The sequence below is a fragment of the Aythya fuligula genome, chromosome 15 (genome assembly GCF_009819795.1).
Source record: "Aythya fuligula isolate bAytFul2 chromosome 15, bAytFul2.pri, whole genome shotgun sequence".
NCBI classification, from domain to species: domain Eukaryota; kingdom Metazoa; phylum Chordata; class Aves; order Anseriformes; family Anatidae; genus Aythya; species Aythya fuligula.
The window spans coordinates 12,970,324-13,020,835 of NC_045573.1; the positions used below are offsets into that span (position 1 = coordinate 12,970,324).

General features: G+C 46.2%; 5 protein-coding genes across 6 annotated transcripts; 3 read left to right on the forward strand and 2 right to left on the reverse strand.

Moving 5' to 3' along the window:
• Positions 1 to 6,164: 6,164 nt before the first annotated feature.
• Positions 6,165 to 8,007, reverse strand: NDUFB6 (NADH:ubiquinone oxidoreductase subunit B6). Its single transcript, XM_032197855.1, has 4 exons — positions 7,798 to 8,007; positions 7,594 to 7,686; positions 7,388 to 7,432; positions 6,165 to 6,323 (listed from the first exon to the last, which is right to left on the reverse strand). Exons 1-4 carry the CDS (start codon positions 7,975 to 7,977, stop codon positions 6,255 to 6,257), a joined length of 387 nt encoding a protein of 128 aa, XP_032053746.1. The 5' UTR covers positions 7,978 to 8,007; the 3' UTR covers positions 6,165 to 6,254.
• Positions 8,008 to 8,264: 257 nt separating this feature from the next.
• Positions 8,265 to 14,470, forward strand: EEF2KMT (eukaryotic elongation factor 2 lysine methyltransferase). The gene is made up of 8 exons (XM_032197786.1): positions 8,265 to 8,339; positions 8,417 to 8,479; positions 9,761 to 9,841; positions 10,070 to 10,171; positions 10,365 to 10,498; positions 11,351 to 11,649; positions 12,960 to 13,109; positions 13,774 to 14,470. Exons 1-8 carry the CDS (start codon positions 8,265 to 8,267, stop codon positions 13,872 to 13,874), a joined length of 1,005 nt encoding a protein of 334 aa, XP_032053677.1. The 3' UTR covers positions 13,875 to 14,470.
• Positions 14,471 to 15,581: 1,111 nt separating this feature from the next.
• On the reverse strand, positions 15,582 to 25,192 carry ALG1 (ALG1 chitobiosyldiphosphodolichol beta-mannosyltransferase). The gene is made up of 13 exons (XM_032197962.1): positions 24,979 to 25,192; positions 24,820 to 24,897; positions 24,421 to 24,524; positions 23,781 to 23,929; positions 22,620 to 22,709; positions 21,850 to 21,966; positions 20,777 to 20,898; positions 19,985 to 20,023; positions 19,358 to 19,417; positions 18,511 to 18,621; positions 17,348 to 17,462; positions 16,541 to 16,616; positions 15,582 to 16,196 (listed from the first exon to the last, which is right to left on the reverse strand). Exons 1-13 carry the CDS (start codon positions 25,190 to 25,192, stop codon positions 16,062 to 16,064), a joined length of 1,410 nt encoding a protein of 469 aa, XP_032053853.1. The 3' UTR covers positions 15,582 to 16,061.
• Positions 25,193 to 27,208: 2,016 nt separating this feature from the next.
• On the forward strand, positions 27,209 to 35,921 carry C15H16orf89 (chromosome 15 C16orf89 homolog). Of its 2 annotated transcripts, XR_004253949.1 has the most exons (9): positions 27,209 to 27,396; positions 29,071 to 29,220; positions 29,659 to 29,809; positions 29,986 to 30,103; positions 31,540 to 31,675; positions 32,103 to 32,207; positions 32,707 to 32,790; positions 34,883 to 35,341; positions 35,900 to 35,921. XR_004253949.1 is itself a non-coding variant. In XM_032198038.1 (8 exons), the coding sequence occupies exons 1-8, from the start codon at positions 27,225 to 27,227 to the stop codon at positions 34,954 to 34,956; spliced, it is 990 nt and encodes a 329-aa protein (XP_032053929.1). In that variant the 5' UTR covers positions 27,209 to 27,224; the 3' UTR covers positions 34,957 to 35,637. The 2 variants fall into 2 exon arrangements, 1 of the variants encoding a protein (XP_032053929.1); XM_032198038.1 differs by lacking the exon at positions 35,900 to 35,921 and having other exon boundaries at positions 34,883 to 35,637.
• Positions 35,922 to 36,210: 289 nt separating this feature from the next.
• NAGPA (N-acetylglucosamine-1-phosphodiester alpha-N-acetylglucosaminidase) lies at positions 36,211 to 47,657 on the forward strand. The gene is made up of 12 exons (XM_032197787.1): positions 36,211 to 36,219; positions 37,517 to 37,974; positions 40,467 to 40,606; positions 41,156 to 41,264; positions 41,576 to 41,704; positions 42,566 to 42,774; positions 43,803 to 43,850; positions 44,266 to 44,394; positions 45,555 to 45,686; positions 45,867 to 45,927; positions 46,429 to 46,674; positions 47,436 to 47,657. Exons 1-11 carry the CDS (start codon positions 36,211 to 36,213, stop codon positions 46,631 to 46,633), a joined length of 1,629 nt encoding a protein of 542 aa, XP_032053678.1. The 3' UTR covers positions 46,634 to 46,674; positions 47,436 to 47,657.
• The last annotated feature ends 2,855 nt before the right edge of the window (positions 47,658 to 50,512 follow it).

The following is a 50,512-nucleotide window of genomic DNA, read 5'->3' on the forward strand; positions in this document are numbered from 1 at the left end:
AAAATGTGTGTGGCTGGAAGGAAAAGGGCGCTTTGTATTCAGGGGACAGCGGCTTCAGGCTGCTGGACCCGTCCTGGCTCATGCGTTTGTGAAGGGATTGCAATAGCAACACACACGGTGGGCCTGGCAGTCTCTAAAGACAACACGGGCCAAACACTAAATAAATGAAGTTTTAGCTTCTGTTCACCTCCCCATAAGAAGGAACTGCTGGTCGTTGTGATGCAGTTAGTTATCTGTAGACATTTGAGGCTGCAGGAACAGCCCTCCCTGTGTTCTTTGGGCATGAAGTGGCAGAAGTACAGACCCCGCTGCCCCCACTTCCCAGCAGGTTTCCTGGGCTGGGGAAATGGCAGAAAGCAGCGCTGGTGTCTGAGCCCCAGGGCAGCACAGGGCAGCATCCAGGCACGTGGGCCCACAGGGGCAGCGCCCTAAAACAGCCGCAGGGCTGCCCTGACTGCTGCAGGGCAAAACCTGGCAGGAGCCCCAGGGGAAGTTGGGCATAGAAAGGCACCACTGACTACAGGGTGGTGACTATTTCAGGTAGGAGATGTTACTGAGATGTCCACATGTCCAATAGGTCTTGTGTTGCAGATGTCTTCATCCATGATATCTTCAACCATGATATCTTCATCCATGATATCTTGAGTGCATCTGGAGATGAGGAAGGAGCCTCACAGTACCTAAAATCCCTCTGTCTCTTAGGTGTGACCAATTCAGTCAAGTCCCTTTTCATAGAATCATGGAATATCCTGAATTGAAAGGGACCCACAAGGATCATTGAGTCCAACTCCTGGCTCCACACAGGACCACCCAAAAACCAGACCTGATGCCTGACAGCAGTGTCCAAACACTTCTTGATCTCAGCAGCTCGGTGCTGTGACCATGTCCCTGCGCAGCCTGTCCTAGTGCCTGACCACCTCTGGGTGCAGAACCTTTCCCTAACCCCCAGCCTGACCCTCCCCTGTCCCAGCTCCATGCCGTTCCCTCGGGTTCTGTCGCTGTCCCCAGAGAGCAGAGCTCAGCTCCTGCCCCTCCGCTGCCCTCGTGAGGGAGCTGCAGGCCGCCATGAGGCCTCCCCTCGGCCTGCTCTGCTTGGGGGTGAGCAAACCCAGGGACCTCAGCCTCCCCTCACAGGTCTTGCTCTGTGGGCCCTTCACCATGTTTGTAGCCCTCCTTTGGACTCTCTCCAATATTTTAGGCCCTTCTCATATTGTGGTGCCCAACCCTGCACGCAGTGCTCAAGGTGAGGCCGCAGCAGGCAGAGCGGAGCAGGACGAGCACTCCCTGAGCAGTGCAGTGCCAGCCTCGGAGCACCCCAGGACACGGTCGGCCCTCCTGGCTGCCAGGGCATGCTGCTGGCTCAGGCTCAACCTGCTATCAACCAAACCCCCCAGATCCCTCTCTGCAGAGCTGCTCTCCAGCCTCTCATCCCCCAGTCTGTACGTACAGCCAGGGTTGCCCCTTCCCAGGTGCAGAATTTGGCACTTAATCTTGTTGAATCTCATGAAGTAGGTGAGCAATTGCCCAGCCCTCTAGTCTCTCAATATCTCTCTACAAGACCCCTCTACCCACGATAGAGTCAACGGATCCTCCCACTTTAGTGTCACTTGTGTTGTTATGTGTTTGATTATTAATTGAGATGCAAGAGGAAGCACAGCTGCATAGTATGGAGTGAAGGAGGGGAAAGGGAGGAATCACCACACACTCAGTGGGTTCTAACACCACATCCACCTGGAATCATAATGGCTGGAAAACCCCTCCAAGATCATCTGGTCCAACCCTTCCCCTACCACCACTGTCACCACTAAACCCTGTCCCCAAGCACCACGTCCAGCCTCTCCTTGAACACCCCAGGGACAGTGACTCCACCACCTCCCCGTGCAACCCGTCCCAACGCCTGACTGCTCTTTCTGAGCAGAAATGTCTCCTCATTTCCAACCTGAACCTCCCCTGGCACAGCTTGAGGCCATTCCCTCTGGTCCTATCACTGGTTACCTGTGAGAAGAGGCCGACCCCCGGCTCCCCACCCCTTCCTTTTGTGCTGAAGACCCAGCTGCTGACATCCAGCTCTGCTGATGTGATGAGCCTGAAATTATGCTTGGCCCTCAGAGGCACACAGAACAGACTTAGTTACGAAGCAATTTCAAGTACTGAATGAATGCCAGCGTGTTCTGTTACGAAGCCAGATGAACGGGGATGCACATCACCTAATTTTAGGTATCTAAACTGAGGCATTTCAATTGTACTGACCATCAAGTTTTTATCTATGAGCATTGGAGACAGACAATTCCAGAGGGGGATTCCAGTTATTACAGCACTTGAGATAAGTTCCTATTTCTGTCTTTGATTTAAAGAGAAGCAAGTGTTCAGCCAACGCACCAGAGGCATCAATATTTCAGTGAACTATGCTCCTGGAAACAGATGCCTTAGCAGCACTGAAAGCCTTGCTGAAGTCAAGGTAAATGGCATCCACTGCTCTGCCCTGACGAAACCTGACCATCTTACCACAGAAAGCAACCGCACTTTTCAGGCACAAAATCATAGTAAATCCATGCCAACTGCTCCCCATCCCTATCTTCATCTGCCAGAAATGTCTTCTACAAGGAGTCATTCCATGGTTTTTCCTTGGGACTGAAGTGAAGCTGGCTGGCATGGGCCCTCTGTTGGACCTTTTTTGATGAAGGTAGAAAATGTGATCTGGTCATGAAGGCTCTCCCCTTATCAACAGGGCTTTTCAAAGATGGTAGCAAGCAGCTTTGCAAGAACATCAGCCACTTCTCGCAATACTCTGGGCTTCAGCCTCTCATGGATTTGCACAGTCAAGATCCAACAAGCAAATGCCACACAAAGCCTCACGGCTTCCACTGTACGTCAGTGTAGACAGAAGTGCTGAGAAGGCTCCAAATCTTCAGTGTCTCCTCCTCATGTAAATGATCTTGCTAGGCACTGATAATGAGCTAATACTCCAAGGGATACTCTGTGGGATGGCAGAAGCTGGGGACTGACCTGGAGCCCACCCAGCTCGCCATGCATCAAGGATAGCACGCCCAGCGGTGAAGAACACCGGAGGATGCATACAGGATTCTTGGCTATGAGTTCTTGCAGGTGCTGGAACCAGCAGCTCCTGCTTGAGGTGCATCAGGTGAGAGAGGAAGGCTGGGGTGGCCAACCAGCTGAGGATCTTCCAGTCCTTGTCTCCCAAAACATCAACCTTTTAATGACTCCATCCCTACCTCCTGTTTTACCCTAGTATGAGACTGGCAAGCAGCTATTTTCCACACTGTCCTGGTACCTGGCCTCAGTCTGAGGAACACGCAGGTCCTGATGGATCTCCAAAGGGTTGGTTGGAGAAGTCATGGCCCAGAGCATGAGATCTATCACCCATATGGGATATCTCCTCTATGAGTCCTTGAGCTTGCAGTGGAAGGCTTTGTGCGACGAGAAGGGTGCAAAGAATACGTAACAACTAAAAATACATTTTATATACATATGCCTATCACTGACCAGAGATGATCTAATACTTTTTTACCACGTAGGCATCTCAAAAAACTGGCATGGAGTAGGTGTACTCATGCGCATACACGTGTATATGGGGTTTTGTGTGTAACACAGGATGTTTAAGGTATTGTACAAACCCAGAATCACTTTGATTTCATTGTCAAGGTAACACATCACCCACACTGAGGGATACAAGACTCAGAAGGATTTTTCTGAGAGGTCCAAACAAACCCCAAGGTCCCCAAGAGAAGAGCCACACTGTGTTTGTAGAGAGGAACCTTCATTTCACGGACACAACACGCTGTTAGCACTATGGTGTCTTGCAGTGGGTGGTTAGTCCCGCTCACCGAGTCCCACATTCTGCCTTCTTCAGCAGGACAGGCGAGGTGCTGACGATCAGTTCTCCTGCCATGACCATGCCAGGACATGCTCCGCATCACACAAAGTCTTTGTTGGCAGGGTGGTGACAGTCACATCCCTCCCTGGTCTATGGAGAGGTGTCTGCTCCCTCCCTGTGGTGATCCCAGGGCCCACGTACCAGCCCTACATGTGCCCGTTGGCCCAACACACCCGTTCCTGAGACTTGGGACCGAGTCTGTGACCTAGAACAGACACCTGGGCCCCTCCTCATAGGTACACAGGGGATCACGGGTGGCTGTGATGTCCCCTAGGGGTGCTGGAGCTCTGACATCCATGGGACTTGAGGTGCCGTGAATTCCCTGTAGTCCTGTGGGATCTCTCACTAGAGGGGGAGAGGTGTCAGGGTTTCCCTGTGGGAGATCTGGGAGCCCTGGGGGTTCCAGGCATCCTCACAGGTATGGGGATGTCCCCAGGAGACGTCAGGGTCCCCAGTCCCCCACAAGCACCGCAGAAGCATGCAGAGAGACCTCGGAGATGTGGGGCACGCCAGCCAGCCCCTCACTCGTGTGGCAAGGGCACCAGGGAGCTCCCAGGGGTGTTTTGGGCGTTCCCAGCGGGCACTCACCAGGGGGGCGGCGGGCTCGGATTTATCCTGGGAGCACGACGTGTGCAGGCGGGGGCCGAGGGAAGCCTCCCTCTCTGTGGAGCTGGCCAGGCTGAGCGGCAGCAGGTTGGTGCAGGCAAAGGTTCTCTTCAGGTTGTAGCAGTTTTGGGGCGTGCTGTTCCTGCGGAACTCTGCGATGGGGGGACTGACACATGGGGCAGCAACCCCCGTGACCATGGTCAGGAACCCCCCGAGACCCTCCCAACCCCTCCATGACCCCCACCAGCCCCTATTGCCCCCGATAACCCTTCATCACCCCGCTACCTCCCAAATCTCCCCCTTGACTCTCTATTTTCCCAGTGCCCCCAGCAGCCCCCGCTGACCCCACACCGTGCTGGTGACCCTCTAGCTCCCCAGCATTCCTCCCCCGAGCCTCCCCATGGTGACCTGAGGGGGTCCTGCCACCCCTCGCCACCTTCCTTCACCCCAGTGCCCCCCAACCACTCCCCAGTCCCCATCCCCACGCTGCCTTTTACCCCGGGGAGGAGATGGCCGCGTGCTTGGTGAGGGCCTGGGAGGCCCCTGGGCCCAGCAGGGGACAGGGGACGGGGGGCTGTGCCTGGCTGCCCAGCGGGGGCTCCATGGCCTCCAGGAGCTCCTTTGACTGCAGGAGGGTTTTCAGCCCCGCATTGGCCATGGCTCTGCCGGTGCGAGGAGCAGCGTGCTCGTGCAGGTGCCGTCCCTACGGGACGATTACGGGGGGATTACGGGGGGATTACGTCCCTACGGGGGGATTACGGGGGTCTGGCAGCCCCCCGGGGGCTCCTGCCCGCAGCCGTGACATCACAAGCATCGGCGGTTCCATCAGGTCACGGTGCTCCTGTCCCAGCCCCTCGCCTTCGTTGCCTCCAGTTACACTTTGAATTGCTGTTTTAGTCATTTCTAGCCCCAAACAAGCCACCAAAATACTTGTGGGTTTGGCACTAGAGTAGAGGGCAATATTCCCCAGTGCAAAGTGCCACGGGTGTGAGGGGACAGTGAGAGCAGGACGACTCTGAGTCAGGAGAGGCTGAAGTCAGAGATTAAGTGCTAAAGGATAAAGAATTTTGAATAAAGAATTTAGTAAGAATGAAGAATTTTGACTCAGCGCTTCCAAACCTCATCTCCCTACTTCCCTTAAAACAAACTAACAGGCGGACCTTTTGGGAGGGCTCACGAATCTCTGCTCTGCTCCCCAGCCGGATTCTTTGCTCAGGAAGAGGCAGTTTGGGGCAGACTAAATTCTCAACGTGCTGATTCACAGGCTGGGATAGGGGAGGCCAGTGGGGCACCAGGTGCCACTTCTGCTACCCTCTGCTGGCTGGGATGGGGGAAGCCACGCAGGTGGAAGCTTAACTTTAAGTCTCTGTTGGTAGCAAAGGGATCGCGAGGCTGCCTGGAAGAGGACAGCTGTTGTGTGCGGGTGCGCAGGAGCTTGCCAAGATACTATGTGTTTGAGCAGACAAGGAAACCTACAGCACCTCTGCTGTTACTGCAAGGCCCCGTTGTCCTACCGTCAGAGCGTGTCAGAAAAAAAAGGAGGTGGGGAGGAAATCACAAGGGCTTAGCAATAAAACTCACGGAAAGCAAAATAAACTCCCACAAGAGTAGCAACTGGAATAGGTTGGACTACGGAGGAAGTTAACAACAGAAAAGACGAGGCAACGCAGGATAAAGACTTTTATAGAAGTGAACGAGCAGCTGGCTGCAGTTCTCGCCTTGTTTGCTCACAGAGGAAGTCGGTTTTCAGCCATCAGTGGTGCCCAGCAGATTCGTCTTTCAGGGGTGGAATAACTTCTCCCGTCTCTAAAATTCTGTCCCCCTAATGGGATGAGAGAGCATGGTGAGCATTTTCTCTTACAACCAACCTATGCCTTTACACAGTTCAGTCTTTCACTTAAGCTGTGACTGTCCCTGCTTCCAAACAAAAAAATCTTACTTCAGTTTACCCAGAACATTCTCATTCACTCAAAATGTCCCAGGGTGCTGGTAAAACATCATAGCCAAGTTATCCGAAATCTGTACTTGCTTTACCCTTTTCTTTTCATGCCATGGAAATACAGCATTTAAAGAGAACATCGTTTTTAAAATTTGCACCAGATTTATAGCACTGCATAACCACCTTCACAGCACCACCCTTAGTGAGTCTCCAAAGCGGTCTCTGTGGCACATGAAGAGCTGGATAATCCCTCAAAGAAATCAATCCAATGCCTGACTTTTGTTTGTCAAAGCTTCAGGCACTGCCGTGGCCTGCTGAACTGACCTTCTGAACTGCTGAACTGATCGAGTGGCTGGGCTGATGTCAGAGACCCACAGCTTGACTGCATGTTGGTATGTGATTGATAGGGGTGGAACTTTCAAAATTATTTTTTTTAGATGAAGCAGAAATGGCAGAGCCAAACTGATATGAGAATATTTGCCCACCAACTTGCTGCACTGATCAACGAGCAGCAGCTCAGAGCAGTCCAAGAACCACTAAAGACCAAACCACCTGACAAACACTGGGCAAACCGAGAACCTAAGAGGAAAGCTTTGGGCTGCGGTGAGCCCTGTGGGGTCTGCATGCTCCGGGTGCAGACAACATCAGGGGACGTTTGTGTTTCCTGCCCAGGATGGGCAGTGCTGCCAGCCAGGTACCTGAAAGTCTGCAGTTACAGAAGGGAAATGCCAATGAAACAGGAGCTGTCTGCTCTAAGAATGAGACAAAAACTGTACGAAAATACCATGAATGTAGTGCAGTGCTGCTTCAGGACAAGCTGCCTCGTGTGCATCCTTCTAGAAATCCTCTTTGCAGCTGCTGCACAAACCTGTGCTTCTCCTCACGCCTTCCTTCCCCTGCATCTACTTACAGAGCCGGAGGGTGACCCAAGCAGTCAGCGGGCTTACCGGGAATATTGCTGGGTTGGATGAGACGATTCCGTACGGCGCCCTCTGAAAGCACGAAAGGAGAGAGAGAAAAAGGAGCATCACCGAGTGGAAACCTCAAAGACCTGAAAAGCGCCCAGCCCTCCCGAAACACGACCTGCGCTGGGCGCACGGCCCGGTAACCCGGTTACTGAACCACGCGAAGCTGAGGGGAGCCCGGCACGCACCATGACGTGGTACTTCACGTAGTAGTGGACGAGCCAGGCGGGGATCAGCACCTGCGCCATGAAGAAGCCGCCGGCCTGGTAGGCCCGGAACACCTGCGGGGCACGGAGCGGGTCAGTGCTGGGGCCCGGGGCCCAGCTCGGGGCCTGGCTCAGGGCTCAGGGCTCAGGGCCCGGGGCCGCCCCCCTCCTCTCCCCTCCCCTCACCCGCTGCCGCCAGAGGCCGCCGGGCTGCAGGAAGCGCTCCCAGAAGGCGGCCACGGGCCCCAGCTGCCGCCGCGGCAGGACGGGCTCCCGCTCGCTCAGCTCCTGGTCCCGCAGCCAGCGCCGCCGCAGGACGCGGAGCTGCTGCAGCCGCAGCCGCTCGTCCGCGCTGAAGCCGCCCATGGCGAGGCCCCGGCCCCGGCCCCGCTCCCGGCCCCGCTCCCGCTCCCGGTCCCGGCGGGCGCCGTGTCCTTGGCGACGGCGCGCGGCGATGACGACCCCGGGCCGCGCGGCGCTGACGTCACCGGGTGGGCGGGGCTGGGGGGCCGTCCCCCCGGGTGGCTCAGCGGGGGCAGCGCCGGGCTGCTAACGGCAGGGCCGCGGGTTCGAGCCCTGCTCAGGCGGCGCCGCGGCTCCTCCTCGCTGCTTCCTCTGGGCGCGGCTGCTTCACGGACAGCGCTCCCCGGGCCATGGAGCAGGAGCTGGGGCTCTGCTTCCAGCGCCGCTTCTTGGCGGCCCGGCAGCTGCGAGCCTTCCCCTGGCCGGTGAGGTGAGGGCGCGGGGGGCTGGGGGCAGCGAGGAGGGCCCGGCCCGGCTCAGGTTTGGTTTCCCTGTGCTGCAGGAGCTCGAGCAGAGGCTGAGGAGCGCCCCGGGTTCCTCCCTGCTGGCCGATATCCTGCACCAGGTGAGGGCCGGCATGTCGCGGCTATCGCGGTTATCGCGGCTATCGCTGGACGGGCAGCGCACGGCTCTGCCGTGGGGCTGAGGTGCCTTAGCAGCACAGGGCAAACCTCACCGCGGTCAGTTACGTACAATAAGCTCGGATATAACAAGCTCTCGTTATTCAGCCAGCCTCCTCTGTGAGAAAGCACCGACTCGTGTCTCCAAGCCAGGCGAGAGGGCCCTGGGGGTGCGCCAGGAGATGGGTGAGGAGCTCGCCTCAGCCTGCCCCTGGGTGCGGGTGGGCCTGGGCTGAGGCAGGGAGGTGAAGAAGGAGATAAAGGACCCGCTAACTGGGCCCAACACAGTGAGGAAGGCTTTCAAGGACCACCAGAGACCCCTGAAAGACCCCGAGTGAAAACAAATGTGCACGTCAGAAACATTCATGTATTCTAATGAGTTACAGGAAATGGCATGAGTGCATTAACTATGACTACATATATATGATATCTATATTCATATCTGTATATATCTATATTCATATATACATGAAATATACATATGTATACATTTATATGTATATTTTGATTGTATATAACCCCCATAGCTTGAACAATTCGGCATGCACACTAGGTGGATTGATCCCCTGCACATCCATCTCTGCAATTAAGGAATGCCTCCTTGCTAAAGCTCCAAGCTGAGTCTTAGAGAGTTTCTTTGGCTGACTCTTCAGTAACACTTTTGCCAGCCTTACTTCGGACCCAGCAGGACAGACCTCTTCCTTTCCTTCCTGTTACTTAGCTGTTCTTTATTAGCATCAAAATCAAAGCTCAGTGCACCTGGGTGGAGATGTCCCTAATGCCAGGAGCAAACCTGCCAAGCTGATTTCACATCCCTGTGCCCTGGTTGTTAAGAAAGCAGCAGGTGAGTCAAGCCACCTGGGGAATCCCTAAAGCCTTACCATGTTCTGTCTGCATGCTGACAGGAAATCACAAATGAGGCAGCAAGGCAAAAGGAAGAGAAAAGCAAAAGAAGGAGCGCTAGTCGGACTCTTTTCACTCAATTTTGCTATTTATTTTTTTGAAAAGTGAAAAACACATTCGTTGCCACAGGTCTGAAACCTAACAAACTGACCAGAAATCACCAAATTTCTTTTTCTGGCTCAGCATCAATACTTCTAGCTTCAGGCTCAAGTCACTGTGCATTTTGTGCCCTCCCTAAGATCTTCACTTGGTAAAGGGTTTCAACTGCAGCTGTTTTTTTTTTGTTTTTTTTTTTGTTTTTTTTTTTTTTTTTATAATTTTAGACCATTCTCCACCCTCTGTGTGTAAAGTATCCCCCTTCCATCAAGTACAGAAGATGCTTCCTAACTGAACTCATCAAAAAGGTAATGCTTACTTTCCATGTTGCTTGTAACTCTTCGGTTCACCTTGGGATGGGTCTTCTTGAAAATACACCATTGTGGGCCAAGCTGAATTATTCTTAATAATAGAAAACAGCATTTAGTGTAAAACGTTACAGCCAACAGTGTATTAAAGTGGTATTTAACATATGGGTTCTCTGTTCCATAACTAATAATTTGATAACTGAAGCTGTCCTTTTCTCTTCCACACAGCACGAGTCCACAACAGCTGAACCCCTGGATGAGTTGTACAATACGCTAGCAGATATTTTAAATGAAAAAGAATCTACTCGCTGTTACAAAAACTACTTACTGGTAAAAACTAATGTACTGCTTTGTTATAAATCACTTTTAATCATCTAAACTAAGCAACAGGTGGCTTTAAATGTCACATCCAGAAATCCAGAGTGCTTCTGACTTTTTTTTTCTAGGCAGTAATATTGACTGTTAACTGCAAAATCAGTTGTCTGTGCTGATCCATCTTTCTCCTCCTCTGCATGTCCTCCAGCCTACTGGAGAATCCGTTACTCTTTCTGAGAGCGAGGCAATTATCTCTCAAGGAACCACAGGGCTCGTCACGTGGGATGCTGCTCTTCATCTTGCTGAATGGGCAATGGAGAACTCCACAGTTTTCAGTAACAGGTAAAAACAACATCACAGACAGAAAGATGGGGAAAGAAACCAAGGTATTTTCATTCATAGCATAAGTGAGTTATATGCACAACTATAATTTTATAATGCACAATATTTACCCCCAAAATAGATAAAATATTTGAGTTGGGCTACCAGCTGTTGCTTTTTTCTGTTCTGCAAGTTGAACTTTAATTCATGAGATGACTTTATAGTTTAAGATTGGCTTCAAGATGAAAACCATTACACCAGATAGTCTGGCCTGCTCTGTATGTTTGCTGCTGAATTTTACTGGCTAGGCAGCAAGGTAGCTAACTTTAATTAGTGCACTTCCCTCTTGGATGGGATTCATCCCATCTAACTTCAAGTGTTTGTAGTGCAGATGTGCACAGCTAATCTCATCACCTTGACTTTATTTATAATCAATGGAGATGAACAAGCACTTTTGGGGAAAGGTTCAGCTAAGCTAATTTAAAGTATCCACCTCACAAGAAAGGAACTGTGCTCCAGAATCATTTGTCTCTCTCCACTGACTAAGAGAAGAACTGTAAAACCAGTTTAAGTGGAGACAACCATGCTGCAGAAGTCAAGGAACACATGAAATGTGTCTTGCTCCAGTGATGGAAGTACTTTGTACCACATGGAAAAGCAGGAGAAGTACTTCAAGTGATGCATTTTTATGCTTATAACTGCATCTTGTTTACCACCTTTACCAGATATTTTAAATAAAGATTATAGATGGCTTACTCAAAAAATACTGAAATAATTTGTAGTTGATTTTTACCATTAGATATAATTTGAACGTTTTGATGTCATAACTCATAGTGTCCTAATCAATACTTACTTTACTCCATTAACCTTCAGGACAGTCTTGGAATTAGGAAGTGGGATTGGCTTCACTGGACTGGCAATCTGCAAAACTTGCAACCCCAAGGCATATATATTTAGTGACTGCCACCATTGTGTTCTCAAACAGCTGGTGGAAAACATCCGTTTGAATGGCTTTGCCGTGCAGCCTGAAACTATTGAACCAAAATCTGAAGGGCAGGAGGCAGAAGGGAAGAACTACCAACAGCCGAAACTAGTTGTTGCAGAGCTTGACTGGGGCTCAGTTACAGAAAAGCAACTGTTGGATCTACAGCCAGACGTCGTCATTGCAGCAGGTACTTTTCACTTCTGATTATACCAGATTGTATGGCATCGTGCAGAAATAAATAGGTAACAGAAATAAAGGTATTTGTTTGCAGGGCTCAGCCAACCCTACTTTGGTTACTGTGTCTGGAGAAACATCTCCCAGTCCATTTCACCACTTTGTATTTTTCAGCTATTCAACAGTTGTTCACCCAATACTGAAGAGCAAATTATTTGTCTTTTTTGTATTTATTTTTTTTTAAATCCAGAAACATGATAAATCTGCCACCCTTGAGACCCTTGTCAATTTTAGCTGGAAGCATTATCCTTCTCAAGAGGGATAACATTTAAAAAAAAAAAAAAAAACTACCTTTTTGGAATTTGCTTGTATTCAAATCTCGAGGGAGTCCATAAAAATCTATTAATGGAAAATATAGCAATAGTGAATTTTGGAACTGTAACTACATGATTTTACTCTCCAGCATAGGGGTTTTGCAAAGCAAAACCACCTAAGAATTCAGGTAAAGAAATGGTAAAATGTAATTGTCATCATGATTACAATTCTTCGTAAGGTATCACGTGATACATCATATATGTGAGTTCTATAACATGAAGTCACTGCATGTACGTTAACTTAAACCCAGCCATACTGTTGACAGAATGCACAAAGCAGCCTGATTCAGACTCATGAAGGCGAGGCAATTCAAAACAGGGTAAATTACATGTATCTACTATTTGCTGGTACTACAGGACATGCTTCTGCTACATTGCAACATGTGTTAACTTGTACACGTGTCTCAATGTTACTGTGTAGTAAACAGCCACCTACTAAATATCAGTTCTGAACACAACTGACAGCTTTCAAACTCACGGTGCTAAGAAGTGAGGCTTACTTTTGCAGCCCTTAATGGTAAGGTTTTCCACCTTTCATCAGTATTCCTACTTGAGGGAAAATACTGAGAATAAAAAGCGTTGCAGCTGAAATCAAGACTTTTCCACTCAGCCTCTGAAATAGATTTCTAACACCATGGTTTTGTCCTGCTAAGGACAGTCGTAACACTACCAATGCTCAACTTTTGTGCAGTCTCCCTGAACGCAGGCTTAAACACAGGTCTGACAATCCATGACAAAAAGGAACAATGACCTTTAGTGATTTTGGACCAATAATGGAGATGAGGGCAATTTGACATAGTACATAAAATACTGTGTTTTCTAAAATCTCTTCTTGGAAACTTGTAATCCCTCGATAGAGCCATTCTTCCTTAAGTAAATACTTTATAGCTTTATTTCTGCTTCTTGCTCAATTATTAATAAATATTGAACATTGCCCTTTTTTTGGCAGATGTGGTATATGATCCAGAGATAACTGCAAGCCTTATTGGTATGCTACAAAAGCTCTCTACTTTCAGAGCAGATGGAAAACCTCCTGAGGTCTATATTGCTTTCACAATTCGTAATCCAGACACGTATCATCTGTTCCAGGCTGAACTAGGTAGGTACCTTTTTCATCAACTGTATCAATAATTGTGGCTTTTTTCCCCAATTACTTATCTGTAGCAGAGGGAAACTTTTTTTTTTCCTTGTAAAGGGTACTGACCAATAACAGGATTCTTGTATTCAAGAGCAATAACCTTTCCAAATGGATTTGGTCAGGAAATTAAGCTTTAGCTTCTTGTTACATCCTATCACAACTCTCAGTTGTTAAGAATGTCAACTTAAGATGGATTGCAAGTGTGGAGGCATAGGAAAAATTGTAAAGGTTAAGCTTGAAGGAGGAAAAACATCTGTGCTGCACTGCCACTGTGATAATGTTTCAGATGCAGCCTAAAACTCTTATCTTAACTGTTCTTTGAGGGTTAAAAAAGCTAGAACTTTAAATAAAAGGGGAAAGGACGTTTTTTTCTTCATATGCTTCAGAAGTCCATCTTGCAGCCTACTAGCTGTACAGCTGGTCTACAGCCATTGGCTGATCAGAATCAATGAAATGCTGAATGCGCAGCACAAGCATACCTGTTAACTTTAAAAAATACATGCTCAAGCATTTGCCTGTAGCTTGCTTTACCAGCATGCTAAGATCTCCTTGCAGAACTTCACATGCAACTTTTGCTCTTCATTTTACTAAGCATAAATATGATTCCCCATGTTTCTCTTTGCAGATAAAGTTGGAATCAGATGGCAGATTATTCCAGTCCACAGCAACAGTATTTTTCTCTATGATACTCAATCAAATGTAACTATTCTGCAGCTATTTATATAATTTGGTAGATGCAAGTAGTTTTCAGACCAGCAAGTGCTATCTCATCCTTGCAACAAGATTACCTTGAATTCCAGAAACGTACAAGAGAGGCATGCACTGAGGATACACTTCTATGCACAGATTGCTGTCAAAGTAAGCTACTTTTCTTTCTGCAGTTGCCAGCATTCATGCAAGAAAGGAGATGCTTCTTAGAAGTATCTGTGTATCTCAAGCTGTAGAAATAAAGAAAGCCCTAATCCGTAATGCACTCCGATTCTGTAAATCGGAGTTCAACAATTTGTTCAAACATATTTTGATTTGTAAATAGCAGACATATCTGTGTTACACAGAGCCATGATCTGTGATCACAGGATGAGTATCTCATACTGACAAGGGAGCAGAACAATGTTTTATAGTAATAAATGGTTTTTAATACTAAAGCTAGTTGTAATTACTTCTTTATGCATTTGCATGCTTGCTATATGGGTCATCTTAAAACAGACCATGACTGTTAGTATTAAGTCGGACATACAGAAGTAACCCTGGACATACTTTTTTGTTTTAGCTACCTCTCCCTGAGGAGGGTAGGAGGAAGGTGCTAGAGTAAATGTACACTAACAGCCTAAACAGGAGTTTCTTTTATCTTTCTTGTCACAAAAGTCTTCAAATTGTTCTGCAAGGCTAGATGGCTCATTTTGGGTCTAACCAGGAAATCTAACCATTTATTACAGGAAAATCATAGAACACTTCTTGAACAGTCAAGCTCAGTGCTGTGACCATGGCCCTGGGGAGCCTGTTCCAGTGCCCAACCACCCCCTCAGTGGAGAACCTTTTCCTAACATCCAACTTCTCTAAAGCTTTCAGCATCACCATTTGCTTTAGAGAAATACTTGATTTACATCCATGCGTGCATTGGGCCTGGCCATACCCTTGTACAAGAATTTGCTGCAAAACAGGGGAATCAGCAAGTATGTCTCTATAGATGGTTCTTCAGTCAATGAAGTAATGAAACTGCCAAACTCCTACAGTAAGCAGCTTGGGTTCGCATCATCTTCCCACCAGTGGAACCAAATCACTGTCAGAGCTCTCTTTTCAAAAGAGAGTATCTACTGTAACCACGGTGCAGGAGGAAGGTAAGATTAGCAAATGGCCGCCTAGCTTGGCAGAAGCAGGTATTAAATGATTACTCTGTAAGCTGGTTTAAAAGCACTGGTGCAGAATCCAGCCCAGGAACTCTGAAGAAAGCTATGCAAGCAGCAACTGTATGATAAAACCATTTTATAAAGAATCATGAAGATGAAAAAACATCTTGTAAGCATTAGGTCCATAGGAACACTAACAATAAAAAAACAAAGGCCAGACCTGAATGAGTGCTCAGAAAGTAAAGTGCCCTTTTACCAGATTATTGCATACTTTAAATATCTTTTCTATTCTATTCTAGGGATAAATTTTACATTCTTTCTCAAAGTAAATGGGCACATTTACTCCAATGCATGAGGACAACATTCACTGAAAGGTGAATTTCCCTCTTAAGTGTTCAATAAAGCTGTCACATACCAGTGGCTGTGCCTTTTTACTCTTGCACACACTGTAAAAATGAACTATCTAATTTCAAAGTTGTTTTCCATCTCCATAAAAACATATAAGAGTATAGTCAGTACTTGTCTAGGGAAGACTATCCAAGAATGTTAACTAAATGAAAAAAAGACAAAAAAAATGTATCCTCGATTCAAATAAAAATTCAAACTAAAAAAGTCTCTCCCTTGCAGAAAAATAATCACCTACTTAAGTGTTTATTGTACAGTAGGTATAACTGGTATAATTTGTGTATGTATTCAAGTACTTTCAGCTAAAAGTAACCAACAAGCAGCCCAGTTAAGCATATTTTATACAAGTTCCTAGAGTACCTAAACCTCCCACATTCATTCCAAATAGTACAAGAAAAAAAGGCAGATGGCAAGGATCAACCTCTTCAGCATGGGAACCACATTTTCCCAAGATTTACAGACAACAAATAACCTCAACTGCACCTGCAGCACTATTCTTACTCCAATTGTAAAAGAAAAGGTTCATCAAAACAGGCCCCGAGATGAAGCAATTAAAAATTGTAACCACAGATAACAAAGAGCGTTTATTCACCGATTGTCACATCTATGCAACTGCAGGAATGTGTTAGCTTTTTGGACACCCTCCTCTCGCCACAAAAAGTCATTCACTCTGCATAAACAAGGGAAGAACAGTCTGGTCCCAACTCTCATCCCAACGCAGCTGCTTGGATGCACAAAGGTTTTTTCTGAAATTGTGGAGTTTGCCTTCCAGTGTGGGAAATTCCAGGAAAAGCATCTGTAAGTTTAAAACAAAACAAAACAAAAAAACACAGAAAAGTATCATGTTATATTTTGGATTAATTCTAGTTTCTCAGGGGTAACCCTCTGGTGTGACCCTCTGAACAGTTTAATATCACAATATTTAATGAGTTCTTGCCAACTTCATATTTGAATTCAAATAGAAATGTGGCCAGTAATATCCATATTCAAATAGAACTAGGGCCAATAAGATCCACCAGGCAAAGAAGTAACCTCTGAGAATGCAAAATACACAGAGGATTATCACACGAGAAGGTAGCTTACACGGTAACACCTTTGTGGTTAAAGCTAGCGGAAAAGGAAAATCTGTCAAGACTTTACCTTCAGTTGTTCTGCAAGTTCACTGGAATCCCTGAATATCAGACCATTTTCATCATGTTTCACAAGTTCATGTAAACTGTGTACAAAAGTAATAGGAAAAAAAAAACACAAAAAAAAAACAAGAAAAAAAGAACAGTGAGTGGGTCATACACGTTTAAAAAGTTGCACAGTGTATCTGTAGAGACATGGCTATGCCTTACACATTAAGAACCTAGATGTCTAGATATGAACATTACATTCCTGACAAAATGGAACAAAAAGCAGTTATAAAGGTTTAATTTAAAGATTGTTCCCCCCCTATGTCATACTGCTGTTTACCATTACAGTAGGTCCCCCACTTTGTCATTGTGCCATTTGTCTGCACATGCATCGCAGATCAGGGCAACATTCTACTTTAATCACATGGAAAATCTACATGAGATCTCCACAGTGAATACATCTTTAATTGAAGGACTGGAAGTTATAAGTCTAACTGCATACATTCACCCCTTCACAGAAGAGAGACATGTCTATGCAGAAGGATTTTTTTAAATGAAACAAAGGATTACAGGGGAATTTTTTTTTTTTTTTTGAGGCAGCTGGTTGCAATAAATGGTCCAAAGTCTGTAAAAACTGGTGCTAATTTTTAGCCAACCTTAAATAAAACAACCTTGACTTCTGAAGTTTGTCTTATTGAATCAAAAGTAAGTTGTTATGGCATAGTACTGGAATCTCATCCGATACATGCAGAATGTAGAAAACTCTTTGTCTTGTTAGAATAGCATCTTATATGATCTACTTAAATTATCAGAATAAGCAAGCTCTTACCATTCAAAATATATTGCACATACAGGTAAACAACAGCCAAACATATCTACCACCTTCATAGGTAAATCCAAACCACTGGATGATTTATGGAGACACACACCCAAATCTGCTGAGCCTGAGAAGCAAACAAAACACACAAGAGCCTAAATTCTCTGAAAGCATCTCTTCTAGTCTTATTGTGAACCCTTCTATGCATGTATTTCTTTGGGTGATACGAGCTAAATATAAGCTATTTTCAATACTATCCAGACTGACTCAATTTCAAGCTTGTAGAAAATGTATGTGTATATGCATATATAATATATTCACACACACACAATATACATATATACATACACACACACACACACACTAAACTATATATTTACTAAAATTAGCCAGGCTTTAGAAACATACCAAGCAAGTACATATATTAAATTAAGGGGAATTTTAAAACCTCACATATCTGAAAACAGCCTTGCCGTCTCTTAATCTGCGAAGAATGGGTAAGCGCAGAGGAAAACTGCCACAATTCAAACAGGACATGCTGCATTGCTCATGAGCGACTTCTTCCAGTTTGAGTGATTTCAAGACAGAGAAGTTGCAACGCCATTTTATAGGCGTTATATTCATTCCTTTAAAATTACCCTATAAACACCGTGTTTTACAGCCACATAAATAGGCAGGTTCGAAAAACGAAGAGCAGATCTACTTGAAAGTGTAGTTGGCTACTGTATTACGCTTACTGACACTTCATGCTAATACAATGAACATGCTGAGGGAACACTATTCCAAGACATGTTCATTTAGAATTTCAGCTTTTTTGGGTGCTCAGCCAAAAGTTTACGGTATCAGGTACCGACCTGCCCTGTAAACCGTAACACAATCAGGCAAGCTGTATTTCAGCATAGAAGTATAAATAACAGACTGAAATACCAATGCAGGTATTATGCCTATTTCTTGGTATAAGAGTGAAAAATGCAGTTAAAGAAATAAGCAATTTTGCTTGCCTAGGTCAAAAACACAAGTGGTATACATGTACATATCATCATTTACCAGCAAGTTCATTTTCTTACTACATGTATATTCTGCTATCTCCTGCGCATAATGTCTATCAGCTATTCACAACTCTGCTAAATTGTTTTTCACACATTATCAAATGTCTTTCATAATCCTCTGATTACCAAGCAAAAGAGGGTAATCCTCAGCTTCAAGCCAGGGTGTACAGATCTGGATATGTCTGAAGTGCAGTTTCTTTATCAGTCCATTATAGTATTCTTTTAGTGGCCCTTTGCCTGTTTAAAACACACACAGAAAAAAAAAATAATAATGATTGTATCAGGATGATTGAAAATAAAGTGCTGTCTGCGCATCTTGCTGTACAGATGACAAAGTCCCGTTGCCTCAGACATCTCAGAATATACCAACCACGATCACCCCACAGATTAAGTCCCATTGAAAAAAAGGTGAACCTATATTTCCTCTCTTAACTTGGTATTTAAAGGAGCCTACTGTCAGTGCTGCCCAGTCTTTACCTGCATTTTCTTTACAGACATAAGACAACCCAAAAATACAAATTTGCTCTTTAAAAATCACACTAAGATTTAGTCTGCTATTAATGAGAAAGTTAACCAACCAGCATTCATTCTGCGCATACTGTTTTACAAAAAGATGTTTGATGAGTAGGTTTCTTCCTGCATTAAGAGAACCTTTCTGCTTGAAACACTCCAAACATGCACCTTTATGTGTCTTTGGCTGCGGCATCTCAGTGTTCAGAATGTTGAGATTAAATTATTTTGAACGTGGCATAACGCACAGCTGTGCTACATGTAGATAGCCAGGCTGAGAGCTTCTCCTCTTTAAAGATGTGCCATGATTACAATGCTGCAAGAATCCAACTGCTCTGATTTATAATCAGACAAAAACAATTCTCCTCTCTCGTCATCATCATAGAAGACTCAGCATAGTACAAAAGTGAAAATGAAGTCATCTCTATTAGCAGAAAAGAAAAATTATAATGTGAACTATTACCTGTTATCACACATACTAAAGCTGGAAGCTTGATTCCCTCATTGATATACTGCTCATAATCTGGATAAGATAAAAAACTGTTCAGAATTGACAAATAAATGGATGATTTATTTAAGAATGGTCATGGTCTATGAATCATTCAGCTTCCTACTTCAAGTAATTTCTTTATAAACATATACCTAGTAAAATAGCAGTAAATTTACAAATACTAAAATTGACAAGTTTCTATAGAAATAAATTGTGATATGTTTAAAATGTACTATTCATAGAAGGTTTCTTTGACTACACCATACTGGTTGTTTCAATTTATCTAGAAACTGCAGCTGTAGTTTTTAAATAGACAATGCACATTCCCTTCTTTCCTATTATCAGATACCCATGGAAAGTACTCATAGCTTAGAAAACTGCAATTTACCAAGAGAAATATAATTCTCTCCGGACAACTACTCCAGTTGAATCCAGATGTTTCACTTCTGTTTTTTAACTCCTAAAGTACTGCAAATCAATCAAATATGCCTGCATTTTCGTTTGAATATGGAGGCACTGTTCTTTAGAGAAACGCCTCGTAACTGTCCAACATACAACCATTCTCCTTGGAATAGGTAAGATGAATTCCTTAGTACCTACCTTCTAAAGCTTTTAAAAGGACTGAAAAGTCTTCATCCTCTGAAAGAAAAGGCTTTATTAGAGATATTCATGGTTCTAGCATTTGTAACAAATTATTATATGTAAATAACAACAAAGATTTTCTTCACCTTTACTTGAATGATTTCAGTACGGCACAAGCTCTTCCTACTAAAAATCTGCTGTAATTATTTTCATAAAAAAGAGTCCACAACCATTTAAAAAATGTATTTGTTCCCCTTATTGACAACATGGCCAACAAGCCACCAATGGACTCTTTTGAGGATGTGCTATGTATCACATTCATTCTCTAGCTTTTGAAACCAGAATTTTTAAGAGTGGAAATTGCTCTGTTAATTCAAAAGGTACAGACAATTCTGCCATGGTTACTAGCAATTGATTTGTTTCACCTTTCTTTTCCTTTTCTCATATAGAGAAAAAAAATGGAAAGTGAGAAAGTCACATAATAGATGTTATCAGAAATAAAGAAGTAAAAATTTTATAGTTTTTTAAGCCATTTTACACCACCAAACAAGACACTATGTCTGGAATGAAAAAAAAATATATATATTTCCCGCTTCTTTTTTTTAATTCATTTTTAGTCACTGAGGTATATCATGTACAACTTGTCTTTAAATTCTTCCGGACAAATGAAGAAAAATTTAACTTTGCCACTCACAATACAAACATGCCTGTATAACACATCAAGTTTCGAGTGTGGGGAAATATAAAGAGCCCCAGTTATATCTTTTGTTAAAAGGTAACGAAATATTAAAAAATAATCTGCTTACAAACCTGTCCAGCTTGTGCTGCTGATGAGAAGAGCTGGCCGTCCTCTGGTTTTTACCACACGTCCATTTCTTTTATCCATTTCTGTAAAGGCAGACCTCTCAGCATTCGAACTGACAGACTCTGTACTACGTAAACAGAATGTTCTGAATATGGACTACACAAACACAGTCTACAAACACAGAAGGAAATGTTATGCTTAACTGACATGAATTTCTAAGCACTGTTTGAGACTTGCTACTCGATTTCTCTGGAAATAACCATTACTGTTCTGATTTGCAGAGACACACCCGATCGTAAGAAAGACAGTTTTTTTTAATCTTTCCTATTACTACCATGAGCCTAATGACACCACTATCATAAGCACATTTCTATCTTCTCACAGTGTTTTCCTTAAAATGTTGGGAAAACAGTCTCTCTTTCCAGCTCTGTCCCAAATACATCCAAAGCATGGGAGCCAACAATGCTTTTATTCAATTAAAACTGGAACCTTTACATTCAGCGGTGTGCAGCTCCAAAAAGAAAATGCCATACAGTATGATTCTCTCCTCCATTTTCAGGCATTAGTTTGGTAAACTAACTGCCTGTTGGGCTATCTACTTAGCAGACATCCTGCACACAGCCAGAGAAGAACACTTAAGTTTATAGTGCAAGATTTTGAAAAGCCTCCACAATAAAGGAATGAGGAGTTTACTATTAAAACAATTGCTAAATTAATGCTATTAACGAAGCATCCAATCACTGTCATCCAGTTCAATGGGAACCAGACAACTGCTTTCACCCTTCATGTATTTTATTACTTATTTCCTCAGAATTTACACCAACTTTTTCTTTAAACAAACAAAACCCACCAATTTTACACATCAAGCAACATGGTATCACCCCTCAATGATTTCACTTACTCTGTCCTCTCCAGCAACAATTAAGCAGACTTGCACAGCATCTGCTACTGGCTGAACGCATGCAAAGACCACTGTCTGCTGCTGTTCAGAAACTTGTGATCCCATCCAAAGATATTTCTGGGCACTAAATGCCAATTTTTAACTGAATGACACAGAATAATTGCATGCTTTACTTACATATGCTGTGCTTTAAATGGTTCATAGTCTTTTGCAAGTTTCATGTACAACTGATGTTGAAGCTCTAGTGGTGTTTCCTTGAAATAAGAAGCTGGCCTGTCATACAGCGTTACTGCCCTGTAATTAAATAAATTCACAAGTTAAACAAAAAAAACAGATTTAACAAAATGCACGTGGTAGAGTGACAGGCTACAATATAATGCAGAAAGCGGATTATTACAATAAAATGATGATTCAACTCAACTTTCTGTATTCCTGAAGTTTGCTGGTAGAGATCAAGCCTGATATACTGTACGAAAAGGGTCCCTATATGCACATTCAAGGGATGTAACACAACCATAAAAATCTACAGACATCATTGTCCTGATTTTTAAACCTATAAATTCAAGTTTCCTTAAAAAACACCTTTTCCTTTTGATTTTAAAGCCCTGTGACTGCAAAAGAAAAATCTGCAGGGTTGACTAATTGTTAGCAAATACAGTGATGTTTGCCTTTTTTTTATTTCATAGACAGTGCAGCAGCAAGTCTTCCATAACATCTGGACTGCCACCTTCTAGACAATGAAGTGTTAATTATGAAGTCTAATGAAGACTATTCAATACCCACACTCCACTAGTTCATAACAAAACTGACTAATTGGTTCCAGTAGTGCTGAACTAGCTTAGGAAAAAGTTGCTTTTATTAAGATTACTCTGAATTCAGATTCACAATTACGTGCTTTCATTTCACTTTGAGTATGTACATAATAATGTTAGAGGTGTTTCACTTACTTTATTTTGCAATTCACCCATAGATCTTCTTTCATCGCGTTAGTGACACACAAGTTATAGTCCGACAAACGTCCAAAAAGCTTCTCGTACCTGACAAAAATTAAATCTTAGTTAGAACCTAAGACAATCCCAACAGCCAAATACACTGGCAGTCTCCAGTGCCAATGCTCATTAAAAGCCAAACAAAACCAAAAGAAACTCAACCACCACCCAATAACTGAAGTTTAACTAACAATTAAAGATTAACTCCTTGTGCTGTTATACTGAAGCCATAACAGTTTATGAGAAGGGATACAGCATGACTTCCTTATCCTTTAAAACCTAAGAACACAACAATAGAAAGCTTCTTAAAGCTGTTACCTGTAGGTAACCAGCTAGACTGAGTAAGAAATAGAAACACCTTTGCAGATGGACTGGAGTGTAAAGAAGTGTTAAAGAATAAAAAAACCACAACACTAGACAAAGTCACTGCAATAAGAACAAGTTTGCGTATGCAACATGACTACTTCAAACAAGAACAAAAGGAACAAGTTTAAACCATGTGAGAAAATCTTTTAGTTCCTTTAACATTCACACACCTACTTTAAGACAGGTTTCTAATTACTTTATTCTCCTATTTCTAAGTAGCTCACTTGTCAAAGGCACGAGAGTTTGCATTGCATTGGGATACCATATTTCACCTACAATGAACATAAATTTCCTTATTTTGTTACAGCCTAGGCTTCTTAGAGAGCATATCCTTTGCACTCTGCCCTTACTATATACATACATACAGCAGGCAGAATAATGTTCCTAACGTTAACAATGAAAGCACATAACAGAAAGTAAAAGAAAAGTATTTTTTATACGTTACTCATAATTAACTTTAGAGAACAACTTAATCCCTTTAAGTCGCGTACATCATTTTTATAATCCCTTTAAGTCGCGTACATCATTTTTACATAATTTACCTAAACAAAATTTTTAGTGTATTTTACAGTATAGCACCTACCACCACCTTCCTATGTTTAACAAAGGCATTTTAAAGAATGTGCTTCCTGAAACATAATAAATTCTTGATGGAAACAGCCATTTGCTAATTATATTCTTCTTTCTGCTTTCCATCCTTCTGAGCTCTGCAAAGGTGCATAACTTGTAAAGAGAAGAAATTTCTGTACAAACCATTTTGCAATGCGTACTAGCGGGTGATTTATTCCATGACTCAGACTCATTATGGTATATCCGTAGTTGTGCCAATCAATTATCAATTTGCTTCTCCAGATAAGACATGCTACCCAGGCAACAGCTATACTAGGTAAACCTGGAGGATTCTGTTTAATAAATAAAAACAAGTAAAAACAGGGTAAGACTGTGGTGAAATGATAAACACTTAGCAATAACGAGAAAAAGAAAATCGAATGACTGAAATAACATTGTTTAAAGGGATCTTAATGAACAGGGACGATTTTGTTTTGACCAACTACAGAACTGCCAGTTTCTCCTGGGAAGGCTGGCAGGCACTTCAAATTTGCCTGTCAGATCTGGGTCAGAATTCCCATCCAAAACACATACGAGTATTTCTGTTAGGATTTATTCTTTACTAGTATATATGCCAATGAAATTCAAAAGCTCAAAAATTAACAAGAAGAACAAATGTGAGCTCACAGAAAAAAAAGTCTAGAATGAAATAAGTAGTTTTTATATAGGTTTATACCATGGATTGGGCCAATTTTAGCTCTCAAATACTTAGAGCAACATCTGAGACTGCTAAAATATTCCATAATGCAAAGCTATTAAGATTAATTACACACAGAACACGTACCTGAAGGAGAATATAGGACGGCCGCTCCATTTGCAGCATTGTGTACAGCAGCTGCATCGCCTGAGCAATGACTTTTACAATGTACTGGAGAATCTTTGGGCCAACTGCAAAGGGACAGAGAGCCTGTGAGGACACTCCCGCGCTGCAAACAGATGTGTGTGCCGTGCAGAATGAGCTATTGGGAAGCTTTAAAGCAATGGCACTTCGTAAAAACAGAAACCTGATGTCACAGAACCACCACACCACCCCCAAGTCCCCATTCTGCTTTTTATGTAGAGGAAAAAGCGAGTACCCGCAGATGAACACTAACACAAAACCGTGAGCAAAACATGCACCCGACGACCCCCGGGCCGGTTTTTGCCCCTTCTTTCCCCCTCCTCGCCCCCGGCCCGCACCCACCTCGCAACCACCGCAGGTCGGAGAGCGGCACGATGCGGATGCGGTCGCTGCCAAGCACATCGCCGTGCGGCCGGGTCTCTGCGGGAAAGGACGGAGGCTGGGTGAGAGCCGCGACCCCACCGGCAGCACCCCCCGAGCCCCCCGCCCGCCCCAACTCACGGAGGTAGCCCAGCAGCGAGACGCCGCGGCCGTGCCGGGCCAGCGAGAGCGCGTGGTACTGCATCCGCGGGCTGCGGCCCAGGTCGCCCAGCACGGCCACGCACACCCGGCCCTCACCGCCACCCGCCCGCCGCCGCCGCCACCACAGCGCCGCGGCCGCCGCCAGCACCAGCGCGGCCCCGATGCCGGCCAGCGCCCCGCCGCCCGCCGCCATCTTGAGGCCCCGCGGAGCGGGCAGCGCCCCCGGGCGGTGCGGAGGGCGCGGGCTGAGGGGGGCGCCCGGGTCCGCCTCACGGCACGAGGCGGAGGCCAACGGGGTGATTTCTAAATTAACTTATTAATAATTTATCAATAAATTATTGTTTATTTATAAATAAAATCACAATAAATTGTATTTATTTATTTATTTTATTTTAATGGATTAAAAATTCAGCACGGCTGAGTGCCGGGTCCTGCACTTTGGCCACAACAACGCCATGCAGCGCTGCAGGCTGGGGGCAGAGTTGCCGGAAAGCTGTGTCAGAGGAAAAAGATCCGGGGGTGTTGGTCGATGCTCACCTGAACATGAGCCAGCAGTGTGCCCAGGTGGCCAAGGAGGCCAACGTTATGCTGGCTTGTGTCAGGAGTAGTGCAGCCAGCAGGGCCAGGGAGGTGATCGTCCCCCTGGGCTCTGCTCTGCTGAGGCCACTCCTCAAGTGCTGGGCCCCTCACTATAAGGAGGACATCGAGGCCCTGGAGCGTGTCCAGAGAAGGGCTACAAAGCTGGTGAAGGGCCTGGGACACAAGTCCTGTGAGGAGCGGCTTAGGGCACTGGGGGTGTTTGGGCTGGGGATGGGGAGGCTCAGGGGAGACCTCATTGCTCTCTGCAACTACCTGAAAGGAAGGGGTGGGGAGCTGGGGGTCGGCCTCTTCACACAGGTAACCAGTGACAGGACCAGAGGGAATGGGCTCAAGTTGCACCAGGGGAGATTCAGGTTGGAAATGAGGAGACATTTCTGCTCAGAAAGAGCAGTCAGGCATTGGGACAGGTTGCCCAGGGAGGTGGTGGAGTCACCATCCCTGGGGGTGTTCAAGGGAAGGTTGGACATGGTGCCAGGGAACATGGTTGAGTGGGTGATGGTGGTAGGGGATGGTTGGACCAGATGATCTTGGAGGGGTTTTCCAACCTTTACAATTCTGTGATTTATCCAAGCGTGCCCACTTGGTGTCCACAAGTGTCCTCATTTAATGAGAACAGGAGCAGCTCCTTGGTTTTCTGTCCCAGCGCTGTGTGTGTTCTGTCACACTTCTCCTCCATCCGGAGCAGTGTCGTCAGGTGTGGGGAACCAGCAGCACCGCAGCTCTCCTGAGGGCAGCCTGGGGCCCGGCTACCTGCAGGCCACACCACCCACAGCCTTCTGATGGCCCCTTTACACCATCCCTCTGAAATAAATTATTTTCCAAAAAATAATTAAAAAACAAATTTTGCTTAGAAACCTGGTGAACTTGGATAATTTGCTTCATCTGACATATGTAATATCTTGTGAAGCACCACAGAGTTAGCACAGTGTTTCCTTCATCTCCATCAAAAGACTAACCCTAGGTATGTGATAAATGCATTTAATGTATTTACTGCTTAGGGCTCACAGCAGGCGGTAACATACAGTGAAGCCCTTCATTTCCAGACATGCAGACTCCTCTTTCCACCCTTATCCCAGGTGCAGTGGCAAAGAAAGGCCCTGGTGGGCTGCTCACTACCTCGCACGGAGCAGAGGTGACGGCAGGCAGCCCGTATCTCACCGTGCCCTTCAGCAGTCTGACCACCACAGTGGACTCAGCGCACATTCACACAGCCTTGCTGTTAGAGTGCTTTAAATAAATGATTTCTCAGCACTTTCTTCAAGAACGCTGTGCACACTTCAAAAGTTGTATTTTTTAATTGCAGATGGACAGTCTTTTACCTCCCCTTACCTCTACACATGAGCAAGAGCTCCCTCTTCTGATGGCAGCTACAACAATTTTACCGAAGCCAAGGAGGAAACACTAGATTTGATCTGCTGAGTTGTACTGCCAAGTGTGTTGGCTGACATTTAAAGGCACAAGACATTTGCTAGCATTGAAGATGACAGTCAAGCTTTCTGTGAGAACACAGCGGCATACCTGTGGTTAAACTGTTAAGGGAAAGTATTCCCTCACACACAGCAGGACCTGCTGTGAGCAAGGGGTATTGATTTAGAAGTTACACAACCTCTTTGAGCAGAGTAGATATGCTGCATACTTTCTTCTTGCTGATTTTTCTCTTCAAGGCCAGCTTCTTGAAAACTGAGCCTAATGTGAGGAGCTCTGTCATTTCTGCCCTCGAGAAAGTGACTGTCTTCATGGAGAGTCGGTATCAGGACATCAATTTAGATGCAGTGCTGGGATTTCATGTTTTGCAAGGTATTGTGACACAGTCTGGCTTTTTTTTTTTTTTTTTTTAGGAACTAAGCTGATACCAGCTTTCTTGACTTTAGTCTTTACATTACACAGATTTGACTGCTAGTAGCATGATATATCTATATTAATTTCTAAATTCATTTTTTACCCTGTTTTAAAGATTCAGCTCCTTAAATGCACTAACAGTAGTAGTGATCCAGCTGTTATTTTCATCAAAAGTACGCCTTAGAAGGAAACCTTGATTCTTCTTGTTTTTAAGAGGACTCACCTGGGTTACCTCTGGCTTGGGAGGAATGCAATAAGCTGTAAGAAGAATATTTTAAACTATTTGTTAATACTTGGCATTATATTCCCCTGTGGGATCCAAACCAATTTGGATAAGAGTTGCCTCTACACACAAATTTTAGGGCCATTCCCTAGTTTGGGATCAGAAGTTGGTGTTCTCAGCATCCACCTGCTTTGACACCTGCCTTACCCAAAGTGTGGGTGCAGCAGAAAAGGCAGAAGCAGTCCCTAAGCCACATCCACATTTTCCGGTGCACTGGAGGAATTTGGAGGTAGGTGATAACCTGGCTACGTGGCTACTTTATCTCTGTGTGAATTCCAGTCACCTCCAGAAGGGGTCAAGATCTGATCTTTGTAATAGATATTCTTCATAAAGCAGACAGGAAAGGTAGTTACATGCTATCAAAAACGTAAATTTGGAGTGCAAACAGACCCACAGCCAGACAGGCATAGAAATTAAAGGGCTAGCAGAATGCACCACTGACTCACTGTAAACAGTCTGCCAAACTCACAGAAGCACAAAGGGCAGGAAGCACATGTAACAAGAACAGTGATTATCTGCCACCTTGTAACTCATTAAACAGTCTTTGCCTGTAGAAGTGTGAGCAATCCCTTGGGCAATACAGAGGGCTTTTTTGACATTTGAGAAGTCTGTCTTTTTTTTTTTTTCTTATTTTCTCCATATGGATGCTATCCATTTCACAGAACAGCTGAGATTGGAAGGGACCTCTGGAGGTCACCTTCCCAAATCCCTGCTCAAGCAGGGCCACCTACAGCAGGTTGCCCAGGACCATGTCTGGGGCTTTTTGAGTGTATCACTGGGAACCTGGTTCTGTCCTCTGTGCACCCTCCCTTCAGATAACTGTATGCATGGAAGAGCCACCCCCTCCCCAGCCTTCTTTTCTCTGGGCTCTACTCTTCCCTCTGTGTCAGGACAGTTTGAACATTGCTGGAGCATCTCTGGATTAGCAGCCATTCTTCAAAGGAAGAAAAAAAGAGGAGGGCTATAGGAGAGCCTGACTACCTCTGCAACATCTTAACATACTCTCTTATAGAGAACACACTAAACATATTTCATAGCTTTCTTTTCTTCCTTGTTTCTTCATATATCAAATAATAGTTTGGCGTCTAATTGCAGTAGCATAATGCTCTGCAATAAGATACCTACTAACCATGTCAAAAGATACACTACTTAGGTATAATATAGTCTAGTACATTGGGTTACCTAATAGGTTCCAGGGTAAATCTTGTTTAAAAAATGTTGGCTGTGAGGAGAATGGCTGTCACCAGAGGAAGCTACAAAACTATTTAAAAAGGAAGGGAAGAAAAAAAAAAAAAAAGAGTGGGCAGAGAAGTTATGGTAGCATACAAAATGAATTTTTGTTTCTGCAGGCTATTTGAAAGGAGCCCTAGAAAAGTGGCCTTCAGAACATGAATTACTTGCCCAGCGTGCCCGAGTTGAAAGTGTGGTGAAGAAGTTGTCTTCTCTGATTGAAAAAGCAACATATTCTCTAGTGCAGAATGATCCCAAATATTTCAAAGGTAAAAATAACAAGTATGGATGGCATTGAAGAAAAATAGTTCTCATTCAAGCTCAAGGTATTCGTATTGCAGTGTTTTGCCTTTATGCAGTGACCTATGAAACAACAAAGATGCCAGAGTTAATGAAAAGAAAGAGTTTACTTAGAGTTTGGTATCCATCCTGCGAGTTCTTATGAAGGAATGGCTAGTGAGCCGAAATGGAAACACAAATACTAATTCTTGGAAGTCTGATGCTGATTTTTTGGGTGGTCTGGAGAAAAGCACTAAAGGCAGGTCTGCACAATAGGGATATTCAGCTCCAAAAGCCACAGAGAGGCAATGTGCAGATGTATTCAAGGGTACTTTTGGGTGTAGACAGACTGAAGAAATCAGGCAGGGCCCGAGATCTCCTTTGACTATACCACTAATTACAGGCTCTCTTCTTTGATTTGCTTTCAGAATTTGCACCAATTTTAGGGCCACATTTCTGGGTCTTTCCCCGTTCATGGAACCAAACGGATACCTTGCTGGCCTATACTTCATTTGGTAGTTCCAAGTGTTTTACAGAGAAAACAAGTGACACGTGCTATACGTATTTGCTAGGAACATGGTATGTTTCTGCGGTATCGCTGGATCCTTTCTTACTGCCACTGTTTTATAAGACTTTTCTATTGTCTGCTGGCAAGCAGGACATGAGAGTTACTGTGCCCTGCAATTGTACAGAACAGGAATAGGCCTTCCCTTAGCAGACTCTCCAACTCCATCTGTATTGCTATTCTTAAACAGGAAAGAGAATGGCAAGTCCTGCGTTGTCACAAGCACCTGTAGGAACATAATGACAAAACTTGGTTGCTCAGGTTACTCCTTGTCCCATCAGCTTTTCTACTTCATGTTTGCTGATATGGTAAGTGAAAAGCTTTATCATACAAGATTTATTAACCATGACAGTCAATATTATACATGGAAAAGAAAGCAATACGACAGAGTAGATTGTGTGATGGGATGCTAGAGATAACAAGGAGGAACAGTAAAGTTTTGCTAAAGGCGCTTTCTCAATACCTGTATTAGGTAAGTATCTGAGTGCAAATCTGGTGGTTTGGATTTCAAAGGTAAGCAAAGTTCAAAGACTATTTACTTGCCCTCATCTAGAAGTAAAGAGGAAAGACAGAAGTGGCAGTACGTCAAAGAAGGCCAATATTTTCTCTATAGTACTATAATCAAATTATCCTGAAGTGTACAGGAGCTTGTGAGAGGTAAAGAAATTCTTGGTGGAGGTAAACCTGTAATCTTGTGAGAACTGAGTGAATGAAGGCGGTGTATGGAAATTTGGGCAGTGGTGTGCCTGGGAACAAATATGGAGGAAGGTGGAAGGCTCCGCAAGAACTAGCTTGTTGCCCTTTGTCTCGGAGGCAACTGATCATTCCAATGGATTTGAATATACTGGGAAAGCACTTAAGTTGTGACAGAGAAAGTTATGATTCTGCCTAGTATCCATCGAGGGAGACAAACCAGGAACTTAGAAATTACCTTTTCTGACTGAAAACAGGTTGGAGTAAAAGAGAAAGAAGCAGCAGAAGGGGCTGCATTGCAAGGAAGATGAAGAAAGAGAATTGAGGGATGAGAGGTTTCTCTGAACACAATTTCTAAACCTAATTTAGACAGAGCAAAGGCTCTGTGCTTTTTTGATTCCACTCACAAATACTCTGAACTGTAGCAATATACCTAAAACACCTAGGAACATATTTATGATTTTATTGGTCACGTTTTCCCCAACTTCTCAACTTGTTTGTAAGGCCACTCCTTTCCCTCCTGATTAACACCAATATTTCAGGTATGTGCCTCATCACAGATCTGCAGAACAGACATTCCAGCTGCAAAGGATAACACATACCTTATTCATGCAACATGTTACAAGTATCACGCTACTGGTGACTGGTACCTAACTTGTGCGTAGCCACCAGGCACTATGTCTATTGGGACAACTCTACTGAGAGATAACCAAACAAGCTGTTTGAAAATACTATTTCACAGCTTATTAGCCTTGAAACAGATTGGCGATGAGGGTCCCTACCTGCTGTGTAGGTACCATATAATGATATTCTTTTCCATTCACTCAAGGCTGGACGTTCACTCAAAGCGGGACACATGATGCTGTAGGGATCCTATAGTCCATGAGATGCATCCTGCTAAAAAAATAACATTTTAGTTGTCACAAAATATTTGAATCCAGTCTAAGATTTCCAATTGCAATTCACAACTCTTAGAGCCTCTCTTCCCTAATCCAATTTAGAGAGGAAAAAACAAAATGCAGTGCAATAGTCAAGTTTTTTCTGTATCTAGAAAGGATGCTCTGATCATCTGTTCCTGAGGAGCCAGTATTACAAGAATATTTTCTGTGCTAGCATGATGAAAATAAACTTGCAGATCGAAAGCAATGGATTTGAGTCTTCTTCTCGAGACCTCTTCATGGAAAACAGTACGTAATCTCTTCTCAGTTAATCAACACTGTTGTAAATGTTATTGTGAAATAAAGAAAGCTAAGCTTTTTCTCCAGTAGCAATGAGTCATCTAAGAAAACTGAAGAAAGATTTGGTACCTTAATCAGTTATACAACATTTAAAACTCCAGCCTCAAATATTTATCTTTAATTTTACAAGCTATTTTTTAATCCAAAATTAAGATGTATAAAGTTTATAGTTTAGTTACATTAACTATACTTTAATGGACATTGTTTCCAAACTTGGAATTTATTTGCCTAATTCTGCTGTTAACAATGATTTTTAGGATTAACATGGCATGATTTTAATTAAGCTTTATGGGCATGTTTCTTGCTGGAGATCAAGCATGTGAAGCCATAATGACAAAAACAGCTGTGGTTTTCTGTGCCATTTAATTTCCCCTAGTTATGCTCTGTGGCATGTCTGGCTTCTCTGACTTCTACAAACTCAGATGGCTGGAGAAGATTCTCGCTTGGCAGAAGCCTAAGGAGGGATGCTTTGGGGAACCCAGTGAGTAAGCCTGACCCTACAGGAGGGAGGTGTTGTGGTGCCGTGCCTCAGTGTGTAAGATGTGCATGGCCAATTGAAGAGCTCTGTTACAGTAGTTCTCTAAGGTCTTAAGGACAGCTCAAAGGGTGCCCCTTCCCCGCCCCACCTCCACTGGAAGAAGAACAATTATTAGTGTTTTTCCCATGTACAAAATCTTTCACAAATGCTACATGGGCTTCAGCACAAAGAATGTGCCTGGACATGTAGTTTGCCAGAACCTTAGTCGATCTGTAATACGTTTCCTCAGTGGAAGACTGTTTGGTGAGCTGTAAGGTAAGGCCAGTGCCTCATGCTTCACGAAAACAGAAACCTCAGAAACAGAGGTGTTAAGAAGTCTTCTTCACTGAGAATGACAGTGCTCTCAGCATTGAAGGGCAATCAATTTCCCTGTATTTCCTTTTAAAAAATAAACAAAATAACAAGGAAAAAAACCTTACAAACCACACTCTTCTCTCTTCAGGTGAAGATTTTGAATACTCTGCCGGAACAGAAGACCAAAAGAAGCCGCTAAGGAGAGTTAAGAGACGGGAAAAGATGTTTACAGGTATTTAAAGGAAGGTGTATTTTTTTGAAAAGCTTTGTTCCAGTCGCTGCTGAATAACTGTGCACGAACTATTCAATAGCACACAGTTGTTCCCAAGGTAACTCTAACTTCCTTTTTTTAAATGTACAAGTGACTTTCTTTTTTCCCTAAGAATGTGTGCAGAAAGAAGGTGTTACAGATGTTCCATTAACAAGAAAAATTATTCTGCAGTAGTCCAAGATTTTGTCAGGGAACAATCCTACTCTTAAATGGCAGTTTGTAGACAAATATCACAGCATGAACACAGAACAAAAACTGCAATTTGTGCCTGTACTGAATAAGCCACCATAATGAGAGCCTATAACAGGCCTGGAAAAAATACTCCGAATTACAAAGACAGGGAATAAGAGTCAGCCGTGTCCTAAGGGATGGCAGGCAGCAATAGGCCAGGCAATGATCTTACCTACAGCACACAGTCCCACAGCAACCCTAGCTGGGTGAGCAGAGTAGCGTGGTGGCAGCAGGTCCTATTGACAGCCTGGTAATCATCACCCTCAAGCAAGGTAACAAGACGCAGGTCCATCCAAGAAATCTAATAAATAAATAAATAATAGTAATAATAGACCACAACTGGAAACACGTACATCTGCAAATTAGTTCAGGAAATAATTGAAGGCCAGGTCAGTGATGCAGTGAAAACTCAATAACCAAAGTTATTAAGTTATTAATATTCTTTATTATGGCACTGCATGTGCGGGGCATCGCTCTGCCTAACACACACACCAAGGGTTATTTCCAGTGTGCTTATATTAATGGGATATATACATATTCGTCTCACTTCCCCATAAGTCTCTTGCATATTCATTAGGTCTCAGAAGAATCATTAACATCGGTTCCCGCCCCTATTCAGATACGTGCTGGAGTCCTCAGGTGGTCATCCAGTGTGCTTTGGTAGTCTTTTGATGAAGGCCAGAAGTCTTCCTCACTGCTAAACTTCTGACCCTTCCTTTCTTTTGCAGACTTCAGCATTCCAGGCCAATTCTTGCTGGTTCTATTATTGTGCATGAAGTCTTCCCTTATCTTTAGAGACGTCCTGTCCTTGTACTCCCTGCCTCAGCCCTGCCCCTGGGGTTGATATAAAACACACAGTTGTGTTAGCGAAAACCTGTAAAATCAACATCCTTTGCCTTGTTCCCTGTCTCACCTGAGTGTAAATGAGGCTTCTAGGTCCATGGGTGAAGGCCCCTGGCAAGGCTGGTCAGGACAGCTAGGACCTATTGCTGCACTCAGGGTCCTACAAACCTGTGCTTCAAAACACCAAGTCCATTTTGTAATTTGTGAGCAAAGTTGGTTAAATTTCTCAGTCACCAGTTCACCAATGTTATCATTTTACCATGAATCCGTCTAGTCTTACACACACGGATGCACAAAAAAAAGGCTCCTGGAAGGCACAATTAATAAGGCATTTGTAAAATAAAACACTTGAAGTAGGCAGAGAGCTAAGAGAGCTAGTGTTCATTATCATACACAAAATGAGTCAAATGTCTCCCTGATTTCTATGGTAGTAAGCCCAGTGCATGGGAAATTCAGAAATCTTAAAATCCTCATATTTTCATTTCATGTGGCAACGCCAGTATTAATCTACCTGGCTGTCCACATTTCTGATCCGTGGAAAGGATCCAGAAGTCTTGCACACAGGGATATCAACTGCTGTGCTACAGATTCATAACATGAAATAAAATGTTTTCTTTTATATATAGTTTTTTTTTTTTTTAATCTCTCTCTCTTTTTTTTTTTTCTTCCTTCAGTGTCTATCAAAGTAAAGGCTCGCAATATTCCTGCTAAGTAGAAAAATAGGATTACTCTTATCTCAGCAGCTGGGTACAGTATAACACAGAGTATTTTATTTGAGGTCAAACACTGAGCACAGGGTCACACACAAATCATGGGGCAAAGCAGCTATAAAATCCAGCTGAAGTTCTGCCTTGCAGTTTGACATTTGATCTCCCTGACTAAACTTTACTGTAGCCTTCCACATGTACATGGTTTTAAAATCAGTGCAGATCATCACCTATGCAAGCCATGTAGCATTATTCAACGACTTTCTCCACAGATGGATGTTCCTCCCATTCCACAGCTGTTGCAGTAGGATCGCTCGGAGGGTTCCTGTACTACTACTGCTGCTGACACCAACAGCGCACTGCAGACTGGCAGCAGGAAGGCCACGTGCACAGCGAGGCGATCGGTCCTTGAGCAGGACTGGTGCTCAGTTTGTAGTGAAATAGAATTAACCTTCAAATCAGTCTTGTTTTGCAATACTAAACCTTGGGAGCTGTTTTTTAATTATGGTAACGCTGGATAGTTGTCCACTGTGTGTGTTTTCTTGTTAAGTTTTCAAGTATCCCAGAGAGGGATGGATTACCGTTAAATACACACATTTTTCTGTAGATCAAATTCTACTGGAAGATTTTCACCTTCTAAGGAGATCTTCACCTTCACCGAATCTGAATTAATATCCTGGATATTTCTGTGACGTCTCTAACTTTGCTGTCTCAAGTCCCAATCCTGCCAGGTACCTGCCCTGGTTTTAGCTGAGATAATTTTCTTCATAGCAGCTAGTATGGTGCTACGTTTTGGATTTATGATTAAAATAGTGGTGATGACATAGCCACGCTCTAGCAGCTGCAGAGCAGTGCTTACACCAAGACTTTTGTGCTTCCCACGGTGCCCTGCCAGCGAGGAGGCTGCGGGTGCACAAGCAGCTTGGAGGGGACACAGCCAAGGAAGGAGAGCTGATCCAGGCTGGCCAAGGGATGTTCCCTGCCATATGGCATCGTGCTCAGCAATGAAAGCTGGAGGGAAAGAAAGAGGAAGGGGGGGGGGGGGGGGGGGGGGGGGGGACATTCGGGGTTATGGGATTTGCCTTCCCAAGTAATGTTACGCATGATGAACCCTGCTTTCCTGGAAATGGCTAAACATCTGCCTGCCGATGGGGAGCAGTGAATGATTTCCTTAATTTGCTTTGCTTGCGTGCACAGCTTTCCCTTTACCTATTAAACTGTCTTTATCTTAAACTATGAGTTCTCTCACTTTTACCCTTCTGATTCTCTCTGCAATCCCACTGGGGAAGAGCAAGCGAGTGGATGTGTGGGGTTCAGCTGCCTACCAGGGTTAAGCCACAACAGCACCAAATGCCTTCAACATCTGCATCCCACCGGGTTCTAACACATGTGTGTAATGAACAATTTTCTGTGACTTTCAGTTTGCTGATCCCTCTTTGCTGATGGAAACGCAGATGCCAAGAGCGGACAGAAGCCTACAGACAGAAACATTTGCTGTTTTATCTTGCCAAGGCAAGATGAAAAATCATTGTTAGAGCTGTGTTAAGAATCATAGAATCACAGAATCATAGAATTGTTTACAGAATCACAGAATCGCAGAATGACTGAGGTTGGAAGAGACACGTGAAGACCATCTACTCCAACCCCCTGCCGAGCAGGATCACCTGGAGCACGTTACACAGGATGGCATTAGGTTGAAAAGACCTGCAAGACCATCAAGTCCAACCATTAACACTGCCAAGTCTACTGCTAGCCCGTGTCCCTCAGCACCAAACCTCTGTGTCTTTGGAACACTTGCAGGGATGGAGACCCAACCACTTCCCCGTGCAGCCTGTTCCAATCTCACCGAGAGAGGGAGTTAGGAGAATACAATAAATCACTGACCTTTTAGAAAAGGATTTACTAACTTTTAGAAAAGGGGGAACTGAGAGAGGAAGTTAGGGAAATCTTATCAAGTAGAGGTAGAGTGACAGACAGCATGGAACCAGGATGCTCAAATTAATTATAGCAAGAAGCCTTGGGCCCGTTTACCAAGGTCAGTCTCCTAACAGGAGTGTGAGCCTGTCTTAAGAAACTGGTCCTGCGGATGGACAAGAGCCAAGGAGCAACTGAGTCTGTGCAGAGACAAGAGGTCAAGGAGCAGTGATGAGAAAGAGTCACCAACCTTCATCCCCACAACCCCTGACGACTGCCACCAGAACACACTGTGCAGTGCAGATGGGAGGAGCTTATGGAAATGACTCCTTGGGACTAATTTTAATACGGAGCAGGGACAGGTTATGAATATGTATAGGCGTAGTGTGAAACTTCATGCATATGTGACTCCTTGCTGCATATAACCAAGGCAAGTTTCCACGCCAGGAGCGCACCACGTTGTCGGGACCGCCCCCGTGCTGCCGGCACACACCGCACCTCCTGTACCGCTTACTGACCGGGGACCCCTTCTCCGCAAGTCCTCGCACCCCTTCAGTGACGGATCTTCCCTTAATCCCCCACCCCGGTGCACCCCGAGGCCGTTTCCTCTCCTCTCGCCGTTGCCCCTCCCGCGGCAGCGCCGTCCCCGGGCCCTCCGCGCCGCCAGGGGCCGCGCTGCCGCCGGGCGCCCCCCGAAGATGGCGGCCGGGGCCGGGGCCGGGGCCGGGGCTGCGGGCGGGGACCGCGGGCGGCGGCGGGCGCTGGGCCGGGCGCTGGCGGCGGCGGCGCTGGCGGCGCTGGGCTGGCTGCAGGCGGCGCTCGGCCACGGGTGAGTGGCGGCCCCGCCGCGCTCCGGGACCGGGAGGAGCGGGGATGGAGGGGAGGGGACGGAAAGCGGCGGAGCCCGGGCTGCGAGCCGAGCCGAGCCGAGCCGAGCCGTAACGCCCGGGCGCTGTCGTTGCAGGGCTGCCCCCGGCCCCCGCCTGCTGCAGCCGTACCCGGCGGGGCGGCACGGCCCCCGCCACCCGCACCGCGCGGTCCGGGACTGCCAGCCCCTGCGGCACGGCAACGCCACGCACGAGGCATGGCCCGCGGACAGCAGCAGCCAGCTCCCCGTGGCCACCACCAGGCCCTTCGTCTCCTACGTGCCCTCGGAGGGCGACGACCGCCGGGTGGTCTACGGGCACTTCACCTTCGTCAGGAACCCCCGCAGGACCGTCTCGGTGCTGGAGCCCGGCGGAGAGGGCGGCTGCCGGGCTCGTCGCAGAGCCCCCGTGGAGGAGACGGCGAGGCTGGGCGGGTGCCTGGTGGCCCAGAACGGCGGCTACTTCGACATGGAGACGGGCGAGTGCCTGGGGAACGTGGTGAGCGACGGCAGGCTGGTGAGGAATGCCCACGGCCTGCAGAACGCCCAGTTCGGCATCCGCAAGGACGGCACCATGGTGTTTGGGTGAGGACGGGGCTGGCTGCGGGGTGGGAGCGCTGCCCAGGCACTGCCTCTGTGGCCTCTCATGGTTATCACAGAATGGGAGATCCTTACGGGGCTGTGCTCCATGAGGTTAGGGATGTCCTGCCTGCAACCCATTGAACTCCCACGGACCCCATTGGCTTCCTCTCCTCATCCTGTGTGTGGCTGCTCTTCACAGGAAAAACGTGTCTTGTTGTTCAGTGGAAATCCTGACATCTCCTGCAGTGCCCGTGTGCCGCTGTGTTGCCCTTCCTGAGGTACCGGGGTAGTTAAAGCCCCTTATGAGCGCCAGGGCCTGTGAACACGAAGCTTCTCCCAGTTGTCTGAAGAAGGCCTCATCCTCCATTTCCTGACCGGGCAGGATGAGGCAGGCACCCCCCATGACATCCCCTTGTCACACTGCCGGTGCTCTAATCCCGACCTGTAAGGTCTCACCCTAAGGTCTCTGCTAGCTTGTGCTCGGTGCCTAGGCAGAGCTCCGGGCGTTCCTGCTGCTCTCTCCTGTGAAGGGTTGCTGTGCCCCACTTCTGCTGCCTTCCCTGGGTTCAGTCTTATCCTGAGGAGCTGCTATCCAGCATTCCAGTCGCGCTATCCCACAGTCTCTGTGATCCCAACGAAGCTCTAGCCCTGCAGCTGCATTGGCCTCCAGTTCCCTATTTTGTGCATTTAGCAGTTTCACATAGGCACCCGTTCTGATTCCCCAGGAAAGGGGTGAAAACTTCTCCTATGAGTCCTCTCGGCACTTCCTTCTTTGTGTGCATATGGTTTAGATCCCCTTCAGGCTTTTTAATTTTTTTTGTTATAAGGTCTTTTGTCCATGTCAGCCTGCAGCCATTGCCAAGCTGATCTATCTCTTCCTTGCTCGACTGGGCTATCATCTTCTCGCTGCATCGTTCCTGGTGTAAGGCTCTCCTCACCGGGCTGGCCAGCCTCTATAAAAACTGCTGTTGCCTCACTTGGTCAGCTGGGTGCCATCTCTGCCTGTCAGTGCTCAGAGAGGGTCCTGTTGTTGTAAAAGCCACGTTCCTGCTGCCAGTAGCAGCTGTGCTACCACTTAGGCTTGGTTTCGCAGAGCTCGCAGCCCCTTTCCTGCTGTAGGGCACTGCCCCTGCTCCATTGGTGCAGAGCTGTGGGAGCAGGAAGAGCTCCCTCCCTCCTGGTGCCAGCACTGAGTCTTCCAGCCTTCATCAGCACAGGGTTTGCCAGCCCGGTGAGCAGATTCTGGGTGCTCCTAGTGGCATCAAGGCTTCAGTTCCTGCAGGTTGTTGTCTGTCCATCTCTCTCTCATCACCCTGGCTGCTGTGCAGTGTGCTGCCCTCCTCCTGTAGCTCTTTGTCCTGGCAGCAAAGCTTCTCAACCAGTCCATGCTGGGGCAGGGAGAGGCACCCGGTGTCCCCACAGCCTGAGGCTGCAGCGTTGCATTCCCCCTCCACAGCTCAGAGCGAATCCAGGTGCCCGCTGTGCCGGGGCTGGTTGGTGCAGGAGCTGCACCCTGTGGTGTCCCTGCGTCTGCCCAGGCGTGCTGCTCTCGGGGAGCTTCTGGCAGTAATTTGGACTGTCAGGGCCGTGGGAAGTAGTCCACAGCTCTCACACCGTGCTGTGGTCAGCAGGACAGCGCTGGGCACGCCGTAACCCCCAGCCTCGCAGAGACGTTCCCTCCACCACTTAGACTGGGGTTGGGCAACTGCAGGCTTTACAAGCCGACAGCTGGCTATGCTCGTGGTGGTGTGCAGTTTGATCAGCTGTGTTCATTTTGGATTCTCTTCCTGTCCTTAAAGGGATTTCTTTCTGCCTGTTTTCTATTCAGGTATTTTCAGTTTCACTTTTTTACAAAATGGGATGCTTTATTCGGCTACAATCACACACTAAAACACCAAAAGCTAAGCGTCCAGCTCCCACAGAACACGTCTGGAACATGTGCAGCAATTAGTTTTACATTAAAAGCTGTCAGAGCTTACAATGAGAGTACAGCTGCTCAGCTCCAGCCTTTGCAGCTGTCCTGTGGGTTGCAAACACCAGCCAGCATCAGATTTTGATGAACCAGCTGTGGCTCAGCACCCTGATTTCTGAGAGAAGCCTGTCCCTTGGGAAGCATCCCGGTGACACACGGTGCCTGAGCTGTTAGGGGTGCTCCCACAGACCCCTGAGCACTTGCCCATGGCTCTGCTCTCATGTTCTGCCAGCTGCTTTCTGCCCTTTTTATCCTGCCTCGGGTCCGCTGGCCACGTTGGTGGCAGGAGCCGCATTGTGCACAGCGGCCTGGGGCAGTCAGGTCACCCACAGGGGCCGTGTAGCACTAGAGGGCTGCCGAAGGGACGCTCTGCACTGCTTGGCTGCTCGTGTTGGAGGCAGCCAACAGCCACTCAGCCACCTCTTCCCCTTCTCCCTGCCTCCGGAGCCCTCTGGCAGCAGCAGCAGCTTTTACCTAACGCTGCCGTGACTGGGGGTAACTCCTCCTGCTCTCTCTTTCCTAGTTACCTGTCCGAGGAAGATGTTCTGGACCAAGCAAACCCTTTTATTCAGCTTGTGAGTGGAGTGGTTTGGCTCCTGAGAGACGGGGAAGTGTACGTCGGGCAGAGTCAGAAGGCTGAGTGTGATGAAACTCAGACCACAGGTAAATACCGTAAAGCTTCAGCCTGGGCATGGATTGTCTTGATGAGGCTGTTGGAAGGCGGTGGGAGCTCTGGGAGCTGTTGTCTAGTTGCAGTATTTGCTGCTCGCTTAAGAGGGCAACATCTTTTCTGTGCTGATTCACCCGAGTGTGTGGCAGCTGCAGTACGAGTGCCGCAGTCTGCAAGGCAGGGCTGTGCTTGCCTGTTCAGTGCTATCAAAGAGAATCTGCTAAGGACTGTGAGAAGTGGTAGCACGTCTGGTGTTAATGCTTGTCCTGAGAAACTCAAAGCAGGTGCCTCCTGTAGGACATGAATACTACGGGCTTCTGTGTCCCCTTCCTTTGTCCCTGTGCCAGACAGAAACCTGACAAGAGTGCTTCTAGGCATGTTATTCCTAGATGGCTCGGATAAACAAGAGGAACCTGGGCTGTGTTCTCACTGTGTTTCAGTTTAGCTGTGCCCCTTGCTGGGAGCTGTTTTGCAGGCAGATGTGTCTCAACAGCCCGTCCTGTCACCCAGCTGGTGGATCAATTATTTCCTCTCCTGCACAGGAACCTTCGAGAAGTTCATCAATGTGATATCAGCCAGGACTGCGGTTGGACATAACAGTCAAGGGCAGCTGGTCTTGGTTCACGTGGATGGACAGACGGAATCCAGAGGGTAAGGCCAGGGCTGGGGTGGGCCCTCAGGGGAGGTGCAAATTCAGTCTAAATTCTGTCACTAGAGCTGGAGGGACTCTGCAGTTGCCACTGACGTGTTCTAAGGCAGAGAGCTGCAGAACTGAAGAGGTCATTTGAAGGCACTGCCTGCTGGTTTGGTGCTAGAAGGGCAGAGCCACGGGGTGCTACCTTCAGGCAGCGAGTCAGCACACGTGGGATGGGAGAGCTGACAAGGAGAGGGGCCGAGCTTCTGGCACAGCAGTGCCAGGTTGGAGGGCGTGAACGAGCAGTGACAACTGTTTGCTTTTGCAGGCTCAACCTCTGGGAAATGGCTGACTTCCTGAAGCAGCAGGGAATCATCAATGCGATCAACCTGGATGGTGGAGGGTCTGCAACACTAGTCCTAAATGGGACCCTCGCAAGCTACCCGTCAGAGCACTGGTAGGTGCTGGCTGCATGTGCCAGGGCTGCACGGGAAACTGCGCAGCTCCCGTTAGCGTGCAGAGCTTGGTCCTGTCCCTCTGCTCTGCTGGGGAGTCAGTCCTAGCATTGCTGGGAGTTCACAGTGTGAAGGCATGTGGCAGGTTTTTGGGGAGAGTGACTCTTAAGTTTAAAGCAATTAGTAACTACCTGAATTTTCCACTTCGTCATCTAGGATTAAAGTTTAGCTGTTTTCAGATGTGCAGCAAAGCTGTGTGAGGTGATGGAGTGGCCTCATGTAGGAACTGGGTCTGAAAGCAGCTCTTGACTGAGGAATTTGCAGTTGCATGTTGACCCCAATTTGCAGAGATCTGTCAATAGCTTATTACTATGGAAGAGAAACGCTGACCTGCAGACCCTGCTCTGCCTCATGTCAGGGTACCTAAAGAATAATTTATGTTAGATTTAGGTTTTTAGCTGTTTGACTGCAAACATGAAGTGATTGAAAATTCTGTTTGCTGTCTGGCAGTTGAAAGCCAAGTCTTGCTATTACTGCAGTGATGTCCCTCACTTAAAGGTGATAATGTTCTGATAAAGGCATATTGAACACAAAAGTTAGGAAAGCAAGGACTACCTACAAAGAGGCTTTGCTTACATGTTGCTTTTTTGTAATTCTGTGTTTGAAATGACTCCTGTCCATTAGGAATTAATACTGATGTAAAACGCTGACCTAAATCTAGCTTTATATTTTTCCATTACTGACATTCTCCTTTGCCAGTGTGAATTGGGATGAAAATCTGTGGTTGTTACCAGCCGGTTTCATGTAGGGCTGGGAGCAGCAAAATGCTTGCACACCTTATGGGACCCATCTTCTGTCCCCAGCTCCTTTGACAACATGTGGCGTTGCCCTCGGAGCATCTCGACCATCGTGTGCATCCACGAGCCCGCCTGCGAGCCCCCGGACTGCAACGGTCACGGGGACTGCGTGCAAGGGGAGTGCCGCTGCGCTGGGGACTTCTGGAGAGGCCCAGCCTGTGACACGTTGGACTGCGGCCCTTCCAACTGCAGCCTGCACGGCACCTGCACGGCCTGTGAGTCACCGTGGCTCTCAGGGGGTGGCACTCAGGGGGACGGGGCTGAATCGCTCACCTGGTCAGAGCAGTCATGCTCGCTGTAGTACAGCTGTCACATCCAGAGTCCCTTCCCATCGTGGGCTGAAGGGCTGATGCCATTTGCCAGCAGCAGCAGCTGCTTCCCTCCCAGCAGAGGCTGCCCGTGTCTGGGTGCCCAGGTTTCTGGTGCCGCAGGTGCCAATCCCCCTGCCCTGGCTTTGCGAGCCTCCACCCTGGCCATACCTTGTGGTGCACGGAGCTGTTCTTCCCCTTCCCTCTGGGCTGGAGGCAGTCAGAGCACACTGCCTCTAGGGAACAGCAGCACTGCCAAGCTGGGACTCAGATTTGGAAGCTAGAGCTGTAATAGGGCTTCACTTCAAACTCTGTCTCAGATTCCCTTTTTGCCCCCTGGGCTTGTGCTCCTGGTTTTCTTTGTAAATGAGATGTCGGAAAGGGCAGCGTGTTACACTGCATGACAAATAATGCAGCTGAGTTCTGCCCCCTCCCTTTGTTGTTCCTTCCCCCCCCATTTAGTTACCCCGCATCTCAGTTGTTACAAGTGCAATTGCTACTCTTCTGTAAACCGGTCTTGAAACCAGCAACTGCTGTAACGCACAGCCCTCAGCTTCTGCTCTTCTATACCTGCTCAGTCCATTTCTCTTCTACTTCCCTGGTTTAACTCACTGCCCAGTTTGCACCAGTGAAATGACTGGGCAGAGCCCACTGGGTGCAGGTGTTGCCAGTAGCTGACCCAGAGTTCATATCTCAAAATCCAATCAAGCAGGAGGTGTCGGGGAACTGCTGTGTGGGGCAGGTGTAATGGGTGGGGTTCGTACCTGACCTCTTTGTGAGTTCAAGATACCTCATCTGTGGGTTCCCTGGCAGAGGCAGCCCGATCTCACGTTAAGAGGCCACCCCAAGAAGCAGAGGCTCCTAATTTTGAGTTCCTGCAATTTCGAAGTATTTCTGTGTTGTTGTTAATGTCTGTTCTGTTTGTATTTGCACAGCTGGATGCCTGTGTGATGCTGGCTGGGTTGGCAGCAACTGCAGTGAAGGTAACACTGATTTCTACTCTATTCTAATTCTTTGTAGTCATCAGGAGGCTAGCCTGAACTGCTTCCTCGGGGGCTGGCTGCCTGCAGTAGGGGGGAGGTCCCTAATACTCTTTCCAAGAGAGAGTAGTGAAGGGTGAGGCTACAGCACGCTCTCCTTTTTTGTCAGTGTGAGCTTAACTGCAGCCTGAGACTCTTCAGATGGGGTTGGTGTGAAGCCCTTTGCAAACTGCCCTTTTCCTGCCACTTGGAGTCATGGTCCCCGGGTGAGACATGCTGCTCCTTGGGCAAGGCACAGACTTTTTTTTCTGAGCAGCCATCAACATCCTGGGCCAGTGAATGCTCCAGGGTATAACATGGGGTGAGACTGTCACAAACACGTGCAAAGCCTGATGCCATCTCTGCTTGTCTCCTGCAGCTTGTGCAAGTGGTTTCTACGGGGATGCTTGCACCCAGAAGTGCCAGTGCCAGAACGGTGGCTCGTGTGAGCCCGTGCACGGAGCCTGCTCCTGCCCAGCTGGGTACTACGGCACCAGCTGTGAGCACGGTAAGGGCTGCTCTGGAAAACAGCCTGGGCTGGGGAGAGGCCTTTTGTGTTGTATTTGAGCCACCTCATGTAGGCAATTTAAGTGTGAACTCTGCTGAACAGCATTAGGCCTCAGCTTCACAGCTGGAGCACAACCTGCCAGCTCTTAAGGGCTCGTCTGTCCTACCTGAGTTGACTAAAAAGAAAAGGAACAGAGAGGAGACATTTTCTTCATCATTAGACAACTGTAGATCCCTGTTCAGTCTCTGCCCAGAAAAGCTGCATTGCTTTTTTGTGTGTATAGCACAAATAGCGCCTGCCCTTCCCTTGGAGGTGCTGCACCAGGCCCTGCCCACAGGTCACGCTTTGGGTGATCCAAGTCAGGGACTGTGAAAGGCTCTAAAGGTCCCTGCTGGCTCCTGGCCTTGGAATTCCAGCTGTGCTTGTGCTGGTGATAACTGAGCTGGCAACATGCTCAGTTGTGTAACTGCAATTTTTCTGAAGTACTGGAGGCTCCTGCCTGAACAGCCTGCTCTGCTGCCAGGACAAGTTAATTGCAGCGTGGGTGTAAACTTGTGTGCGCAGTTACTTCAGTGAGGCTTTGTTCTCAGCCTAAGAACGCTCAGCTAGCCTGAGCCCTGTTTTACAAAAACCTCCTCCTAGAAGTAAGCAAAATAACAGTCATTAACTTTGAGTTCAGCACTTTCAAGCTGATGGAGAACGCAGAGTGGGGAGGTAGAACAGCTTTGTCAGGCTGCAGGAAGTGTGGGGGCTTTGAAGCTGACTATTCAGCACAACTGAAGAGCCTGCTGGCTGCCTGTGCTCACACAGAGGTACCTCCTTCCCTTTAGGAACTGGCCACTGCCCCCCACCACCTTTGCTTATGAGCCAAACAGCAGACCCGTAGCTCAAAGGTGGCAGGGAGAAAAGTGCATTGAAAGCAACAATGCTGGAGCCTGCTGTGGTGCCAGAAGCACTATGAATACCTCATCTGCTATGTGCAGGGGCTGAGCCTCTCTTACAGCTAAGAGTGTGTCCCTGGTTCCTGGCACCCAGCTGGTGCAGCTGAAACAGGCACAACTGAGCTGGGGGCTAGGGAGAGCTGCAGGGTGACAGGCTGGATGGGTTCTGAACACACACAGCTCTGATAACAACCAGCTTCTTTGTGATACTTTTCCTAGCATGCCCCATGGGCTGGTATGGGCCCAACTGCCAGCAACTCTGTGCCTGTGAACACGCCTGTCCCTGCGACCGAGAGACGGGCAGCTGTAACATCACCTACGACTTGGAAGTACAGGACCAGCTAAACAAAGGTACCTCTGAGTGCACTGGAGTGGATTATTATTTTTTTAAGTATGTGCCAAAGTTGCTCTTCCAACTCATGTTCTGTTTGCTTAGTCAACAGGCTTGCGTTTCTATTACCTTAGCTAAGCTTATCCTTGTTCACTGCAATTTTAACCCCTCACTAACTTTCTTTCCTCTTTGTTTTCCAGCTGGGCAGTGTTTGGCTTCCCACAATAAGGAAAAGAGCAAAGAAAAATTCTCTCTGTCAGAGTAAGTGTGTAATACTGGTCACGAGTATACACACACACACAGTAATGTGAGGCAAAGTGACAAAACCTCGTTGTAAGACAAGTGCTGAGCTGAAGCCACCATCAGTGACAGTTCGTGAGCTGAGCCCAGTGCCCAGCAGCTCGCACAAACAACCAGCCACCTTTCCTCTCCCACTGACACACTGCGTGCCCAGCAGAAGGGCAGGGACAGATCCTCCACCAGAGCCCGGCTTTGGTAGTATTACTGAAGCTACAGCCTCTCTGCAGGCACTTTGGTCGTGCACTAACTGAGGGCAAAGCCAGAACCACCCATTAGCTCTGGCTGCCATAGCAGCCTTTCAGAGCCTTGCACAGAGCCTGCTCTCACCTGCCTGAGAGCACAACTGTAAGCTTGAGATGACAGAGAAGGGAGTACAAACCTTGAGAAATCATTTGCACACAGGGAGCACGTGGGAGTGGGTCAGGAGATGTTGCTTATGTGGATTTTTCTTTCATCTGATAGAAGAACCTGGATCTCCCTGACCTCTGTCTTGGCTCTGCTTCTTGTGATTAGCACCATGGGAAACATAGGCTTCTTTCTCAAGGCCAGATCAGAGAGGCAACGTGAAAGTGATGATTATCTCTATCACCCCCTGATGGAGATGAATGGAGAAGCCAGTCATACCTCCACATCTGCTGCCTGTGAGACAGAAGATACTCAGGAATAAATTCAGACACTCTGTTAGAGTCCCAGATGAGAAAAGAAGAGGTATGGTACTCTGCATTTCGGAACTGACTGTTACATTCTGACTAGACCTAGAGTGTAAAACCGCTGACAAACCCAAGACGCTTTTGTCTGAGGAACACCCTTGCTTCTTTGCCCAGTCCTGCTGAGTCCTAGCTTCCCTCCCCTCCCCAGCTGCTCTGGCTGGAGCAGATGGGATTGCATGTGGGATTTGGGGTCCCTAGCTGCCATCAGTGGATGCAGGGTGCAAGCAGCAGACCAGCTTCCACACACACAAGGCAATTCCACAGCTGCAGCAGAAATGAAGCCAAGGGTATTTCAGAAAGGTCCTTTCTCACACAGTGATGTAGTCTGTCAGTATTTTTAAGATACAAAATGAAATGCATGTTACCTCTAGCATAAAGACAGGCTTAAAGATAATTTGGTCTGTAACTGTCTGCATTTCCCTTCTAAGTTCAGACTTTCATCCAAAAATGAAAAGTTGTTTTAAAATGTTAGAACAGGTGCAGCACATGGTAAAACCACAGCATTTTTCTTCCTGGCCCCAGTGGTAGGCTCAAAGGCTGACACACAGACAGGGCTGTGGCTTTCTTGCACCTGACTTTCTTACCTGCCCTATGCTGACAGCAGGGCCAGAGCGTTTTCTTACTGAACCCCTAGTCCTAGGACTAATCTAGCAGGTGCTTCACAAGCACTGAATTTCCAATAGGTTCTTATTGTGTAGCAACACGACGAGTCAATGCTGGTTGAAAAGCCTCATTCCTGTGTTCTCTCCTACCTCCCAGGAGCAGCGTGCTCTGCTCAGCTGCACGGCCCAGCCAGCAAGGTACCACAGCCTCAAGCTCTCACCTGGGGAAAAGAAGAGGAGGCAGCAGCCTGAGCAAGACACTCCTGAGCTGTGCACTGGGCTCACCCTACCCCAGCCCGTTCAGCGTGTGCTTTCCCACCACCGGGCTGCCCTCAGCCAGCGGTACAGTCCCTCCAGCAGCCTTGCTCCTGGCTGCCAGAACTGCTGGGGATGGCAGCCATCAGGGGCTGGGGCTGCGATCGGTACTTCGAGCAACCCAAGATCCTGAACATCTCAGCTGGAAACTGGATGTTTTTATTTGAACACGTAATTGCACACTGAATTAATATGAGTTTGCTTCCATGTGAGGGGAAACTAGCCTTTAACATGCTACTTTAATGCTGCAAATTGGGTTTTTAAAGCCTGTCTGAGCCTGAATGTTTTTAAGCACTCTATTTTTATCTCTTCAAGCAAAGAATATGTAATTTTTGTGCCACTGCTGGCATCAAATCAACCTGTAAACTGAAGATTCTATTATTTTTTTATTTACAGAAGACAATTTGCCACTTGAATAAAGTCAATTAGTAATAATTGCCTGAAATGGGAATTCTTGATGCTCAGCTGCAGAAGGCAGAAATGATCCTTGCCCAGTTAATCTCAGTGGGCCATTCAAAGCCATGGAGCCCTCTTCATTTTCAATAACTATCTATATTGCAGGATTATGTGTACTGGCTTACTTTGTGGTATAACCATAAACAACAAATGGTGGTTCTACAGGAAAAAGTAAAAAACATTTTAGTTATTTAAAATTTTAAAATAACTGGATACAAATAAGACTTACCTTTGTTTCTGTGGGTACTTAACTAGAGTAGCATGTGCTAAAATTTTCAGAATTTACCTCAAATTTGAAGAGTTGAATTTCATCAAATAATTAGACGTGTTCTTTTGAGTTTTGTTTTTAATTTCCAACATACAGAAATGTACAGCTTCTACCAGAACCTACAAATACGATAACTAAGTACATTTTTAGTATCAGATTTGTTGTCAGGTAACACATTACAAAGCACTCTGCATTTTGCTAGTGTGCTCTTCAAGAATGCTTTTTTGTTGGCTGAGAAAAATCAGGACCTCAGTACATAAAAACAGACAGGTAGGGGGAGAGAAAGGAAGACACTGCTTGCTAAGAATGTTAATGCCCATTTAATTTCTATGTAGCTAATAGCTTGGAAATGGATGTCAATGTCATTAAAAGCCAATGCATGTCACACAATACCAATTTAGCCTTCCAAAAGAGAAATAATTAGGTATAAGATTCATCACAATCGAGTGCTGGAAGAATGTTAAAGCTAATAGCATGCAAGAATCTGACAAATGCATGTCAATTTTAGTCCTTAGAGTCTAATAGCTCAGCTTCTTCCATTATTTGGCTCACAGTAGAAACGCTTCAGATGTTAAAGAAGTACAAGCTAGTAAAATATATTTTGAAACCAGATTTCTCTGCCTCTAACAAGCTGGAATTTGCTACCGCGTCAATACCCAACAGCTTTCACACCTGAGCTGAATGGTCAAGTTGGGCTCACCAGGCCCTACCAGTTCGGAGCTGCTCTAAGTGTTACAGCTTTCAGATGACTAGGTTATGGCATTTTCAGAATCTTTAATGAAGGAACCAAAGATGTCAAAAATAATTCAGGCCTTCTTCAAAGCTCAAAGCATGAACCAGAGGGTTGTACCACTTACTATAAAGAGCTGACCAAAGAATGCAAAACTCAACAGTATTTCAGTTATTTAGTTAAATGTGAATTTATAAATTCTCATTAAGCTGACTTTTCCCCCATTACTGAAAAATGTGATACAACCAAACTGGCTAACCACAAGTCTGACATGAATAAGGCTGCGTCTGAAATTGCAGCAAACACATCTGTGCAGCCAAAGCGACTGCAGTAACTCAATTTCCTCAGGGCAATCAGGATTACTCTCCGCCCCCCAAAAGCAAGGGCTCAGGAAGCCATGAAACAACGTGGACCTGCACTAAGTGCCTTCCTGCTGACGATGTAAAAGCATGTGGCATGCCAGTTTTCAGCCTCACCCTTGGCACGCACAAAGTGGTAAAGAAACCAGCAATGCTGCTTTTGCATCCTGCTGGACTAGAGTCTCCTGCAGTCCTTTCACAAGACCAAGCTACCTGAAACACCAAAACATTTAGCCAAAACGCCTCAGTCACTGTATTTCAGCTTTGCCCTGAACAACAACGATGTCTGTCTTTAGCGCGATCTATGTGCTCTGTCTGTCCTTAGTCCTACTGGGACAGAAGCTAGTAAACAGCAGGGCAGGGCAAGCCTGGAGAAATTGCTAAGAATAGAGGTTTCACATATGGCCATATTTAGTTGTAAACGAAGGCACAGCACTGTGTGCCAACATCACCTACAGCGCTGTCTCTCTCGAGACCTTGCATCACACGTTACACATGGCAACAGCTCTCTGAGGTAGGCATTATGTTCTGCATGTGGAATATCTGAAACAGGGGAAAGCCCTCGTTTACTGAGGAATTTAATTGTTCAGCACCCACCTCGTTACCTGAACACAGCCAAAGCTGACCGCACTGAAGAACAGCCGCAGGGGTGCTGCTGAGGAGCAGGGGGTCCTTGCTGCACCTCCAGCTCAGTGCCCAAAGCTGGAGAACGCTTTCAGGGTCCTGGCTTATGAGAATTACAAGGAGCCACTGTGAGCAGAACCCAGAACTCCTCTTGGTCTCAACTCACAAGAGACTGCTGTGAAGGAAACAGAGCATCTTCTTTTCTAAAGCCTACTGTTTTTTTTCTTTTTTTTCTTTTCTTTTTTTTTTTTCTTTTAAGAAGAAAAAGGAGTTTTAGAAAAAATCTGCTTCTCTTGCATCTGCAATTCACAAAGCCAGTTAAAAAAACAAAAACAAAAACAAAAACACAGCACAGTAGCCATAACAGAAGGAAGGGAACTACAGCCTGGATGTTATGTCAGCATTCAGGGGAAAGAAAGGACAAAAATCCATATTGGATTATTTTAATCTTTAGCTAAGTAAATTGGTAGGTGAAATAATCC

Bases quoted from the DNA above. Each gene is read 5' to 3' on its own strand.
- ALG1 (XM_032197962.1), bottom strand. From the start codon at position 25,192: ATGGCGGCGGGCGGCGGGGCGCTGGCCGGCATCGGGGCCGCGCTGGTG. The intron at 22,710-23,780 runs GTTTGTACAGAA...AATTTTTGTCAG, and splicing joins CTAGTACGCATTGCAAAATG to GTACGAGAAGCTTTTTGGAC. The intron at 18,622-19,357 runs GTAATAGTTCAC...TGTTTTAAACAG, and splicing joins TTTAGTATGTGTGATAACAG to GCAAAGGGCCACTAAAAGAA.
- NAGPA (XM_032197787.1), top strand. The intron at 37,975-40,466 runs GTGAGGACGGGG...TCTCTTTCCTAG, and splicing joins GACGGCACCATGGTGTTTGG to TTACCTGTCCGAGGAAGATG. The intron at 41,265-41,575 runs GTAAGGCCAGGG...TTGCTTTTGCAG, and splicing joins GGACAGACGGAATCCAGAGG to GCTCAACCTCTGGGAAATGG.
- C15H16orf89 (XM_032198038.1), top strand. From the start codon at position 27,225: ATGCTGCATACTTTCTTCTTGCTGATTTTTCTCTTCAAGGCCAGCTTC. The intron at 27,397-29,070 runs GTATTGTGACAC...TTGTTTCTGCAG, and splicing joins GGGATTTCATGTTTTGCAAG to GCTATTTGAAAGGAGCCCTA. The intron at 29,810-29,985 runs GTATGTTTCTGC...ATTCTTAAACAG, and splicing joins ACGTATTTGCTAGGAACATG to GAAAGAGAATGGCAAGTCCT.
- NDUFB6 (XM_032197855.1), bottom strand. From the start codon at position 7,977: ATGGGCGGCTTCAGCGCGGACGAGCGGCTGCGGCTGCAGCAGCTCCGC. The intron at 7,687-7,797 runs GTGAGGGGAGGG...CGTGCCCCGCAG, and splicing joins GCGGCCTCTGGCGGCAGCGG to GTGTTCCGGGCCTACCAGGC. The intron at 7,433-7,593 runs GTGCGTGCCGGG...TCGTGCTTTCAG, and splicing joins ACGTGAAGTACCACGTCATG to AGGGCGCCGTACGGAATCGT.
- EEF2KMT (XM_032197786.1), top strand. From the start codon at position 8,265: ATGGAGCAGGAGCTGGGGCTCTGCTTCCAGCGCCGCTTCTTGGCGGCC. The intron at 9,842-10,069 runs GTAATGCTTACT...TCTTCCACACAG, and splicing joins TAACTGAACTCATCAAAAAG to CACGAGTCCACAACAGCTGA. The intron at 11,650-12,959 runs GTACTTTTCACT...TTTTTTTGGCAG, and splicing joins AGACGTCGTCATTGCAGCAG to ATGTGGTATATGATCCAGAG.